This window comes from Triticum urartu, chromosome 2A (assembly GCF_056163025.1).
Source record: "Triticum urartu cultivar PI428250 chromosome 2A, HENAU_Tu73, whole genome shotgun sequence".
NCBI classification, from domain to species: Eukaryota; Viridiplantae; Streptophyta; class Magnoliopsida; order Poales; family Poaceae; genus Triticum; species Triticum urartu.
The window spans coordinates 10,511,633-10,583,721 of NC_141874.1; the positions used below are offsets into that span (position 1 = coordinate 10,511,633).

At 45.5% G+C, this 72,089-nt stretch overlaps 5 protein-coding genes across 5 annotated transcripts; 3 read left to right on the top strand and 2 right to left on the bottom strand.

Annotated features, from left to right (window-relative positions):
* Positions 1-19,308: 19,308 nt before the first annotated feature.
* LOC125540625 (tyrosine N-monooxygenase-like) lies at positions 19,309-21,029 on the bottom strand. Its single transcript, XM_048704225.2, has 2 exons — positions 20,079-21,029; positions 19,309-19,938 (listed from the first exon to the last, which is right to left on the bottom strand). The coding sequence occupies exons 1-2, from the start codon at positions 21,003-21,005 to the stop codon at positions 19,309-19,311; spliced, it is 1,557 nt and encodes a 518-aa protein (XP_048560182.2). The 5' UTR covers positions 21,006-21,029.
* A 1,693-nt stretch (positions 21,030-22,722) lies between these two features.
* On the top strand, positions 22,723-23,477 carry LOC147982831 (uncharacterized). The gene is made up of 2 exons (XM_087540557.1): positions 22,723-23,115; positions 23,280-23,477. The coding sequence occupies exons 1-2, from the start codon at positions 22,723-22,725 to the stop codon at positions 23,475-23,477; spliced, it is 591 nt and encodes a 196-aa protein (XP_087396683.1).
* Positions 23,478-23,877: 400 nt separating this feature from the next.
* On the top strand, positions 23,878-24,492 carry LOC147982832 (uncharacterized). The gene has a single exon (XM_087540559.1). The coding sequence runs from the start codon at positions 23,878-23,880 to the stop codon at positions 24,490-24,492; it is 615 nt and encodes a 204-aa protein (XP_087396685.1).
* A 362-nt stretch (positions 24,493-24,854) lies between these two features.
* On the top strand, positions 24,855-25,277 carry LOC147982833 (uncharacterized). Its single transcript, XM_087540560.1, has one exon. It carries the CDS (start codon positions 24,855-24,857, stop codon positions 25,275-25,277), a length of 423 nt encoding a protein of 140 aa, XP_087396686.1.
* Positions 25,278-58,554: 33,277 nt separating this feature from the next.
* LOC147982834 (tyrosine N-monooxygenase-like) lies at positions 58,555-60,275 on the bottom strand. The gene is made up of 2 exons (XM_087539367.1): positions 59,325-60,275; positions 58,555-59,184 (listed from the first exon to the last, which is right to left on the bottom strand). The coding sequence occupies exons 1-2, from the start codon at positions 60,249-60,251 to the stop codon at positions 58,555-58,557; spliced, it is 1,557 nt and encodes a 518-aa protein (XP_087395493.1). The 5' UTR covers positions 60,252-60,275.
* Between the last annotated feature and the right edge of the window lie 11,814 nt (positions 60,276-72,089).

Consider the following 72,089-nt stretch of genomic DNA (forward strand, 5'->3'; position numbering starts at 1 on the left):
AGCAGCTACTGTCTTGACGAACTTACGAAATAGATAAAGAATTTCGAATCTGTCTTGATTCCCAGCAGAAAAAAGCCCATGAAAGTAACAGTGACAGATTGCATTGACTGAATAATAAATGTACAGACTGAAACATGGTGTAATTATATGATTTGTTGCTTTTGGAATTTGAATGGGTAAGCTTCATGCATCAATTTCTATTATCTAATAAAGACGGCGTCAATTAAAGTCACAATTTGGTAGTAACCCTCAGTTTTATGACCTGGACCGAAGAGAAGCAAACATTAATTAGTTGCTCACGTGAGTAGAAAGAGATCGAGGAGACTAACCTTAGAGGTGTGTATGATTTGCTTCATCCACCACTGATTATTAGTCATGAAAAAAACCTACAGGGACAATAGTAGGCACTAAAGAATTAAAATAGAATAGCAGTTTGTGACCTGTGGCAAAGATGTAGATACAAAAGATCTGGAAGTGTGCGTACATGAGTTTAGCACCAGGTATAATGGTTATTTCATGTTAATTGAATACCAATGAAGAAGCACAAAGCTAACTAACAGAAACAAACGATTCATGGTTTAGCTAACCAACAGTAAGAAAAGCATCAGAATAGATCTCAGTAGCATGCACCATCTGTGGTTTTCTAGCTATAGTCTCCCCTGAATTTTTTAGGTTGGGCCAACCCAAACCAAATACGTGCAGCAACAAAGATGATACTGCTATATGGGAGGATTCTTGAATTCCGTTCAACGAAAGAAGAAGATTAATCATACACTTGGAGTTAACACAGACTCGTATAGCATGTCCTTTTTGAACCTATAGTCTTGCAATGGCAGATCCCGCGGCTAGGTCTGTGATGGAGGAGAGTGTTGAGGCCGCCGGTGACATAGTCGGCTCCTCGAGAAATGGCTATCGCAGTAGATGTGGTTGTGTTGTAGGCGGCAACACTTGTGTGCGATGGGGTGGCAAGGTAGCCGCAGTTGTACTCGTAGGCTAGGCCGGCGTCGGCATGGTCTACAGCAATTAGCACGTACGTAACGGTATGGATCATGCTGCTGCTACTGCTTGAAGTACCGATAGCAATGGAGGAGATAGCATGCATGTGACTGGTGAGAGGCAAAGAGAACGTCTTGATCTATACATGAGGCCGCGAGGGGAGCGCCGCCGCGGCACCGTGAGCGGCAGGTTAGAGAGTTTTTTAGATGAGATTAGGGATTTGGAGAGCATACGGGAGAGCACGTGCATCTATTTTTTTAGCTGAGTATGTACGTCCGTGAGCGGCAGGTTAGAGAGTTTTTTAGATGAGATTAGGGATTCGGAGAGCATACGGGAGAGCACGTACATCTATTGTTTTAGCCGAGTATGTACGTCTAGCTTATTGTGAGGCACGCAAACTCTTGTATCGTGCGATTCCAATTTGTGATCTTTTCTGACCGTTAAGATTTAAATAGAAGGTTATGATTTTGTTAATTTGACGATTAGATCTCAGTAGCATGCACCATCTGTGGTTTTCTAGCTATAGTCTTCCCTGAATTTTTTAGGTTGGGCCAACCCAAACCAAATACGTGCAGCAACAAAGATGATACTGCTATATGGGAGGATTCTTGAATTCTGTTCAACGAAAGAAGAAGATTAATCATACACTTGGAGTTAACACAGACTCGTATAGCATGTCCTTTTTGAACCTATAGTCTTGCAATGGCAGATCCCGCGGCTAGGTCTGTGATGGAGGAGAGTGTTGAGGCCGCCGGCGACATAGTCGGCTCCTCGAGAAATGGCTATCGCAGTAGATGTGGTTGTGTTGTAGGCGGCAACACTTGTGTGCGATGGGGTGGCAAGATAGCCGCAGTTGTACTCGTAGGCTAGGCCGGCGTCGGCATGGTCTACAGCAATTAGCACGTACGTAACGGTATGGATCATGCTGCTGCTACTGCTTGAAGTACCGATAGCAATGGAGGAGATAGCATGCATGTGGCTGGTGAGAGGCAAAGAGAACGTCTTGATCCATACATGAGGCCGCGAGGGGAGCGCCGCCGCGGCACCGTGAGCGGCAGGTTAGAGAGTTTTTTAGATGAGATTAGGGATTTGGAGAGCATACGGGAGAGCACGTGCATCTATTTTTTCAGCTGAGTATGTACGTCCGTGAGCGGCAGGTTAGAGAGTTTTTTAGATGAGATTAGGGATTCGGAGAGCATACGGGAGAGCACGTACATCTATTGTTTTAGCCGAGTATGTACGTCTAGCTTATTGTGAGGCACGCAAACTCTTGTATCGTGCGATTCCAATTTGTGATCTTTTCCGACCGTTAAGATTTAAATAGAAGGTTACGATTTTGTTAATTTGACGATTAACGTGGAAGCTCGTATGGTGCCTCTGATTAGTAAATATAAGATATAAAATTGAATCGTTATAGGTATGTTCACTTTGTACTCCCCCTGAATTGGAAATATCATTAATTTGCCTCTGGTAATTACTTCTCTAATTAACATTGTAACCAGGGTAATTTTGGTCCAAAATTATCGTCCGATAAGTGTCTTCGTCAATACACCTAATACAAAGAATGGAGGGGCTATCTAATTTTATTAGAGCAAGGACAGCGCTTATGGTTTAGGTATATCTGTATTTTAATATGCTGTGGAAAGAGATTAACACTATATCCTCACTCCTTGCTGAAACAAGGATTGGGTCGGACCATATTCCGCTAATCTTATCTTCTGGGGAGGATAGATTGCGTCGCAGCCCATGTTTCTATTTTGAAACAGCATGGTTCGAGGTCCCAGATTTTGACACCATCTTCAGGGAGAGGTGGCAGAGATGTGTCCAACGCACAGGCCAGCAATGAGGCCCTTTGGAGTTTTGCACTGCGGTAGGGGGCCGCCTTCGTGCATGCCTTAAGGGGTGGGCGCGAACCAGGGTCGCGACGATAAGATCCTGAGGGCGAGGCTCATTGATGAGATAGCTCAGCTCGACGCTCAGGAGGATATGCGCCCTTTCTCCGAGCAAGAATGGGCGCGGCGATATGCCCTAGAGGGGCAAGTCGAAGCTCTGCTTCGGGCCGAGGAGGAATACTGGAGGCGTAGGGGAGGCCTCAAGTGGACGCTCAAGGGTGATGCGAACACGAAGTACTTCCACGCGTACGCGAATGGCCGGCGCAGGAAATGTTCGATTCTCAGGTTGCAGACGGAGCAGGGGCTCCTTCTTCAACAATCAGAGATTTCCTGCCACATCTATGACTTTTATATAGGTCTGATGGGGACGGAGGAGGCCCAGTGAGCACGTTTGTGTGCGGATGTTTGGCTTCCTTCTCAACGGGTGCTCGATAGCGAAAACGAGGGGCTGGAGCTCGCTTTCCTACCGAAGGAGATTGACGACGCACTCCAGGGTATGAAATCCGACACGGCCCCGGGGCCGGACGGATGGCCGGTGTCAATGTTCAAACATTTCTGGCCTTTGCTGCGCGAACCCATTTTCGAGGTGTGTAACGGATTCATGCGAGGTTTTGTCGACATAGCGCGGCTCAATTTCGGTGTGCTGTCGCTAATCCTGAAAGTACCTGGTGCGGACAACATTCGCCAGTACAGACCCATAGCGCTCATTAACGTACCTTTCAAAATATGTGCTAAAGGATGCGCTACTCGACTCACGCCGATCGCTCATCGAACCATTAGTCGTGCGCAATCGGCATTCATTCGCGGTAGGAATATTTTGGAGGGACCGTTAGCCTTACAAGAGACCCTTCACGAACTCAAACGCACGCAAGAACCCGCGATCCTTCTCAAGTTAGATTTTGAGAAGGCTTACGACCGCGTTAATTGGGATTTTCTCCGACAAATTCTTACTAGCCGAGGCTTCTCGTCGGCGTGGGTGCACCGAGTCATGCAATTGGTCTCGGGGGGCCAAACTGCGGTCTCGGTAAATGGAGAAGTAGGGAACTTCTTCAGGAACAAGCGTGGCTTACGCCAAGGTGATCCCATGTCACCGATCTTGTTCAACTTTGTCGCGGATGCGCTGGCAGCAATGCTGCGGAAAGCTGTGGAAGCCGGGCACATCAAAGGGGTGCCGGGACACCTCATCCCAGGGGGGATATCACATTTGCAATACGCGGACGATACACTATTGCTATTTCAGCCGGACCTCCACAGCGTGGCCACAGTTAAAGCCCTGCTTATAAGCTTCGAACTCATGTCGGGCCTTAAAATCAATTTTCACAAGTGTGAAGTGATGCCCATGTGCATGGACGAGCAGGAAGGTAGACGCATCGCGGATCTACTGAACTGTAAACTAGGCAAACTTCAGTTTACCTATTTGGGCCTCCCGTTGGACGCCAAGCGCATCTCGATAGAGGGGTGGGCTCCGCTCTGGACTAAGGTGGGCGGGCGGGTTTGCCCGTGGAGGGGAAAATTTATGTCCTCTGCCGCTAGGCTGGTCCTGACGAATGCGAGTCTCTCCTCGCTCCCGCAATTTGCCATGGGACTTTTCCTTCTGGCCGAAGGGGTGCATGCCAAGATGGATACACCCCGGTCCCATTTCTTTTGGGAAGGATCGGGACCCAAGCGCAAGTACCACATGGTTAGGTGGGACGCGGTTTGCTGTCCCAAAGCTCAGGGAGGGCTAGGGATCACGAACACTAGAATCCTCAGCATTGCGCTGATGTGTAAGTGGATTTGGAAGCTCTCGCAGGGGGCGACGGGTTTGTGGGTAGACCTGTTGCGTGCAAGGCACTTCCCCTCCGGGAATTTTTTTGAAGGAGTGGCGAGGGGCTCTCCTTTCTGGAACGACCTGCAAGCGGTCCGGCCGGCTTTCTCTATGGGGGCCAAGTTCGGCATTGGCAATGGGCGTTCGACCCTTTTTGGTTAGACCATTGGGTGGGAACCCGGCCTCTATGGCAAGACTTCCAGGACCTCTACAGCCTGGCGGTCAATCCGGAGCAGCACGTTGCCACGGCACTTGCCTCCTCCCCCCCCCCCCCCCCCCCCCCGCGATCTACTTCAAACGGGAGCTAACGGGAATAGAACAAGCTCACCTCACGGTTTTGCTTGCTCTTATCGCGGCGGTCGCGCTTTCCTTGCACGAGGATACAGTGACTTGGTCTCTCACCCCATCCGGCAAGTTTTCCGTCAAGTCGTTGTACCAGAAACTCTGGGCCAGTCCTCCCAAGTGCCGAAAGGCTTATGGAATGCGCGACTCCCGCTTAAAATTAACGTGTTTTTTTGGCAACTGTTTCGTAACAGATTGCCCACCTCAGCCAATGTTGCTAAACGCAATGGCCCGTCGTCCGGCCTTTGTGCGATTTGCAACGTCTCAGAAGACGCGAATCACGTGTTTTTTCGCTTCCCGTTAGCTCGCTTTGCTTGGAGTGCGGTTCGCACCGCAGCCAACACCACATGGAACCCGTGCTCGACCGCCGATCTTGTGACCATTGTTGACTCGGTCCATGGTGGCAACAAACGCGTTCTTTGGAGCTGTGTGGGCGCGCTGGCCTGGGCCCTCTGGCTCACGAGGAACAAACTTGTGATCGAGGGTATCTTCCCATCCCACCCTGCTAATATCATCTACAAATGTAACCTTTTCCTGCAGCAGTGGAGTCCGTTGGCGAGGCGCAAGGATGCTGATAAACTTCAATATGCACAAGAACGTCTTCGTCAAGTCTACGTGATGGCTAGGGAGCCAACCGCCTCTTCTTCGACTTGAAGTGGCCCTTTTGGATGGCACACGAGCGAGCCTGCGTGCTCTAAGCTCAGGCTTCGAGCCATGTAATCATCTATGCTTGCTTAGTGCTGCTTTTGGCCTGCCCGCTAACTCTTCAGACTTTACGCTCTCTTTGGCCGGAGCCTCCGTGCTCGTGTTTGTAATCTCAGACTCTGTCAGTCACGCTGCTTAGTTATGGGCTTTATTAATTTAAAGCCGGACGCGCGCAGCGTCTTCGTTCTAAAAAAAGTAGCTTTTATGACTCAGTGAACTCACTCACCTGCCTTTTAGATGTGTTCGTAGTGGCAAGGTCCTTGCATTGGCAAAATTACCCCCATACGCTAGAGGCGAGGAACCGGAGAAACCCAAGGGTCAGACGGCTAGCAACACAGAGACAAGAGAAGCACATGACACCAGAAATATATTTTGCTTCTAGGGCTGGCAGCTCAGACCATATGGATTAAAATTTGATGCCCAACGTCCTCACGGGCAACTACAGTTAAGCAGAAATATGGGCCACAAAATTTGGTGCAAACTTGCTGGCTTGTTTGTTTCTCCTATACTTTGCGGGGATGATTGATCATGCCAACTTGCGTATGACTGACCGGCAGAATATAGTTCCTTGGTGACCGGTGGGACATATAGCTACAATTTTGGTTCATATTACAAACTTCGCACCATAGGCCGCAAAGTGGGTACTTGACGACATTCAAGGATTAAGAAGACATCCATGAATGGAAGGTCCTGCTAGAAAATACTAGAAAATAATGACAAACTTGCTAGTTCTACTGTTCATTATGCCCAAGAATATTAAAGTGTGGCGGCTGAAAGACATGCATGCATGTGAGTTTTGCTTTGTCAGCTCAAAGAAGCAGTACCACGTCATCTTTAACCACGTAAGGCCATCGTAAACTCCTAATCCTGTCTTTTCAGCAAGCTTTGAGCTGCTAGCTAAATTTAAGATAATGACTCAGGCGAGCTGCGGGAGACTAGATGTACATTTACCATGAACACCAGTTTCATCAAGAACAGGAGCAGCACAAATCCTAATTACTCCCTCCGTCCCATAATATTAAAGTGTGGCAACATATCTACGCACGTAGAAAAATGTCTGGTGAGCTTGCATAGTAAATACTAACAGAACAAATACATTCGCAGGTACCTAGTTAAAATCTTCCGATAGGAAACCGACCAACACTAAATATTCGAGTTATTTACATGCCCTAGCGATTTAAACTGCCAACTTTACAAATAAATACCTCTGTCTTCTTTAAGGAAAAAAATGATGTGCATGAAAGAAACTTTTGAAGCATTAAACGTCTTTGCGAGAATTAGATTTTTCCCTGAAAAAGATGGTAGACTCCTGACCTCTGCACCAAGTGATGCGCAGTCATTCTTGTCAGAGTTTGCTACATTCACGAATTTTCATTTTTGAGAAGTGATACTCTGATTATTATTGTATTGCTCAGTTGACACATCAAGGTAGATGTTGCCCGTGGGTATCTTAACATATGGGGCAATACAAGTGACACAAGTGTGGCAGGTTGTAAAAGTGGTTTGTCTCTTGAGCTGGCTTGTAGTCCGCTGAGACTACTTTTGCGAAAGACTAGGCTTGATACAGCAAGACTGGTCAAACTCTAATCACTACAACCCGGTAGCTGACAAGGTTGTTTAAAGGGCATATAGGAAATACAAAGGACAACTTCACATTAACAGCTACGAAGATGCTTGGGAAACACTATGGAAAACCACAGCGAAACTTTGCATATGTTAGTTTTCTGTGAAGAGTTACGCCATGAAAGATAACTATGCACTGAAGGAAAATTTGTTGGTGCTTGAAAAAACATGAAGTGAGTCACGTCATCTCCAAAAGAATCCACCTAAGTGTTAACACGTCGTCAGTGGTAACATAACAGCGACATGAAATACTCCTAGGCATGCATAAATAGCACTCGAACACGAGTAGCATGTTAATGAAAAGCAATATCGATTCCATTACAGTACATTTCACGTGGAATTGTGTATCCACTCAAATCTCTTGCAATGAATCATTTGTTTTTCATGTGATGCAATCAAATAAATATTTTCTACGGGATTCAAATGACTATGACATTGCAAACCTATATTTTTTTTCTATTCATGCGTTTAGAGAATCCCATGAATCAAAGAGGAAATCATCAATGGGAGCAGCAAATAGCTCACAATCTAAGAGCCATAAAACGGCGAGCATTTAAAACAATAACACGCCTTCAAAAGAATTATTGTGCTTAAAAATGTCATTTTAAATCCTGTAAAGTTCTTATTGGCATGAAAAAGTTTAGGAAATAAATAAGCAACACCATTATCTCCTAGAAGTTTTACCTAAGGAATATGACATCTTCAATAACCATGTGAGGCCAATGGAAAATACTTAAAGGCCATTTCAACAAGCATTGTGCTTGCTTCCCAAATTTAGGATAATAACTCCGAGGGCCCACATGTGGCCTCACTTCAGCGCCAAGTGTCATATGGTGAATGGAGATGATGTAGGTCAGAATTAAGGACAGAAATATAGACTTACTTTCTTTTATATAGTACCGAATACACTAATTTTCTCTTTAAAAAAGGAATACACTGATTTCTTTTCAACAAGGGATATGATTAAATTGGGTTGGCTGGCGGAATGCTAGTACCAGTAGCCTCGTGCCGCGTTGCACATGTGTGGTGGGTCCATCCACTGCTTTTACCACCGCTTACCTAATCTGCAAAAGGAGACTCTGAGACATGCATCCACTTGTTATTCTCCGCCCAGTTCTCGCTTCTTGTTTCTCGTCCCTACCTCTGTCACAGCTTTTCTCCCCTCCTTCATGTTCGCACAGCAAGTCTACCATGGATCCGATGAGGTGGAGATATATGATGGCGCTAGGAGTCGGTCATCGTTGCCTGCGCGCTGCACTAATGCGAGAGTTGTCGACGCGAGGTGTTGCCTCGTTGGATGCTTGGCTGGCGCCGTGACGGCCGCCATGCTGTGCTGCAAGCTCCGAGCAAAGGAGGGTCATATGCTAGAATCGACAACACGTGGTGCTGCAACTGCCCTCACCTAAAGCTAGAATCGGAAGGCATGGCTGCTGCAAGCCCATGCTGTTGTGTTGGAAGGACGACTAAGTCATGCTACGATGGGCGGACGAGGTGCTAGAACTGGCTTCGGTGAGAGCTGCATCCGGCAGGGGGTGGTACTACTATGGGCAGCGACGTGACACGACATGCTGAAAACAACCTCGGTGGGAGCTGCAACCGGCATGACGGGAGTTGGATCTGGTGAGGGGGCGATGCTATGATGGGTGGTGACCTAGCACCAAACGTAAGAATGGTCTTCAGAGAGAGCTGCAACTGGCTTCGGAGGCATGGCAGAACTGGCCTCGGCGGAAGCTGCAACCGGCACGGCTGGAGCTGCATCCAGTGAGGGGGAGGTGCTAAGATTGGCGGTGACGTCACGCGAGATGCTCAAACCATCTGGTGGCTACTTGGTGTAAAAAAGAGAAAGGCCAAAAAAAGAAGGCCCAAAAAAAAGAGAAAACAAAAAAATGAGAGAAAAAGAGAGAAGGGGCAATGTTACTTTCCTTTTACCACACTTGTGCTTCAGAGTAGCACCATGTTCTTCATATAGAGTCTCTTGAGTTATCACTTTCATATACTAGTGGAAATTTTCATTATAGAACTTGGCTTGTATATTCCAACGATGGGCTTCCTCAAATGTCCTAAGTCTTCATGAGCAAGCAAGTTGGATGCACACCCACTTAGTTTCAGTTTGAGCTTTCATATACTTATAGCTCTAGTGCATCCGTTGCATGGCAATCCCTACTCCTCACATTGACATCAATTGATGGACATCTCCATAGCCCGTTGATTAGCCGCGTCGATGTGAGACTTTCTCCCTTTTTGTCTTCTCCACATAACCCCCATCATCATATTCTATTCCACCTATAGTGCTATGTCCATGGCTCACGCTCATGTATTGCATGAAAGTTGAAAAGGATTGAGAACATCAAAAGTATGAAACAATTTCTTGGCCTGTCATCGGGGTGTACATGATGTGAATATTTTGTGTGGTGAAGATGGAGCATAGCCAGACTATATGATTTTGTAGGAATAACTTTCTTTGGCCATGTTATTTTGAAAAGACATGATTGCTTTATTAGTAGGCTTGAAGTATTATTGTCTTTATGTCAAATGATAGACTATTGCTTTGAATCACTCATGTCTTAATATTCTTGCCATGATTAGATTACATGATGAAGATTATGCTAGGTAGCATTCCACATCAAAAATTATCTTTTTTATCATTTACCTACTCGAGGACGAGAAGGAATTAAGCTTGGGGATGCTGATACGTCGCCGTCGTATCTATAATTTTTTATTGTTCCATGCCAATACTATGCAACTTTCATATACTTTTTGGCAAATTTTTATACTATTTTTGGGACTAACATATTGATCCAGTGCCCAGTGCCAGTTCCTTTCTGTTGCATGTTTTATGTTTCGCAGAATATCCATATCAAACTGAATCCAAACGGGATAAAAAGGGACGGAGCTTATTTTTGGAATATTTGGAAAATCTGGGAGAAAGGTCAACTGAGATGGTGCCCGAGCAGGCCACGAGGTAGGGGGCGCGCCTACCCCCTGGGCGCGCCCTGACCCTCGTGGGCCACCCGTAAGGCGGTTGATGCCCTTCTTCGGCCGCAAGAAAGCTAATTTTTGGTAAAAAATCACAGCGAAGGTTTCAGTCCAATCGAAGTTACGGATCTCCATATATATAGGAAACGGTAAAAGGGCAGCAGGGAGGAACGCAGAAACAAAGAGAGACAGATCCAATCTCGGAGGGGCTCTCGCCCCTCCCACGCCATGGAGACCATGAACCAGAGGGGAAACCCTTCTCCCATCTAGGGAGAAGGTCAAGGAAGAAGAAGAAGGAGGGGGGCTCTCTCCCCCTCGCTTCCGGTGGCGCCGGAACGCCGCCGGGGGCCATCATCATCACCGTGATCTTCACCAACACCTCCGCCATCTTCACCAACATCTCCGTCACCTTTCCCCCTCTATCTACAATGGTCCACTCTCCCGCAACCCGCTGTACCCTCTACTTGAACATGGTGCTTTATGCTTCATATTATTATCCAATGATGTGTTGCCATCCTATGATGTCTGAGTAGATTTTCGTTGTCCTATCGGTGGTTGATGAATTGCTATGATTTATTTAATTTGCTTGTGGTTATGTTGCTGTCCTTTGGTGCCCATCATATGAGCGCGCGCGTGGATCATACCATAGGGTTAGTTGTATGTTGATAGGACTATGTATTGGAGGGCAAGGGTGACAGAAGCTTCAGCCTAGCATAGAAATTGATGCATACGGGATTGAAGGCGGGGACCAATATATCTTAATGCTATGGTTGGGTTTTACCTTAATGAACGTTAGTAGTTGCGGATGCTTGCTAATAGTTCCAATCATAAGTGCATAGAATTCCAAATCAGGGATGACATGCTAGCAGTGGCCTCTCCCACATAATACTTGCTATCGGTCTAGTAAAGTAGTCAATTGCTTAAGGAACAATTTCGCAACTCCAACCACCACTTTTCCACACTCGCTATATTTACTTTATTGCTTCTTTACTTACAACAGCTCCTAGCTTTTATTTACGTGCTCTTTATCTTCTTGCAAGCCTATCCAAAAACACCTACAAAGTACTTCTAGTTTCATACTTGTTCTAGGTAAAGCGAACGTCAAGCGTGTGTAGAGTTGTATCGGTGGTCGATAGAACTTGAGGGAATATTTTTCTACCTTTATCTCCTCGTTGGGTTCGACACTCTTACTTATCGAAAACCGTTGCGATCCCCTATACTTGTGGGTTATCAGAGCCCCCTCCACCGTAGGATCTAAATCGCATGGCCATAATAGAACGCATTTTTATTTAGGTGTGAACCATTTCTCTAGCGCTCGCTCGTCCACCCGCGTTTAAGTTCGGTCCCTAGCCGTAGCCAATAGGGCTTTGCCTCGTAGCCCATCAACCGATCCGTAGTTTTTTTCTTCTCTATTTTCTTTTTAGATTTCAGAATAGTTTCTGTTTTTAGAAAATCCATATCTCCTACAGTTTTAGTATTTTTTTAGTTATTCTTTTCGCATTAGGTTAGAAATTTTATGAAGTTTCTATAGAGAACAAGTTTGGCTATGTTTAAAAACTTGAAATTTTAATTTGCATGAATTTCATTCAAACACTAGATTAGAAATAACATGTGTTTGAAAATATCATTTAAGTTAATTCCTTTTGTAGTTTGTCATAAAAATAGTTGTGTATTCAGTAGCTCTTATGATTTTGTTTTTTACTTTATATTAGAATCTATATTTTAGCATAACAGTATTGTTTTAGTATTTTTCAGGATTAGTGCTATTTTCTTTCGTTTTAATTGTTTTAATTATCTGCTTTTGCCTTTTTTACAAGATCTATTTAATTTCTGTTAAGTTAACAATAGACCAATTATTTGTAGTAAAAAATACTTTTATTACTTTGTTTCTTTTATCTTGCTTGAAAATTAGTTTTGATCATTATAGGAGTTTTATAAATGATTTTACTATGATTCTTTTTGCATGGAAATTTTTAGTTGATTTTATTTCTGTTATTTAGTAAAACCTTTATTTTGGTTTTTGTTAAAATTTATTAGTGGCCGAAAATTTATTTGTAGCTTGTTTTACTTGTAGTAAGATGTTGCATTGAATTTTATTGTTTTCTTTGGTTTTGTTTTTAGGTTTCTTTATGTGTTTCATTGATTGTTTTATTATTAGATTTACTTCCTGTTATAGTATTATTTTGTATGATGGTATGCTTACGTATGTCTTGTTTGTTTTGATAGATTATGCGGAGTGTGACGCTTGTTATTACGAGTCTGTAGAGTTTGAAGATCGTCACCAAGGCAAGTCATTTGATCATGTATTTTATTACCTATGATTTTTATTGCATTAGTTGATATCCCGCCCACACTTCATGCAAGTAGGTGAATTTGATTTTCTGTTCTTGAGTAGTATCATGTGGTAGGTTGAACCCAAATCACCTTGTTACCAATGCCCAGGAACGTTGTAGTTATTTTGCTATGCTTAGTAGACAGGGTTTGTTGAGTGAATTACATGGGAATTGTGAGATTTAGGTTGACGACTACAACCCCAAGACTTCTAGCTCTCAAGACGGACTTCAATTTCACTACTGGGTCGAGGACAGATGGAAGGGCACCCTGGAGTACCCAGTGGTTAACCCAGGGATGCTTGGAGAAGCGCCATGACATCTTGCGGAAAGCTTCACCCAGGCTCGAAGAAACGAATGGATACACCTTGACTGGAAACTTACTTGTTGAGCCACAAGTCAATATGGACTCTGGCTTGGTTGACCCTAGTTGTGACTATGGACGGACGGTGCCAGGAGAGGTAGAAGAACAGTAGGAAATGGATGGGCACCGGTGGTGGCCCAGAGGAACTCTACGGAAGGCCATGTTTCGTTTGTCCCGTCCTCAAACATTAGGCAGTGCGAGGATATAAAAGGAGGGAACGATTCTTGTGGGTAAAGTGCTGAAGACTCTGCAGAGTGGAAATCTCATTGATCAGCCCTATCCCCGGTTACGGACATCTGAGCCTCTGGAATTAGATTTATCTGGAACTCTCAACACCAAAATAATTAATTAAATGCTGGGTTAATAATGACTTTGGTATGAGACACTGGTTGGCGGAACCATCTCATTAACAACAAATACTTTGTAGTAATTAAAAGCAAGTCCTTTTGTTGTAGTATATAAATTTCTTTTCGCAAAAACTTAAACTTGCAGCCCCACAACCAAAATTGCATACATCGATAGGATTTTATTATTGTTTCCTCTATGTGACTTGCCGCAAATTCAAAATGCTGACCTACACGGCTGCAACGTGTCATGATGCAGAGGTTTGTTCCGACTAGGAGTGAGGCTACCATCTATGCTCGGTGATATGCCCTTGGAGTCGTGTGGACTCGCTATCTTCTATGTCTACCGCAGTAGTTTATCTCATGAGTTGGCCTTTGGCCGAAATTATTCTATTGTAATAAAGACTCTATATGAGATTTGATGTAATAAAGCACGTGTGATTGAACTTTGATATATACATCAATGTACTGTGTGTACGATTGAACTTTGATATATACATTAATGTACTCTGTGTGCCAGCCTGATCTTGGGACGGCATAGATACATAGAGACTTGACCGTTTCGGGTCGGGTCGGTACATTTTACTTTCGCATGTATTGTATATTTTGTTTTAACACTCATTAGTGATTGCACGTCAGAATAGCGAGCCATTTTTGTTCTCCCATATAGTATGATCTTAGTTTGTATTTGGCACATGATATATCACTGAAATAGCATGTTACTCTTTATGTATATGCATCTTGTGTCAGCAACCGTGTTGTGATTAGAGTTGGACCAGACTTGTATTAAGCCCAAGCTTTGATTAAAAAAAGTTCAATGGGGTGGGCGGCTATACAAGCCAGCTCAAGAGATAACCCACTTTTAGAACCTGCCACACTCGTGTCACTTGTGTTATCCCATATGAGATGATACACACGGACCATCTAACCATAAAAACAGAAGCCCACAACTAGAGTGATGTGTCAATTGGTAACTATAATAATTAGTCAAGGGTCCATTGAGGATTTTTTTTAATGTAACTAATTCCAACAAAATTGTTTAATGCTTCAAATTTAACCTTTAAGCACAAATTCCATAAAGAACAAACAAGTATTCATGTTTAAAATTTGAAGTTTAATTCACCGGGCACATGAAGAATTCAAATATTTTGTTACGACTAATTTTCCATAGTTAACAAGTTCATGATTTGTGTTGCTCCTATTGTAGGCATGCACACCTGGTGTTCATGGTTAATCCACATCTAGTCTCGAGCAGCTCGTCTGAGTTATTATTTTAAATTTAGCTAGCTGCGCAAGGCTTGCTGAAATGACAGGTTTAGAATTTACATTGGCCTTACGTGGTTATAGACGACGTCGTATTGCTTCTTTGAGATGACGTCGCCCCTCTCTTCATTTATTGGCTGCTAAAAGCAAGACATTTATATATTCAAGAGCAGCAGGTGAAATCACAAGGACTAGCAAGTTGGTCATTATTTTCCTAATAGTATTTTCTAGCTGAACATCCATTCATGAATGTGCCCTTAATCTCCAGTGTCGTCGAGTGCCTACTTTGCCGGGTATGGTGCCAAGTTTGTAAAAAGAAATGGTACTATAGAGTACAACGACGCACGCAACAAAGCTGTAAGTATATGTCCCAGTGCTCACCATGGAGCTATATTCTACAGATCAATCATATACAAAAGTTGGCACGATAGATCATCTCCACAAAATTTAGGAGAAACAAACAAGGCAGCAAGTTTGTGCTGCATTTCGAGGGCCAAATTTCTAGTTAATTATACTAGTACATGAAGACGTCCAACGTCAAAATTTAATCCATATGGTCTGAGCTGCGAGCTGCCTAGAATCAGAATATATTTTGTCCTACCTTGTGCTTCTCTTGTCTCCACGTTGCTTGCCTTCCCGTGCCTTGGGTGTCTCAGCTTTCTTCTAGATGTGTGCACCTACTAATAGAAAGATCTTGGCCTCAAATACTCCACTTTTCATGAAATACATATATTCACCAATGATTGGTTGGACTAAATACTACATTTATTTGCTTAGAAGGGGAAAGATGGTTGTGCTCGTACGTAGTTTTTCCTAGGACCATTCCAACAGGATGCTCAGAGGTGGGTGGAGAAAAAGCTCAAAAGCCACACTTCCTGTGCTTTCAAAGGATGTAAATCATCTTCATCCTTTCGCTTTTCAAAGCCCCTGAAATAAATACTTAATTTCCTTTATCAGAGATTCACATATTCTCGGTCTCCTTGAAAGAACATGAGTTCAATAAGGGGGTGGGGGTAATTTTACCGTGAACAATGTCCCTAGGTTTGGCGGTAAATGGCAGGTGTGTGAGTTCCTTGTGTCATAAAAAGCTATGTACCTGCCACTATATCTGTTAGAGGATATAACGTTAATATATTGTCACAACACATTAAAAGTCAAGTCTACCTATAACAATAAGCACCATCATTTCTTGAGTTGAATTATGTACTTCCTCCATTTCTATTACCAGGTATCTTTTTAGTGCATGGTGACCAAGACATTGTTGTGAGGATTATTTCCCCTGGTTATAATGTTGATTAGAGCAGTAATTACAAGTAGCTAATTAATGATTCTTGAAGTTTTTATTAGGGATATGAAGTCATACTCTTTCGATAACAAATTGAAATTCTGATCTACCTATAACCTAACAACTGTCATTGCTAAAGTTGAATTCATATATTCCCTCTGTTTCTTTTATCAACTCTGATTTTGTGCATGGTTACCAATAAATTTATTTGAGGATTATTTCCCCCGCTTACATGTTGCTTGAAGTAGTAACTAACGGTAGCTAGTTAGAGTGAGTCATTTTGAAGCCCGAACTCCATGAAGTTTTTTTTGAGAAGTTCAAAATGTATACTTTAAAGTTTCAAAAAAATCGTTAATATTTTCTACATGTTTATGTGGATGTATTATATGAAGGGTATAAAGAATTACAATGAAATACATTAACATGTGAGCTACATAAAAATTGTTCATTTTTTATAGTGAATAGTCTGTGTATTGTTCCCTATTTTCGAAATCACATATTTTTTTGTGTGTAGATCTCACCTTAATGTACATCATCATCAAACATTACACATGTAGTATACATCCTAATGAAGGTGCACTATTGTTTTCAGAATTCTTTGAAACTTTAAAATGTTTTTTTAACTGAGATCCATGGAGCTCGAGCTCTATTTTGGATTTGCAAAGGTAATTAATGAGTCTTACAGTTTCTGGGGAATAGATTAGAATCTACGGGAGGAAGAAGGAAAGGTACCTAAAAATTCAGAAACAAATACATTTAATAAAAAGGACAGGATGAATTATGTATTGATGGCCACTTACATTCCAAAAACATTAAAAAAAGAGCAAAGGTGAAGCTGAAGTAAAATAGAAATTGGGAAGGAAAAATGAAAATAGGTGGAAATTATCTCGTGTGCTCAGTATGTCAACCTCCACCGGGCTCTCCCGAGGACAACTATTACCTACTGGCCCAAATGAGAAATTTCCGTGAACCCTGGCCCCGTTCATATTTAGGTGCAAAATAGTAATAAGCTCGATCTGAAATACATCGCGTACTTTTTTGAAGGATCAGTCTTTGAACAAAAAATATTCTACTTTAGGCAATAATTAATGTCCCATCAAATAATAGTAATAAGCTCGCTCTGAAGTATTTTATGTCAGTGAGTAATAATATGGTTAATTTATTTCCCATCAAGACTTGACATATACGTATGTATCGATGCATATTATGTATAAATAACACAAGTCGGAATGGATCTTCTTTTTCATAAACTATTCTCTCCGTTCAATAATATAACATGTTCTAACTTTTTTTCTGAATTGGATGTATATAGACACATTTTAGTGTGTTTGCCACTCATTTAAGTCCCTACGTTGTCTATATTGAAATATCCAAAACATCCTATATATGTGAATGGATGGGCTACATAACAATAATATCTACTGATATGTATCTGAAATTTAAATGCGCTCAATGATATGTTTTTACCTGCAACTGCTTATGGGGACATGGCTGGTTTGTAAAAATAAAACACAATTGTGGATTACAAGGACGCACACAAAACTGTAGCTATGTTTTTCCACCGGTCGCTATTGAACTATACTATACAGCTCATCATACACAAGTTGACAAGTTGGCACGATCGATCATCTCCGCAGAATCTACGAGAAACAAACAAGCAAGCACGTCATAAATTTAGTAGGCTATATTCTATTGAAATTTTGTAGTATATGCATACGGTCGGGGTCAAAATTTATTCCATGTGGCCTGAGCTACCTGCTCGCTGCATGTTCAAAGGAAGTGAGGAATTATGCAAGCGACTCTTTGACGACATGCCGTCAATACCTATCAGGTCCTGTACATTTGTCTTTCTTGACAGCCTTCGCTGCCTCATTTGTTAGAGAGACTCTCTGTAAGCGTCCGTATGCATGCATGTGTTGAAGTCCCAACTACTAAGTCACGATAAACTAGTCCAGAGAAATGGAGATTGGAAATCTAACGAATCACTAACTGCCAAATGAATGAATATACAACGTGTGCATGTCCTACTCATAGTCGACGACGTTATCTTACGGGTGCTTCTAGTTCTACCTGTCGTTGGTTCATGCCCCACGACCTACAGTCTCGTAATTTTTTCTTACTCCACACGAGCGTGCACTTTTGTTATACTATATAGATTCTGGACAATTTTTTGTCTACTTTACGGCTTGTCTGTGTGGATATCTGTGAGCATTAATGCATGGGTGTATTGCTATCTTATATCCCTGTTTAGATTGGCTTTTAAACAATAATTTGGATAGTTGTATCTTTAATCGGACATGATTCCATGCTTATACTTATTTTTTCTTTTGACACACGGTTAAACTTAATAGGAATCCTGCTATTTTTGCATTTGTAGCTTATTTTCGAGCTTGACAAGAAAATATTTGTAAGCATTAACGTATGCTTGGATTGATTTTCTATATGCCTATTTGGATTACTGAATTTGTAAATAAGCATTCCAATATTTGTATCTTAATTGGACACGACTCCATGGTTAAAATGAATTGGAATCCTACCATCTGTCTCTAGAAGCAATCATGTATGTGAATGTTTTTCTTGCACCATATATATTGACGGTGCAAATATGGTACTCCCTCTGTAAAGAAATATTAAGAGAGCTTAGATCACTATTTAGTGATCTAAACACACTTATATTTCTTTACAGAAAGAGTACGTGGAAGTGAAAGAAGAGAGCCGGAAGAGCACCATGTACAATACTGAAAGTGAAGTGTCGAAAAAGAATATGAAGGAATTTGAAACATTGAAGAATACAAGATGTCATATGACAATGTGTTTTACCAGTATATGTGTGTCCTTCTTTGCTTTCCACAACATTAGAAAATGTGGAAATATAATTTTGTATTCATATTATACCTTTTAATGATACAAAACTATTTATCTTCCCTCCATACGTATTTCTTCACCAGTCTTCATCTTATTTTCTCCTAGATAATTGTATTTAATACTAAGAGGTGAATAATTATAGCTTATTCCGCTGGTTGTCACATTGTAATAAACATTAGCTTGTACATTTATGACGCGAAGGTGGTAGGCAACATATAAATTTATAATTCCATGAACTGTTTGCAGAGTATCATAATGCTAAGTACATACAATAGATTTAGTTCGACAATACAATAAAATAACAACTTTTGCGGCTTCTGCCCACACAGACAGTGCACACAACCCAACAACACACATTACATTAGCATTGTCATTGCTTTATTTGTACAGACACACGTTGTTCCCTTTTGTTTTTTGAAGAACCGAGGAATGCACGACCACTGAGGACATGGGATCTACAAAATTCTTATTAGGATACATATTCCTGATAATCGGTTAAAGCATGCACTAACTCTATTAAATTTTCTCATAGAGATGTGCGGCCAGCCGTGGTTTAGCTTGCAGAACCAGGGGTTCAGCTAAGACAAGCGCGCCGGTATTGCTTTCTTGGAGACTGATTCTGTCAACTCCAGGGGGCTTCGTCCAGGAGAATCCCTGCAACATCCTCGCAAACAACATCACTGTGACTGAGGTACCAAGTGAAATTCCGGGACAACCCCTCCTCCCACTACTAAATGAAATAAAACGTAGTCCTGTTTCACAGAGGAGCACATTTGCGGTATTCAAATGCCTCTCGGGCTGAAAATCAAGTGGTTCGTTCCAGATCTTGGGATTCCGACCAAGTCCCATCCGGCTTAAAATGACATGGCTATCCTTAGGGATGGTGTAGCCAGCGATAGTGGTGTCTACCATGGCGACATGGGGTGGGTTAAAAGCATGGTATGGGTGTATGCGGAAAGCTTCTTGGATGCATGACTTGAGATAGTTTAGTAGTGGAATGTCAGACTCCTGGACAAGTTTATCTTTACCGACGACGGTGTCGATTTCATCAGTTGCTTTTTTCATCACCTCTGGCTTGTTCACCATTTCAGCGAGCGCCCACTCAACAGCATTCGATGGGTTATCGATTGTTGCATACATCATTTCCTACATCGATATAGAAAAAAAATGGTCAGTTTTCTATCAAAAGAAAGTTGGGGGATCAAATTCTTCTTGCAGTTCACGAATGCATGCATGGTTGTTTGTTGGATTACTGAATATTGATAGAGGTTGAAATGCGTACTAACCACTATCTGCGCCCGGATATCATCCACGGACAACAATGGTTGGCCATCTGCATCATCTAGATAAACCAGGACGTCCAGAAAGTCTCTGGCCTCTTTGCTTCCACCACCATTCCGAAGATTCGACCTTTCGATGATCCTCTTCTCAATGATGGAGTCATGCAACCAGTTGAGTATTCCCATAGCATCCTTGGAAACCTTCTCATGGCCCTCCAAATCAAGCCCTACAAGGGCTGGGAAGTAGTTGGACACGCAGAAGTTATAGAGGTAGTTGAGGAGCGTGAAGAGAGCGGCAACATGTGCCATCTCATCATGTCCGGGTCCGCTAGCCGACGAACCCGGCAGCTCGCTGCCAAAGTATCTCTTACCCAACACGAGCCTTCTTATCATGTTACCACAGAAATGCTGGGCGACATGTCGCACGTCGACGAGGTTGTTTGGACATGCCATGCAGGTTTTGTTGATGTACGTCACGAGGTGGTCACACTCCTCCTGCCGAAGATGATGGAGTTTCTGCTTCATGGACGGGGTGAGGATCTCCGAAGTGAGGACGCGCCTCATCTTCTTCCACTGCTCTCCATGTGGTGTCACGATGGTGCCCTTGTACCCGAAGCTGAACGAACCCGAGGCGAAGGTTGCCGGACGGGAGGCCAGCACCTCGTCCTTCTTCTGCAGAACCTCGCATGCTATCTGCGGGCATGTCACGGCGACGACGTGAATGGCTCCGAGACGGAGGCACATGATGTCTGTGTCCATCTCCTGGAGCAGGCGATGGATCCACCGGAATACGGCCGGCTTGTTCCACATCATCTGGTGAATGTTGCCGATGAAGGGCAGCGTGGGAGGCCCGGGTGGGAGCTGGTGTTGCTCACTTTTGACAGACAGTAGAATTTTTCTATTTTTGAGTGCAAAAAAAAGTACGGTGACCATGGTAATGACCAGCGTAGCAAAAGCCGTAAGACTTGAGAATCCGTACATTGTTTGCGAACTCATTGCGCATGAGCTAGCTGTACGGATGCTATGAAGTAGGATATATAGATGGAAAGTTGTGGAATAGGATGTACTGAATAGATTTGTGTTCGAAGACACTCTTGCTCTTGGTGCATCTAGCTCGTTTCAGAGGGTATTAATAGGACGAAGTGCTAGCTAGGCTCCAACTGGCCCAAGTACTAAAAAAAATGTCAGATGTCTAAACATCGTAAGGGAGCTATCTCCTGTCCATATCTATATATATGTTATGAATATTTATTTATTGATCGGAGACTCTTTCAGTACCCCAGATTAACTCACATCATTCAACTTGTCGCCACAGTTGGATGTAAGCGAAATGGCTAAAATAAAATAAGGATGTGACTTAACAACAATTAAATTACCAAAACAAGAGGCAAACATGCAACCATGTTCATCTCATCGTCGGTACAGGCTAAACTATCTTCACCGTGATTCTATAGTGGGTCCGAATTATAACCTCTGAAATCTATCACACGTAAGTTGATATAAGTACATATATACAATGATTATTAAGTGCATATGTAATATAACTCTGTCTTGTCTAAGGATTTCAAACATAAGAATAATCGCCGTTGCCACCCTTGGCAACAGTAGGACCGAAGGCACCCCTGCCGACTTCCCGGAGCGCCCCTGCCACCGAGGCCAGCCAAAGGCGAGAAGCGCTGAACCGTTGTGCTCCACCCGCCGGAAGAACCTCCAACCACAGCTCTGAACAAGGGCTGGCCGAACCTCCGCCACTGTGCCACCACCGCGACCAACCAAGGAGGCCCCTGTCAACGTGGCTGACTGCAGACCAGGTCGCCAATCGCCCACGCCACTATGAAGCCGGATCTCGCTACATGTAAGGCCAGATGCAAAGCTGGTGAAGCAACCCCTCTGCCACGTGTCAGAAGAGAAGAGAAGAATTGTTGGTGAAGAGATCGCTCGCCTGCTAGCAGCCGGCTTCATTATGGAGGTGTTTTTTCCAGAGTGGCTTGCCAACCCAGTCCTTCTAGTGAAGAAGAACAACAAGTGGCACATGTGTATTGATTACACCAGCCTCAACAAAGCCTTCCCCAAAGATCCATTTGCTCTGCCCCGGATTGATCAAGTGATTGACTCCACAGCCGGATCCGAGCTGCTGTCTTTCCTTGATGCCTACTCCGGCTACCACCAGATCAAGCTGAACCCGGCCGATTGGCTGAAGACCGCCTTCATCACACCATTCGGAGCATTCTGCTACCTGACCATGACATTCGGCTTGAGAAATGCCGGTGCAACTTTTCAGGGTTGCATGCAGAAGTGCCTCCTCAAGCAACTCGGCAGAAATGTCCATGTCTATGTGGACGATATTGTGGTGAAGACGGAGAAGCACGACACCCTTCTGGAAGATTTCAAGGAGACCTTTGATAATCTGTGTCGTTTTCAAATCAAGCTCAACCCAGAGAAATGTGTCTTCGGGGTCCCAGTCGGCCAGCTCCTTTGTTTCCTTGTCTCAGAACGCGGCATCGAGTGCAACTCTATGAAAATTAAGGCCATCGAGCGGATACAGACGCCAACCCGGCTGCCAGACGTCCAAAAGTTCACCGGGTGCTTGGCATCTCTCAGCCGATTCATCAGCCGACTGGGTTAATAGGCCCTCCCCCTGTACAAGTTAATGAAGAAAATCACTCACTTCGAGTGGAACGACAAGGCGGACGAGGCCTTCCTCCAGCTCAAGAAGATGCCGACCACGCCGCCTATCCGGGCGGCCCCGGCTGCTAAGGAGCCCATGCTCCTCTACATCGCCGCCACCAGCCAGGTTGTCAGCACTGTGATCGTGGTCGAGCGACCAGAAGACGGCAAGGCACAACCGGTCCAGAGGCCAGTTTACTACCTGAGTGAGGTGCTGTCATCCTCCAAGCAAAACTATCCCCACTACCAGAAGATGTGCTATGGCGTGTACTTTGCCGCTAAGAAGCTCAAGCAGTATTTTCAAGAGCACTCCATCATGGTCGTCTGCACCGCCCCGCTTGCCGAGATCATAGCCAACAAAGATACGTCAGGCCAGGTGGCGAAGTGGGGCATCAAGCTGGCCCCCTACACCATCTTCTACCAGCCTCGCACAGCCATCAAGTCCCAAGCGCTGGCCGACTTCCTCGTCGACTGGGCCAAGACCCAGTGCCTGCCGCCAGCGCCGAAACCCATTGGCGGATGCACTTTGATGGTTCGAAGATGCGCACCGGTCTGGGAGCCGACATCGTCCTCACCTCTCCCAAAGGCGACAAGCTCAAATACACGGTGCAAATTCACATCACCGCCTCCAACAACATGGCCGAGTACGAGGCGCTCGTACACGGACTTCGACTGGCGAAAGAGATTGGCATCCGCCGGATTCTGTGCTACAGCGACTCGGACTTGGTAGTCCAGTAGTCGTCTGGCGACTGGGATGCCAAGGATGCAAACATGGCAAGCTACCGTTTCCCCGTCCAGTAGATCAATGGATACTTTGACAGGTGCGAGTTCCTTCATGTGCCACGAGCCGACAATGAGCAAGCTGACGCACTGGCACGGATTGGCTCCACCCGCCAAGCAATACCAGCCAGCGTCTCCCTCCAGTGCCTCCGCAAGCCGTCTATCAGGCCTTCGCTAGAATCAGAGTCCATCTTCGTGCCGGCTGCTCCTAGAATAGCCGGATCCGACTCGGTGGCCACAGCAGCCGGCCCAGGGACCTCACCAGGCGGCTCGGGGACTACAGCAATCGCACCCGGCCCGAGGACTTCAGAACCCGGCCCGGGGGCTGCATCAGTCGGCCCGGAGGCTTCACCAGGCGATGCGTGGACTACAACAATCGCACCCGGCCTGGGGACTTCAGAACTCGGCCCGGGGCTGCAGCAGTCGGCCCGGGGACTTCAACGAGGCAGCAAGCGGCAGCCGACTCCAACCGCCACCTCCCAACCCAACCGCCCTGGTTCCAGTGGCCGTGATGACAGTGATCAAAGCACCATCATTGGCACAGCCCATCCTCAACTTCCTGTTGAGTGGAGAGCTACCAGCCGACGAAATCTTGGCCCAGCAAGTGCATCGCCGAGCAGCAGCATACACCATAGTAAACAGGGAGCTTGTCAGGCGCAGCGTGACTGGCGTCTTCCAGCGCTGTGTCAAGCAAGAGAAAGGCAAGGCAATCCTCAGAGACATCCACCAAGGCAAGTGTGGCCACCATGCGGCCAAAAGATCCCTTGTTGCCAAAGCTTTCCGCCATGGCTTCTTCTGGCCGACTGCTTTGGACGACGCCAAGGACTTGGTCAGTAAGTGCAAAGGATGCCAAAAATCCAGCTCCAACCAACATCTGCCGGCTTCTGCACTAAAGACCATCCCCTTACTTGGCCATTTGCCATCTGGGGGATGGAAATGGTGGGGCCGTTCAAGACAGCACGCGGCGGCATGACCCATCTGCTGGTCGCCGTGGACAAGTTTACCAAATGGATTGAAGCAAAGACAATCAAGAAGTTGAATGACCCGACTGCTGTGACCTTCATCGCAGATATCACCGTCCGATACGGTATACCACACATCATCGTCACCGACAATGGCACAAACTTTGCCAAGGGCGCTTTGGCCCGTTTCTGCGCGACGCAGGGCATCCGACTGGACTTAGCGTCCGTTGCCCATCCGCAGTCAAACGGACAAGTCGAACGAGCAAACGGCCTCATCTTGTCCGGCATCAAGCCCCGACTGGTCGAGACACTGGAGCGCTCCGCCGGCTGCTGGATCGAAGAGCTGCCGACTGTCCTCTAGAGCCTCCGGACCATGTCGAACAAGTCAACCGGCTTCACTCCCTTCTTCCTCGTGTACGGGGCCGAGGCCGTCATCCCAACTGACATAGAGTTTGACTCGCCTCGCGTCACCATGTACACAGAAGCGGAGGCGAAGGAAGCAGGAGAAGACGACGTCGATCTGCTGGAAGAGGGCCGACTGTTGGCACTCAGACGGTCCGCCATCTACCAGCAGAGCCAGTGCCGCTATCACAGTCGGAAGGTCAAGCCACGATCCTTCCAAGAGGAGGACCTTGTGCTCCGATTGATCCAGCGAACAGCCGGCCAACATAAGATCTCGGCCCCTTGGGAAGGGCCCTTCATCACCAGCAAAGCCTTGGGCAACGAATCCTACTACCTAATCGATGCACAGAAGCCCAGGGCGCGCAAGAGGGACGATTCTGGCAAGGAAACATAGCGCCCATGGAACGCAAATCTCCTCCGACAATTTTACAGTTAATGCAGTATGTACCACACTACCTTCTGTGTTCAGAGCAAAGACATCGGGCCCCTCGAGGAGCACTCGGGGGCTACCCTTTTTTTTATCTATATGATAAGTTTTATGCATGTGAATGTGTTATTTCATTCCTTCGCCCAGCACCGGGTCCAACCAGTCGGCCCGGGGGCTTGCCGCCTTGTCCTATGTTGATGCCACTTGAAGTCGGACAACTAGTGTGTCGGCATCTAAGCCCTCTCTTGCCTTAAGCCGCAGCTCACAGAGCGATTGTCTGGCTGGCAAGGGCTAAAGGCAAGAAATGGTGTCCACACAAAAAATGGCTAAGGAAAAAAGCATTCACATAGGCCAGGCTGACTCCTCGCCTCACCATCTGGCTGCTGAGTAGCCGGCCGGCCGGCTTCTCACTTAACTTGCTACGTTCTAAAAGGCCAAAGTACTTGTCTTCCCAAACGGCCAAGCACCCGACCCAGCCACAGACCGCAGAGCGGCTGTCCGGCTGGTAGGGTCGCACACAAGGGAAGGCGGCAAAGGAAAAAGCCAAAAAAGAGCAGAAAAGTAGGACTAAGTTAGAACCCGGCAGTGTACGACTTGTAGGATAATTAATTTACATAGCAGGGCTCATAGCCAGAATTCAACAAAGTTTGATTACACCCCCAACGGGTGGAACTGCGTGAATCTAACAAGCTTGTCCAAAGATCACAAAAGGAGGATACGATAAGATAAAACTGGCCGCCTAGGCCAGAGGAGCAGCAGGCGGGTCCGGCAGGTTGTTGGAGGCAGCGGCGCCGGTTGGTGGAGTGGCCGACTGGTGAGTCTCAGCCTGGTTCGCGTTGGCAGTAGTCGGTGCAGCCTCACGTGGGTCGTTGCTCGAGGCTCGATCGGGCTGAGTCTGGCCGTCCGCTCCGTCCTCCGGTGCGTCGTCTTCGCCATCCTCACCCTCTTCTTGCTCGCCCTCATTGCTGGAGTGGATCTCCTCCGACGAGTTTTCCCCTTCGGCTGGGTTCAGCCCGAACCAGTTGGGCGGCACCTCGGCGCCCCGATCGTCCAGTTCAGGCATGAAGACGTTTGTGTTGGCGTATTCAGCAAGCGCCGCCGCGCGTTGAGAGAGCGCGCGGTCCACCGCCGCTAGCTCCGGCCCGGCCTCGACCCGAAATGTGGCCAGCTGAGCCAGATTCAGGCTGGGATACCACGCCTTCGCAAACTCCAAGGCCGTCTGAGCACCCGCCTGAGCCGCGGGGCCCTTCCAAGCCTCGAAGCGGCCGACTGCTACCTCTAACCAGTCGGCTGCCCAATTGTGGGTGCGCGGCACTTGAGCATTCGGCCAGAGAGCGGTCAGCACCTGGGCCCCTGCGCGCTAAAGGCGGCAGAGCAGGCGATGGGCCGGTTGTAGGCACGTCCTGACGGCCAGAAGTTGCTCGTTGAGGTTACGAGGCGCGTTGGGCAGAATCTCTACTCCAATCCTCCTACGCCGTTTGCGTCGCGCCTCAATGGCCTGGCTCACGGCGACGGAGTAACCGGGGAAGAATTATGCGCAAGAAGAAACTCAAAGATTAGAAGCCGGAAGCCGACTCCTACGATAGTGGGCGGCTCTTCAAAGGAAAAAGGGACTTACCATCGATCATGTCCTCGATCTCGCCGTAGCCGTCGGTGAAGATTTTCTCCTTCTCGGCCCAGTTCGAGCGTTGAGTCTCGAACTCGGCCGTTAGGGAGTCTTCCCTCTCCTTCAGCTTCTGGAACTCCTGTTGGGGAACGTTGCAGAAAACAAAAATTTTCCTACGGTTTCACCAAGATCCATCTATGAGTTCATCTAGCAACGAGTAATCAGATGCATCTACATACCTTTGTAGATCGCGAGCGGAAGCGTTCAAAGAACGGGGATGAGGTAGTCGTACACGACGTGATCCAAATCACCGGAGATCCTAGCACCGAACGGATGGCACCTCCGCGTTCAACACACGTACGATCAGCGTAACGTCTCCTTCTTCTTGATCCAGCAAGGGGAAAGGAGAGGTTGAGGAAGGTTGCTCCAGCAGCAGCACGATGGCGTGGTGATGGTGGAGCTGCAGTACTCCGTCAGGGCTTCGCCAAGCACTATGGAGGTGGAGGGGTTGTTGGAGAGGGAGAGGGAGGCACCAAAGGCAAAGGTAAGAAGTCCTCCATCTCCCCCACTATATATAGGGGTCCAAGGGGAGGCGCCGGCCCTAGGAGATCCAATCTCCTAGGGGGGCGGCGGCCAAGGGAGGAATCCCTCCTCCCCAAGGCACCTAGGAGGTGCCTTCCCCCTTTAGGACTCTTCCCTAGGGTTTCCTACCCACCCTAGGCGCATGGGCCCTAGGGGGAAGTGGCGCCCCAGCCCACTTTGGGCTGGATCCCTTCCCACTTCAGCCCATGGGACCCTCCGGGATAGGTGGCCCCACCCGGTGGACCCCTGGGACCCTTCCGGTGGTCCCGGTACAATACCGGTGACCCCGAAACTTGTCCCGATGGCCGAAATAGCACTTCCTATATATAATTCTTTACCTCCGGACCATTCCGGAACTCCTCATGACGTCCAGGATCTCATCCGGGACTCCGAACAACATTCGGGTTACTGCATATACATATCCCTACAACCCTAGCGTCACCGAACCTTAAGTGTGTAGACCCTACGGGTTCGGGAGACAAGCAGACATGACCGAGACGACTCTTCGGTCAATAACCAACAGCGGGATCTGGATACCCATGTTGGCTCCCACATGCTCCATGATGATCTCATCGTATGAACCACGATGTCGAGAATTCAAGCAACCCCGTATACAATTCCCTTTGTCAATCGGTATGTTACTTGCCCGAGATTCGATCGTCGGTATCCCAATACCTCGTTCAATCTCGTTACCGGCAAGTCACTTTACTCATACCGTAATGCATGATCCCGTGACCAGACACTTGGTCACTTTGAGCTCATAATGATGATGCATTACCGAGTGGGCCCAGTGATACCTCTCCGTCATACGGAGTGACAAATCCCAGTCTTGATCCATGTGAACCCAACAGACACTTTCGGAGATACCCGTAGTATACCTTTATTGTCACCCAGTTACGTTGTGACGTTTGGTACACCCAAAGCACTCCTACGGTATCCGGGAGTTACACGATCTCATGGTCTAAGGAAAGGATACTTGACATTGGAAAACTCTAGCAAACGAACTATACGATCTTGTGCTATGTTTAGGATTGGGTCTTGTCCATCACATCATTCTCCTAATGATGTGATCTCGTTATCGATGACATCCAATGTCCATAGTCAGGAAACCATGACTATCTGTTGATCAACGAGCTAGTCAACTAGAGGCTTACTAGGGACATGTTGGTGTCTATTATTCACACATGTATTACGATTTCCGGATAACACAATTATAGCATGAATAAAGACAATTATCATGAACAAGGAAATATAATAATAATGCTTTTATTATTGCCTCTAGGGCATATTTCCAACAGTCTCCCACTTGCACTAGAGTCAATAATCTAGTTACATTGTGATGAATCGAACACCCATGGAATTCTGGTGTTGATCATGTTTTGCTCTAGGGAGAGGTTTATTCAACGGATCTGCTACATTCAGGTCCGTATGTACTTTACAAATATCTATGTCTCCATCTTTAACATTTTCACGAATGGAGTTGAAGCGACGCTTGATGTGCCTTGTCTTCTTGTGAAAACTGGGCTCCTTGGCAAGTGCAATAGCTCCAGTGTTGTCACAGAAGAGTTTGATTGGCCCCGACGCATTGGGTATGACTCCTAGGTCGGTGATGAACTCCTTCACCCAAATTGCTTCATGTGCTGCCTCCGAGGCTGCCATGTACTCCGCTTCACATGTAGATCCCGCCACGACGCTCTGCTTGCAACTGCACCAGCTTACTGCCCCACCATTCAAAATATACACGTATCCGGTTTGAGAATTAGAGTCATCCAGATCTGTGTCGAAGCTAGCGTCGACGTAACCCTTTACGACGAGCTCTTCATCACCTCCATAAACGAGAAACATTTCCTTAGTCCTTTTCAGGTACTTCAGGATATTCTTGACCGCTGTCCAGTGTTCCTTGCCGGGATTACTTTGGTACCTTCCTACCAAACATACGGCAAGGTTTACATCAGGTCTGGTACACAGCATGGCATACATAATAGAACCTATGGCTGAGGCATAGGGGATGACACTCATCTCTTCTATATCTTCTGCCGTGGTCGGACATTGAGCAGAGCTCAATTTCACACCTTGTAACACAGGTAAGAACCCCTTCTTAGACTGATCCATATTGAACTTCTTCAATATCTTATCAAGGTATGTGCTTTGTGAAAGACCTATGAGGCGTCTCAATCTATCTCTATAGATTTTGATGCCTAATATATAAGCAGCTTTCCAAGGTCCTTCATTGAAAAACTCTTATTCAAGTAGGCCTTAATGCTGTCCAAGAGTTCTATATCATTTCCCATCAAAAGTATGTCATCTACATATAGTATGAGAAATGCTACCGAGCTCCCAGTCACTTTCTTGTAAACGCAGGCTTCTCCATAAGTCTGCGTAAACCCAAACGCTTTGATCATCTCATCAAAGCGAATGTTCCAACTCCGAGATGCTTGCACCAGCCCATAAATCGAGCGTTGGAGCTTGCACACCTTGTCAGCATTCTTAGGATCGACAAAACCTTCCGGGTGCATCATATACAAATCTTCCTTAAGGAAACCATTAAGGAATGCCGTTTTGACGTCCATTTGCCATATCTCATAATCGTAGAATGCGGCAATTGCTAACATGATTCAGACGGACTTTAGCTTCGCTACCGGTGAGAAAGTCTCATCGTAGTCAACGCCTTGAACTTGTTGATAACCCTTAGCGACAAGACGAGCTTTATAGATGGTCACATTACCATCCGCGTCTGTCTTCTTCTTAAAGATCCATTTATTTTCTATGGCTCGCCGCTCAACGGCCAAGTCAGTCAAAGTCCACACTTCGTTTTCATACATGGATCCTATCACGGATTTCATGGCTTCTAGCCATTTGTCGGAATCCGGGCCCGCCATCGCTTCTTCATAGTTCGAAGGTTCACCGTTGTCTAACAACATGATTTCCAAGACAGGGTTGCCGTACCACTCTGGTGCGGAACGTGTCCTTGTGGACCTTCAAATTTCAGTAGGAGCTTGATCAGAAGTATCTTGATCATTATCATTAACTTCCTCTCTAGTCGGTGCAGGCACCTCAGGAACATTTTCTTGAGTTGCGCCATTCTCCGGTTCAAGAGGTAATACTTCATCAAGTTCTACTTTCCTCCCACTTACTTCTTTCGAGAGAAACTCTTTCTCTAGAAAGGATCCATTCTTGGCAACAAAGATCTTGCCTTCGGATCTGAGGTAGAAGGTATACCCAATAGTTTCTTTAGGGTATCCTATGAAGACGCATTTTTCCGACTTGGGTTCGAGCTTTTCAGGTTGAAGTTTCTTGACATAAGCATCGCATCCCCAAACTTTTAGAAATGACAGCTTAGGTTTCTTCCCAAACCATAATTCATACGGTGTCGTCTCAACGGATTTCTACGGAGCCCTATTTAAAGTGAATGCGACAGTATCTAAAGCATAGCCCCAAAAAGATAGCGGTAAATCGGTAAGAGACATCATAGATCGCACCATACCTAATAGAGTGCGATTACGATGTTCGGACACACCATTACGCTGAGGTGTTCCAGGCGGCCTGAGTTGTGAAACTATTCCACATTTTCTTAAGTATGTGCCAAATTCATGACTCAAGTATTCTCCTCCACGATCTGATCGTAGAAACTTGATTTTCTTGTCATGTTGATTCTCAACCTCACTCTGAAATTCCTTGAACTTTTCAAAGGTTTTAGACTTGTGTTTCATCAAATAGATATACCCATATCTACTCAAGTCATCAGTGAGGGTGAGAACATAACGATAGCCACCGCGAGCCTCAACACTCATTGGACCGCACACATCAGTATGTATGATTTCCAATAAGTTGGTTGCTCGCTCCATTGTTCCTGAGAACGGAGTCTTGGTCATTTTACCCATGAGGCATGGTTCGCACGTGTCAAATGATTCATAATCAAGAGACTCTAAAAGTCCATCTGCATGGAGCTTCTTCATGCGTTTGACACCTATGTGACCAAGGCGGCAGTGCCACAAGTATGTGGGACTATCATTATCAACCTTACATCTTTTGGTACTCACACTATGAATATGTGTAGCATTACGCTCGAGATTCATTAAGAATAAACCATTCACCATCAGAGCATGACCATAAAACATATCTCTCATATAAATAGAACAACCATTATTCTCGGATTTAAATGAGTAGCCATCTCGAATTAAACGAGATCCCGATACAATGTTCATGCTCAAAGCTGGCACTAAATAACAATTATTAAGGTTTAAAACTAATCCCGAAGGTAAATGTAGAGGTAGCGTGCCGACGGCGATCACATCGACCTTGGAACCATTCCCGACGCGCATCGTCACCTCGTCCTTCGCCAGTCTCCGCTTATTCCGAAGCTCCTGCTTTGAGTTACAAATGTGAGCAACTGCACCGGTATCAAATACCCAGGAGCTACTACGAGTACTGGTAAGGTACACATCAATTACATGTATATCACATATACCTTTCGTTTTGCCGGCCTTCTTGTCCGCTAAGTATTTGGGGCAGTTCCGCTTCCAGTGACCACTTTCCTTGCAATAAAAGCACTTAGTCTCGGGCTTGGGTCCATTCTTTGGCTTCTTCCCGGCAGCTTGCTTGCCGGGCGCGGCAACTCCCTTGCCGTCCTTCTTGAAGTTCTTTTTACCCTTGCCCTTCTTGAACTTAGTGGTTTTATTGACCATCAACACTTGATGTTCCTTCTTGACTTCTACCTCTGCTGATTTCAGCATAGCAAATACTTCAGGAATGGTCTTTTCCATCCCCTGCATATTGAAGTTCATCACAAAGATCTTGTAGCTTGGTGGAAGCGACTGGAGGATTCTGTCAATGACCGCGTCGTCCGGGAGATTAACTCCCAGCTGAGTCAAGCGGTTATGTAACCCAGACATAGTGAGTATGTGCTCACTAACAGAACTATTTTCCTGCATCTTACAGCTGAAGAATTTGTCGGAGACTTCATATCTCTCGACCCGGGCATGAGCTTGGAAAACCATTTTCAGCTCTTCGAACATCTCATATGCTCCGTGTCTCTCAAAACGCTTTTGGAGCCCCGGCTATAAGATGTAAAGCATGCCGCACTGAACGAGGGAGTAGTCATCGGTACGTGCCTACCAAGCGTTCATAACGTCTTGTTCTGCAGGGAGAACATGTGCGTCACCCAGCGGTGCTTGTAGGACATAATCTTTCTTGGCAGCTATGAGGATGATCCTCAGGTTCCGGACCCAGTCCGTGTAGTTGCTGCCATCGTCTTTCAGCTTGGTTTTCTCTAGGAACGCGTTGAAGTTGAGGACTACGTTGGCCATTTGATCTACAAGACATATTGTAAATATTTTAGACTAAGTTCATGATAATTAAGTTCATCTAATCAAATTATTTAATGAACTCCCACTTAGATAGACATCCCTCTTCTAGTCATCTAAGTATAACATGATCCGAGTCAACTAGGCCATGTCTGATCATCACGTGAGACGGACTAGTCAACATCGGTGAACATCTTCATGTTGATCGTATCTTCTATACGACTCATGCTCGACCTTTCGGTCTTCTGTGTTCCGAGGCCATGTCTGTACATGCTAGGCTCGTCAAGTCAACCTAAGTGTTTTTATGTGTAAATCTGTCTTACACCCGTTGTATGTGAACGTTAGAATCTATCACACCCGATCGTCACGTGGTGCTTCGAAACAACGAACTGTCGCAACGGTGCACATTTAGGGGGAACACTTCTTGAAATTATTATGAGGGATCATCTTATTTACTACCGTCGTTCTAAGTAAACAAGATGCAAAAACATGATAAACATCACATGCAATCAAATAATAAACGTGACATGACATGGCCAATATCACATAGCTCCTTTAATCTCCATCTTGGGGCTCCATGATCATCTTGTCACCGGCTTGACACCATGATCTCCATCATCGTGTCTCCATGAAGTTGCTCGCCAACTATTACTTCTACTACTATGGCTAACGCGTTTAGCAATAAAGTTTTACGTGGCTCCTATGGCTCCTATGGCTCCTGCCGGTTGTCATACTCATCGACATGCAAGTCGTGATTCCTATTACAATAGCATGAACATCTCATACATCACATATATATATCATTCATCATTCATCACAACTTTGGCCATATCATATCACAAAGCACTTGCTGCAAAAACAAGTTAGACGTCCTCTAATTGTTGTTGCAAGTTTTACGTGGCTGAATTAGGGTTCTAGCAAGAACGTTTTCTTACCTACGTGAAAGCCACAACGTGATTTGTCAACTTCTATTTACCCTTCATAAGGACCCTTTTCATCGAATCCGCTCCAACTAAAGTGGGGGAGACAGACACCCGCCAGCCACCTTATTCAACTTGTGCATGTTAGTCGGTGGAACCGGTCTCACGTAAGCGTACGTGTAAGGTTGGTCCGGGCCGCTTCATCCCACAATACCGTTGAAGCAAGATAAGACTAGTAGCGGCAAGAAAGTTGACAACATCTACGCCCACAACAAATTGTGTTCTACTCGCGCAAGAAGAACTACGCATAGACCTAGCTCATGATGCCACTGTTGGGGAACGTTGCAGAAAACAAAAATTTTCCTACGGTTTCACCAAGATCCATCTATGAGTTCATATAGCAACGAGTAATCAGATGCATCTACATACCTTTGTAGATCGTGAGCGGAAGCGTTCAAAGAACGGGGATGAGGTAGTCGTACACGACGTGATCCAAATCACCGGAGATCCTAGCACCGAACGGACGGCACCTCCGCGTTCAACACACGTACGATCAGCGTAACGTCTCCTTCTTCTTGATCCAGCAAGGGGAAAGGAGAGGTTGAGGAAGATGGCTCCAGCAGCAGCACGACGGCGTGGTGATGGTGGAGCTGCAGTACTCCGTCAGGGCTTCGCCAAGCACTATGGAGGAGGATGGGTTGTTGGAGAGGGAGAGGGAGGCACCAAAGGCAAAGGTAAGAAGTCCTCCATCTCCCCCACTATATATAGGGGGGCCAAGGGGGGGGGGGCGCCGGCCCTAGGAGATCCAATCTCCTAGGGGGGCGGCGGCCAAGGGAGGAATCCCTCCTACCCAAGGCACCTAGGAGGTGCCTTCCCCCTTTGGGACTCTTCCTTAGGGTTTCCCCCCCACCCTAGGCGCATGGGCCCTAGGGGGAAGTGGCGCCCCAGCCCACTTTGGGCTGGATCCCTTCCCACTTCAGCCCATGGGACCCTTCGGGATAGGTGGCCCCACCCGGTGGACCCCCGGGACCCTTCCGGTGGTCCCGGTACAATACCGGTGACCCCGAAACTTGTCCCGATGGCTGAAATAGCACTTCCTATATATAATTCTTTACCTCCGGACCATTCCGGAACTCCTCGTGACGTCCGGGATCTCATCCGGGACTCCGAACAACATTCGGGTTACTGCATATACATATCCCTACAACCCTAGCGTCACCGAACCTTAAGTGTGTAGACCCTACGGGTTCGGGAGACAAGCAGACATGACCGAGACGACTCTTCGGTCAATAACCAACAGCGGGATCTGGATACCCATGTTGGCTCCCACATGCTCCACGATGATCTCATCGGATGAACCACGATGTCGAGGATTCAAGCAACCCCGTATACAATTTCCTTTGTCAATCGGTATGTTACTTGCCCGAGATTCGATCGTCGGTATCCCAATACCTCGTTCAATCTCGTTACCGGCAAGTCAATTTACTCGTACCGTAATGCATGATCCCGTGACCAGACACTTGGTCACTTTGAGCTCATAATGATGATGCATTACCGAGTGGGCCCAGTGATACCTCTCCGTCATACGGAGTGACAAATCCCAGTCTTGATCCGTGTCAACCCAACAGACACTTTCGGAGATACCCGTAGTATACCTTTATTGTCACCCAGTTACGTTGTGACGTTTGGTACACCCAAAGCACTCCTACGGTATCCGGGAGTTACACGATCTCATGGTCTAAGGAAAGGATACTTGACATTGGAAAACTCTAGCAAACGAACTATACGATCTTGTGCTATGTTTAGGATTGGGTCTTGTCCATCACATCATTCTCCTAATGATGTGATCTCGTTATCGATGACATCCAATGTCCATAGTCAGGAAACCATGACTATCTGTTGATCAACAGCTAGTCAACTAGAGGCTTACTAGGAACATGTTGGTGTCTATTATTCACACATGTATTACGATTTCCGGATAACACAATTATAGCATGAATAAAGACAATTATCATGAACAAGGAAATATAATAATAATGCTTTTATTATTGCCTGTAGGGCATATTTCCAACAGCTCCGCCCTGTGCCGCTCCGCCTGATCCGCTAGCTCCTTGGCCAGGCGGTCGTGCTCTAGAGCCGCCTTGCTGTGCTCCTCCTCCTTGGTGCGCAGCTCGGTTTGGACCTCGCCCTGGCGCTGCTGCAGTACGGAGGCTGCCCCTACAAAGATGGGAAAGAAAGGACATCAATAATCAACAAAGAAGACAAGTGATTACCAAAAGATCTGGCCCGATTGCTCAGCAGTCAGCCCGAATCTCGAGGGCTACACCCAGCGGGTGCGCTGGCATGCCCCCGCATGTGATAAGATGGAGTGCCTACTCCGGCTTTCGGTCAAGTCAGTGGTCCGCTTGGCCAGCTCCTGGACATGGGAGTTGAAGGCGGCTGCACGGATGTTGTGGTAATCCTGCAACGAATACAACCAAGGAAAAAAATAAATTAGCACTTGGAACCTACCTTTAAGTTCCGAGCCGCCTGCTCAGCAGCCGGCCCGGAACTCGGGGGCTACACCCAGCGGGTGCGCTGGCGCACCCCCACGAAAGATTACAAGGATAATAAACGAGAAGTAAGAAACATACCCGCACGGTCGTCCGCGTCGCCAAGAACGCCTGCGTGTAATGCTGGAAGGCGGTGGCTTGGGCCAGGAACCAGACCTGGACATCCCGTGCGGCCGTGTTCAGAACACATGTTCCGCCCCCAGGCATCCACTCCGAAGGGGCGGCACTGGTGGCCTCGGCGTCGGGGGTTGATGAGCTAGCGGCCCCGATTTCCAGCGGCCGTGGTGCTGAAGCCGCCTTTTCCACATGACGGTGCACTGGAGTGCGGACCGCCGGAGTCAGACCCACCACCAACTCACTGCCAGATGGCGGCACTGGCGACGCTTCAGGCCGACTGTCCTGAGCGTCAGCAGTCGGCGTGTGCGGGGGCACCTCCGCCCCCAAGACAACGAGATCGCCCCCTGAGGGAGTCCAGGATTAAGGGGTCCTCGGGCATCCGGCCTATGTGATATGGGCCGGACTGATGGGACATGAAGATACAAGACAGAAGACTTATTCCCGTGTCCGTATGGGACTCTCCTTTGCGTGGATGGCAAGCTTGGCGTTCAGATATGAAGATTCCTTCCTCTGTAAACCGACTCTGTACAAACCCTAGTCCCTCCGGTGTCTATATAAACTGGAGGGTTTAGTCCGTAGAGGCAATCATAATCATACATGCAAGACTTCTAGGGTTTAGCCATTACGATCTCGTGGTAGATCAACTCTTGTAATACTCATATTCATCAAGATAAATCAAGTAGTAAGTAGGGTATTACCTCCATCGAGAGGGCCCGAACCTGGGTAAACATTGTGTCCCCAGCCTCCTGTTACCATTGATCCTCAGACGCATAGTTCGGGGGCCCCTACCCGACATTCCCCGGTTTTGACACCGACATTAGTGATTTCATTGAGAGCTCCCCTATGTCGTCGACCGAAGGACCGATGGGTCATTTCGTCGACAACTACGGCACCACCGCCGGGGAGATCTTCCCTCCCGGCCAGCTTTTTGTGTTCGGTGGCGCTCCGTGCCAACACAGAAGACCACCTCGAGCAGGTTGAGAGCTACGCCCCTGGCCATTGGGTTAGGTTTGGAAGCTCGAACTACGTTGCTGATATCCGCGGAGACTTGATCTTCGACAGATTCGAGCCAATGGCGACCGCTTCCTGCCACCACGATGAACATGACCTAAATCTGTCATCAGACCGCACCCAGGAGATTCCGCCTGCAACTTCTCTGGCCCCAGATCCGGAGCAAATCGCGTCATCCGAGGACGGGAAGCTCAACCCCACCACGGAAGTCGCGGACTCGGCGGCGCTGGAGCCACACACAGACCCGTCCTTGAGCGGGATCTGTGTCGCCGGAACTTCGGATTCGTCTCCGACTACAGGTTCCGAACCATGTGCATCTGCGTCCTTCGAGCTTGATCAGGCGCCTATCGTCGAATTCAGCTCCGTAGATATCTTCCGGCACTCGCCTTTAGGCGATGGGCCGAACTCATTAAAAACCCTCTCCTTATAAGGGGACTCACAGCCGAATTATATCTGGTTTGAACTGGAGGCTGATAACGGAGAACTTTGCTTCCCACCCACCACCCACTTCAAAGCCACCGTCGAGGACTTAACTGACATGCTCGATTGCGGCTCCGAAGACATCGACGGTATGGACGACGATGCCGGAGTGGAGCAGGCCCAGAACCCGCAATATCAAGCAACATATATAGGAGTAGGATCTCATTTTAACAGGTATCTAGTACTTACTAATTTGAACCAATTTGATGTTTATTTCCATAGATCAAAACCGCTGAGCAATTGTCCCGGAGTACATTTTCTTGTTGAATCATCATGGCTAACTCAACCGATTATTAATTTTGCAAATCATGATTATATATGCTAAGAAGGAATAGACTGCGAAAAATTGCAGGTTATGTGCAATGGTGATAGAAATTGTAGGATTTAATTTTAAAAAATAAGACTTGTGATAAAAAAGAGAGGTTTATAATATGAAGTGCAGTTGTACATACGAAAGGACATGATGTTTGTTGGCGTGCTGTAACAATCTATGGCACATCTTCTGCAAGGATATCTGAAATTGGAAGTGATATTTTTGTAGTTTTCGTATCTCTCTACATAACAATACTAAACAGCTTGCCAATAGATCTATGCATGTAGTTCGAATGCTGCATACAACATGAAAGATGTGCTGGACGAAACTAGCTATGCTTAATACTACACTATAGACAAACCGAAGTCTTGAAACAGAGAGTTCTTAAAACATAGTTTGATGCATTGTACATAACATCAGTTTGGAAGGCTCTACTTTATATATAAATTTATTCGATATGTATCCCCTTACATATGTTGTGTTGAGAAAAAGAGTACTTGAGTATATGTGTGAGCAAACCCTACCAATATACGAACTTACTGCTAAAGGAGAGATCACACAGAGTAGTACGTATTGTTGTATATGAAGATACGCACAACAACTACAACTTCCAACATCTGAAATTTCAAAGCCAGTAATATAAGTAGATGATCATTTGGTGCTTTTAGTACCAGAAAAGTAGAACAATCGGCATGTAATTACCTCCAATGATATTCAATTTTATATGTAATGACATACGCCCCTCATCTACTGATTGTTGTTTAAAGAAAATCATGGTTTGCTGTTTATCTTTGACACCTACAATACAGATTTTATCTTCAGGTTTTTCGACTATCGCAGAAACAGAAAATAGTTTCAAGCCTTGTACTTAATTGTATTAAGCTAAGCATGATAGATATATATATGTATATATATGTATTTTCCAAATTTTAATAGTGTATACATTATATCTAGATAATAAAGCCTCATTTGTTTGGTGCATAAAAGAAGCTTCTCTGTTATGATAATCCTCCAAGTACAACCAATTAGTGCACTGAGAAATCAAGCAGCTACCGTCTTGACGAACTTACGAAATAGATAAAGAATTTCGAATCTGTCTTGATTCCCAGCAGAAAAAAGCCCATGAAAGTAACAGTGACAGATTGCATTGACTGAATAACAAATGTACAGACTGAAACATGGTGTAATTATATGATTTGTTGCTTTTGGAATTTGAATGGGTAAGCTTCATGCATCAATTTCTATTATCTAATAAAGACGGCGTCAATTAAAGTCACAATTTGGTAGTAACCCTCAGTTTTATGACCTGGACCGAAGAGAAGCAAACATTAATTAGTTGCTCACGTGAGTAGAAAGAGATCGAGGAGACTAACCTTAGAGGTGTGTATGATTTGCTTCATCCACCACTGATTATTAGTCATGAAAAAAACCTACAGGGACAATAGTAGGCACTAAAGAATTAAAATAGAATAGCAGTTTGTGACCTGTGGCAAAGATGTAGATACAAAAGATCTGGAAGTGTGCGTACATGAGTTTAGCACCAGGTATAATGGTTATTTCATGTTAATTGAATACCAATGAAGAAGCACAAAGCTAACTAACAGAAACAAACGATTCATGGTTTAGCTAACCAACAGTAAGAAAAGCATCAGAATAGATCTCAGTAGCATGCACCATCTGTGGTTTTCTAGCTATAGTCTCCCCTGAATTTTTTAGGTTGGGCCAACCCAAACCAAATACGTGCAGCAACAAAGATGATACTGCTATATGGGAGGATTCTTGAATTCCGTTCAACGAAAGAAGAAGATTAATCATACACTTGGAGTTAACACAGACTCGTATAGCATGTCCTTTTTGAACCTATAGTCTTGCAATGGCAGATCCCGCGGCTAGGTCTGTGATGGAGGAGAGTGTTGAGGCCGCCGGTGACATAGTCGGCTCCTCGAGAAATGGCTATCGCAGTAGATGTGGTTGTGTTGTAGGCGGCAACACTTGTGTGCGATGGGGTGGCAAGGTAGCCGCAGTTGTACTCGTAGGCTAGGCCGGCGTCGGCATGGTCTACAGCAATTAGCACGTACGTAACGGTATGGATCATGCTGCTGCTACTGCTTGAAGTACCGATAGCAATGGAGGAGATAGCATGCATGTGGCTGGTGAGAGGCAAAGAGAACGTCTTGATCCATACATGAGGCCGCGAGGGGAGCGCCGCCGCGGCACCGTGAGCGGCAGGTTAGAGAGTTTTTTAGATGAGATTAGGGATTTGGAGAGCATACGGGAGAGCACGTGCATCTATTTTTTTAGCTGAGTATGTACGTCCGTGAGCGGCAGGTTAGAGAGTTTTTTAGATGAGATTAGGGATTCGGAGAGCATACGGGAGAGCACGTACATCTATTGTTTTAGCCGAGTATGTACGTCTAGCTTATTGTGAGGCACGCAAACTCTTGTATCGTGCGATTCCAATTTGTGATCTTTTCTGACCGTTAAGATTTAAATAGAAGGTTATGATTTTGTTAATTTGACGATTAGATCTCAGTAGCATGCACCATCTGTGGTTTTCTAGCTATAGTCTTCCCTGAATTTTTTAGGTTGGGCCAACCCAAACCAAATACGTGCAGCAACAAAGATGATACTGCTATATGGGAGGATTCTTGAATTCTGTTCAACGAAAGAAGAAGATTAATCATACACTTGGAGTTAACACAGACTCGTATAGCATGTCCTTTTTGAACCTATAGTCTTGCAATGGCAGATCCCGCGGCTAGGTCTGTGATGGAGGAGAGTGTTGAGGCCGCCGGCGACATAGTCGGCTCCTCGAGAAATGGCTATCGCAGTAGATGTGGTTGTGTTGTAGGCGGCAACACTTGTGTGCGATGGGGTGGCAAGGTAGCCGCAGTTGTACTCCTAGGCTAGGCCGGCGTCGGCATGGTCTACAGCAATTAGCACGTACGTAACGGTATGGATCATGCTGCTGCTACTGCTTGAAGTACCGATAGCAATGGAGGAGATAGCATGCATGTGGCTGGTGAGAGGCAAAGAGAACGTCTTGATCTAGACATGAGGCCGCGAGGGGAGCGCCGCCGCGGCACCGTGAGCGGCAGGTTAGAGAGTTTTTTAGATGAGATTAGGGATTTGGAGAGCATACGGGAGAGCACGTGCATCTATTTTTTCAGCTGAGTATGTACGTCCGTGAGCGGCAGGTTAGAGAGTTTTTTAGATGAGATTAGGGATTCGGAGAGCATACGGGAGAGCACGTACATCTATTGTTTTAGCCAAGTATGTACGTCTAGCTTATTGTGAGGCACGCAAACTCTTGTATCGTGCGATTCCAATTTGTGATCTTTTCCGACCGTTAAGATTTAAATAGAAGGTTACGATTTTGTTAATTTGACGATTAACGTGGAAGCTCGTATGGTGCCTCTGATTAGTAAATATAAGATATAAAATTGAATCGTTATAGGTATGTTCACTTTGTACTCCCCCTGAATTGGAAATATCATTAATTTGCCTCTGGTAATTACTTCTCTAATTAACATTGTAACCAGGGTAATTTTGGTCCAAAATTATCGTCCGATAAGTGTCTTCGTCAATACACCTAATACAAAGAATGGAGGGGCTATCTAATTTTATTAGAACAAGGACAGCGCTTATGGTTTAGGTATATCTGTATTTTAATATGCTGTGGAAAGAGATTAACACTATATCCTCACTTCTTGCTGAAACAAGGATTGGGTCGGACCATATTCCGCTAATCTTATCTTCTGGGGAGGATAGATTGCGTCGCAGCCCATGTTTCTATTTTGAAACAGCATGGTTCGAGGTCCCAGATTTTGACACCATCTTCAGGGAGAGGTGGCAGAGATGTGTCCAATGCACAGGCCAGCAATGAGGCCCTTTGGAGTTCTGCACTGCGGTAGGGGGCCGCCTTCGTGCAAGCCTTAAGGGGTGGGGCGCGAACCAGGGTCGCGACGATAAGATCCTGAGGGCGAGGCTCATTGATGAGATAGCTCAGCTCGACGCTCAGGAGGATATGCGCCCTTTCTCCGAGCAAGAATGGGCGCGGCGATATGCCCTAGAGGGGCAAGTCGAAGCTCTGCTTCGGGCCGAGGAGGAATACTGGAGGCGTAGGGGAGGCCTCAAGTGGACGCTCAAGGGTGATGCGAACACGAAGTACTTCCACGCGTACACGAATGGCCGGCGCAGGAAATGTTCGATTCTCAGGTTGCAGACGGAGCAGGGGCTCCTTCTTCAACAATCAGAGATTTCCTGCCACATCTATGACTTTTATATAGGTCTGATGGGGACGGAGGAGGCCCAGTGAGCACGTTTGTGTGCGGATGTTTGGCTTCCTTCTCAACGGGTGCTCGATAGCGAAAACGAGGGGCTGGAGCTCGCTTTCCTACCGAAGGAGATTGACGACGCACTCCAGGGTATGAAATCCGACACGGCCCCGGGGCCGGACGGATGGCCGGTGTCAATGTTCAAACATTTCTGGCCTTTGCTGCGCGAACCCATTTTCGAGGTGTGTAACGGATTCATGCGAGGTTTTGTCGACATAGCGCGGCTCAATTTCGGTGTGCTGTCGCTAATCCTGAAAGTACCTGGTGCGGACAACATTCGCCAGTACAGACCCATAGCGCTCATTAACGTACCTTTCAAAATATGTGCTAAAGGATGCGCTACTCGACTCACGCCGATCGCTCATCGAACCATTAGTCGTGCGCAATCGGCATTCATTCGCGGTAGGAATATTTTGGAGGGACCGTTAGCCTTACAAGAGACCCTTCACGAACTCAAACGCACGCAAGAACCCGCGATCCTTCTCAAGTTAGATTTTGAGAAGGCTTACGACCGCGTTAATTGGGATTTTCTCCGACAAATTCTTACTAGCCGAGGCTTCTCGTCGGCGTGGGTGCACCGAGTCATGCAATTGGTCTCGGGGGGCCAAACTGCGGTCTCGGTAAATGGAGAAGTAGGGAACTTCTTCAGGAACAAGCGTGGCTTACGCCAAGGTGATCCCATGTCACCGATCTTGTTCAACTTTGTCGCGGATGCGCTGGCAGCAATGCTGCGGAAAGCTGTGGAAGCCGGGCACATCAAAGGGGTGCCGGGACACCTCATCCCAGGGGGGATATCACATTTGCAATACGCGGACGATACACTATTGCTATTTCAGCCGGACCTCCACAGCGTGGCCACAGTTAAAGCCCTGCTTATAAGCTTCGAACTCATGTCGGGCCTTAAAATCAATTTTCACAAGTGTGAAGTGATGCCCATGTGCATGGACGAGCAGGAAGGTAGACGCATCGCGGATCTACTGAACTGTAAACTAGGCAAACTTCAGTTTACCTATTTGGGCCTCCCGTTGGACGCCAAGCGCATCTCGATAGAGGGGTGGGCTCCGCTCTGGACTAAGGTGGGCGGGCGGGTTTGCCCGTGGAGGGGAAAATTTATGTCCTCTGCCGCTAGGCTGGTCCTGACGAATGCGAGTCTCTCCTCGCTCCCGCAATTTGCCATGGGACTTTTCCTTCTGGCCGAAGGGGTGCATGCCAAGATGGATACACCCCGGTCCCATTTCTTTTGGGAAGGATCGGGACCCAAGCGCAAGTACCACATGGTTAGGTGGGACGCGGTTTGCTGTCCCAAAGCTCAGGGAGGGCTAGGGATCACGAACACTAGAATCCTCAGCATTGCGCTGATGTGTAAGTGGATTTGGAAGCTCTCGCAGGGGGCGACGGGTTTGTGGGTAGACCTGTTGCGTGCAAGGCACTTCCCCTCCGGGAATTTTTTTGAAGGAGTGGCGAGGGGCTCTCCTTTCTGGAACGACCTGCAAGCGGTCCGGCCGGCTTTCTCTATGGGGGCCAAGTTCGGCATTGGCAATGGGCGTTCGACCCTTTTTGGTTAGACCATTGGGTGGGAACCCGGCCTCTATGGCAAGACTTCCAGGACCTCTACAGCCTGGCGGTCAATCCGGAGCAGCACGTTGCCACGGCACTTGCCTCCTCCCCCCCCCCCCCCCCCCCCGCGATCTACTTCAAACGGGAGCTAACGGGAATAGAACAAGCTCACCTCACGGTTTTGCTTGCTCTTATCGCGGCGGTCGCGCTTTCCTTGCACGAGGATACAGTGACTTGGTCTCTCACCCCATCCGGCAAGTTTTCCGTCAAGTCGTTGTACCAGAAACTCTGGGCCAGTCCTCCCAAGTGCCGAAAGGCTTATGGAATGCGCGACTCCCGCTTAAAATTAAGGTGTTTTTTTGGCAACTGTTTCGTAACAGATTGCCCACCTCAGCCAATGTTGCTAAACGCAATGGCCCGTCGTCCGGCCTTTGTGCGATTTGCAACGTCTCAGAAGACGCGAATCACGTGTTTTTTCGCTTCTCGTTAGCTCGCTTTGCTTGGAGTGCGGTTCGCACCGCAGCCAACACCACATGGAACCCGTGCTCGACCGCCGATCTTGTGACCATTGTTGACTCGGTCCATGGTGGCAACAAACGCGTTCTTTGGAGCTGTGTGGGCGCGCTGGCCTGGGCCCTCTGGCTCACGAGGAACAAACTTGCGATCGAGGGTATCTTCCCATCCCACCCTGCTAATATCATCTACAAATGTAACCTTTTCCTGCAGCAGTGGAGTCCGTTGGCGAGGCGCAAGGATGCTGATAAACTTCAATATGCACAAGAACGTCTTCGTCAAGTCTACGTGATGGCTAGGGAGCCAACCGCCTCTTCTTCGACTTGAAGTGGCCCTTTTGGATGGCACACGAGCGAGCCTGCGTGCTCTAAGCTCAGGCTTCGAGCCATGTAATCATCTATGCTTGCTTAGTGCTGCTTTTGGCCTGCCCGCTAACTCTTCAGACTTTACGCTCTCTTTGGCCGGAGCCTCCGTGCTCGTGTTTGTAATCTCAGACTCTGTCAGTCACGCTGCTTAGTTATGGGCTTTATTAATTTAAAGCCGGACGCGCGCAGCGTCTTCGTTCTAAAAAAAGTAGCTTTTATGACTCAGTGAACTCACTCACCTGCCTTTTAGATGTGTTCGTAGTGGCAAGGTCCTTGCATTGGCAAAATTACCCCCATACGCTAGAGGCGAGGAACCGGAGAAACCCAAGGGTCAGACGGCTAGCAACACAGAGACAAGAGAAGCACATGACACCAGAAATATATTTTGCTTCTAGGGCTGGCAGCTCAGACCATATGGATTAAAATTTGATGCCCAACGTCCTCACGGGCAACTACAGTTAAGCAGAAATATGGGCCACAAAATTTGGTGCAAACTTGCTGGCTTGTTTGTTTCTCCTATACTTTGCGGGGATGATTGATCATGCCAACTTGCGTATGACTGACCGGCAGAATATAGTTCCTTGGTGACCGGTGGGACATATAGCTACAATTTTGGTTCATATTACAAACTTCGCACCATAGGCCGCAAAGTGGGTACTTGACGACATTCAAGGATTAAGAAGACATCCATGAATGGAAGGTCCTGCTAGAAAATACTAGAAAATAATGACAAACTTGCTAGTTCTACTGTTCATTATGCCCAAGAATATTAAAGTGTGGCGGCTGAAAGACATGCATGCATGTGAGTTTTGCTTTGTCAGCTCAAAGAAGCAGTACCACGTCATCTTTAACCACGTAAGGCCATCGTAAACTCCTAATCCTGTCTTTTCAGCAAGCTTTGAGCTGCTAGCTAAATTTAAGATAATGACTCAGGCGAGCTGCGGGAGACTAGATGTACATTTACCATGAACACCAGTTTCATCAAGAACAGGAGCAGCACAAATCCTAATTACTCCCTCCGTCCCATAATATTAAAGTGTGGCAACATATCTACGCACGTAGAAAAATGTCTGGTGAGCTTGCATAGTAAATACTAACAGAACAAATACATTCGCAGGTACCTAGTTAAAATCTTCCGATAGGAAACCGACCAACACTAAATATTCGAGTTATTTACATGCCCTAGCGATTTAAACTGCCAACTTTACAAATAAATACCTCTGTCTTCTTTAAGGAAAAAAATGATGTGCATGAAAGAAACTTTTGAAGCATTAAACGTCTTTGCGAGAATTAGATTTTTCCCTGAAAAAGATGGTAGACTCCTGACCTCTGCACCAAGTGATGCGCAGTCATTCTTGTCAGAGTTTGCTACATTCACGAATTTTCATTTTTGAGAAGTGATACTCTGATTATTATTGTATTGCTCAGTTGACACATCAAGGTAGATGTTGCCCGTGGGTATCTTAACATATGGGGCAATACAAGTGACACAAGTGTGGCAGGTTGTAAAAGTGGTTTGTCTCTTGAGCTGGCTTGTAGTCCGCTGAGACTACTTTTGCGAAAGACTAGGCTTGATACAGCAAGACTGGTCAAACTCTAATCACTACAACCCGGTAGCTGACAAGGTTGTTTAAAGGGCATATAGGAAATACAAAGGACAACTTCACATTAACAGCTACGAAGATGCTTGGGAAACACTATGGAAAACCACAGCGAAACTTTGCATATGTTAGTTTTCTGTGAAGAGTTACGCCATGAAAGATAACTATGCACTGAAGGAAAATTTGTTGGTGCTTGAAAAAACATGAAGTGAGTCACGTCATCTCCAAAAGAATCCACCTAAGTGTTAACACGTCGTCAGTGGTAACATAACAGCGACATGAAATACTCCTAGGCATGCATAAATAGCACTCGAACACGAGTAGCATGTTAATGAAAAGCAATATCGATTCCATTACAGTACATTTCACGTGGAATTGTGTATCCACTCAAATCTCTTGCAATGAATCATTTGTTTTTCATGTGATGCAATCAAATAAATATTTTCTACGGGATTCAAATGACTATGACATTGCAAACCTATATTTTTTTTCTATTCATGCGTTTAGAGAATCCCATGAATCAAAGAGGAAATCATCAATGGGAGCAGCAAATAGCTCACAATCTAAGAGCCATAAAACGGCGAGCATTTAAAACAATAACACGCCTTCAAAAGAATTATTGTGCTTAAAAATGTCATTTTAAATCCTGTAAAGTTCTTATTGGCATGAAAAAGTTTAGGAAATAAATAAGCAACACCATTATCTCCTAGAAGTTTTACCTAAGGAATATGACATCTTCAATAACCATGTGAGGCCAATGGAAAATACTTAAAGGCCATTTCAACAAGCATTGTGCTTGCTTCCCAAATTTAGGATAATAACTCCCAGGGCCCACATGTGGCCTCACTTCAGCGCCAAGTGTCATATGGTGAATGGAGATGATGTAGGTCAGAATTAAGGACAGAAATATAGACTTACTTTCTTTTATATAGTACCGAATACACTAATTTTCTCTTTAAAAAAGGAATACACTGATTTCTTTTCAACAAGGGATATGATTAAATTGGGTTGGCTGGCGGAATGCTAGTACCAGTAGCCTCGTGCCGCGTTGCACATGTGTGGTGGGTCCATCCACTGCTTTTACCACCGCTTACCTAATCTGCAAAAGGAGACTCTGAGACATGCATCCACTTGTTATTCTCCGCCCAGTTCTCGCTTCTTGTTTCTCGTCCCTACCTCTGTCACAGCTTTTCTCCCCTCCTTCATGTTCGCACAGCAAGTCTACCATGGATCCGATGAGGTGGAGATATATGATGGCGCTAGGAGTCGGTCATCGTTGCCTGCGTGCTGCACTAATGCGAGAGTTGTCGACGCGAGGTGTTGCCTCGTTGGATGCTTGGCTGGCGCCGTGACGGCCGCCATGCTGTGCTGCAAGCTCCGAGCAAAGGAGGGTCATATGCTAGAATCGACAACACGTGGTGCTGCAACTGCCCTCACCTAAAGCTAGAATCGGAAGGCATGGCTGCTGCAAGCCCATGCTGTTGTGTTGGAAGGACGACTAAGTCATGCTACGATGGGCGGACGAGGTGCTAGAACTGGCTTCGGTGAGAGCTGCATCCGGCAGGGGGTGGTACTACTATGGGCAGCGACGTGACACGACATGCTGAAAACAACCTCGGTGGGAGCTGCAACCGGCATGACGGGAGTTGGATCTGGTGAGGGGGCGATGCTATGATGGGTGGTGACCTAGCACCAAACGTAAGAATGGTCTTCAGAGAGAGCAGGAACTGGCTTCGGAGGCAAGGCAGAACTGGCCTCGGCGGAAGCTGCAACCGGCACGGCTGGAGCTGCATCCAGTGAGGGGGAGGTGCTAAGATTGGCGGTGACGTCACGCGAGATGCTCAAACCATCTGGTGGCTACTTGGTGTAAAAAAGAGAAAGGCCAAAAAAAGAAGGCCCAAAAAAAAGAGAAAACAAAAAAATGAGAGAAAAAGAGAGAAGGGGCAATGTTACTTTCCTTTTACCACACTTGTGCTTCAGAGTAGCACCATGTTCTTCATATAGAGTCTCTTGAGTTATCACTTTCATATACTAGTGGAAATTTTCATTATAGAACTTGGCTTGTATATTCCAACGATGGGCTTCCTCAAATGTCCTAAGTCTTCATGAGCAAGCAAGTTGGATGCACACCCACTTAGTTTCAGTTTGAGCTTTCATATACTTATAGCTCTAGTGCATCCGTTGCATGGCAATCCCTACTCCTCACATTGACATCAATTGATGGACATCTCCATAGCCCGTTGATTAGCCGCGTCGATGTGAGACTTTCTCCCTTTTTGTCTTCTCCACATAACCCCCATCATCATATTCTATTCCACCTATAGTGCTATGTCCATGGCTCACGCTCATGTATTGCATGAAAGTTGAAAAGGATTGAGAACATCAAAAGTATGAAACAATTTCTTGGCCTGTCATCGGGGTGTACATGATGTGAATATTTTGTGTGGTGAAGATGGAGCATAGCCAGACTATATGATTTTGTAGGAATAACTTTCTTTGGCCATGTTATTTTGAAAAGACATGATTGCTTTATTAGTAGGCTTGAAGTATTATTGTATTTATGTCAAATGATAGACTATTGCTTTGAATCACTCATGTCTTAATATTCTTGCCATGATTAGATTACATGATGAAGATTATGCTAGGTAGCATTCCACATCAAAAATTATCTTTTTTATCATTTACCTACTCGAGGACGAGAAGGAATTAAGCTTGGGGATGCTGATACGTCGCCGTCGTATCTATAATTTTTTATTGTTCCATGCCAATACTATGCAACTTTCATATACTTTTTGGCAAATTTTTATACTATTTTTGGGACTAACATATTGATCCAGTGCCCAGTGCCAGTTCCTTTCTGTTGCATGTTTTATGTTTCGCAGAATATCCATATCAAACTGAATCCAAACGGGATAAAAAGGGACGGAGCTTATTTTTGGAATATTTGGAAAATCTGGGAGAAAGGTCAACTGAGATGGTGCCCGAGCAGGCCACGAGGTAGGGGGCGCGCCTACCCCCTGGGCGCGCCCTGACCCTCGTGGGCCACCCGTAAGGCGGTTGATGCCCTTCTTCGGCCGCAAGAAAGCTAATTTTTGGTAAAAAATCACGGCGAAGGTTTCAGTCCAATCGGAGTTACGGATCTCCATATATATAGGAAACGGTAAAAGGGCAGCAGGGAGGAACGCAGAAACAAAGAGAGACAGAGAGACAGATCCAACCTCGGAGGGGCTCTCGCCCCTCCCACGCCATGGAGACCATGAACCAGAGGGGAAACCCTTCTCCCATCTAGGGAGAAGGTCAAGGAAGAAGAAGAAGGAGGGGGGCTCTCTCCCCCTCGCTTCCGGTGGCGCCGGAACGCCGCCGGGGGCCATCATCATCACCGTGATCTTCACCAACACCTCCGCCATCTTCACCAACATCTCCGTCACCTTTCCCCCTTTATCTACAATGGTCCACTCTCCCGCAACCTGCTGTACCCTCTACTTGAACATGGTGCTTTATGCTTCATATTATTATCCAATGATGTGTTGCCATCCTATGATGTGTGAGTAGATTTTCGTTGTCCTATCGGTGGTTGATGAATTGCTATGATTTATTTAATTTGCTTGTGGTTATGTTGCTGTCCTTTGGTGCCCATCATATGAGCGCGCGCGTGGATCATACCATAGGGTTAGTTGTATGTTGATAGGACTATGTATTGGAGGGCAAGGGTGACAGAAGCTTCAGCCTAGCATAGAAATTGATGCATACGGGATTGAAGGCGGGGACCAATATATCTTAATGCTATGGTTGGGTTTTACCTTAATGAACGTTAGTAGTTGCGGATGCTTGCTAATAGTTCCAATCATAAGTGCATAGAATTCCAAATCAGGGATGACATGCTAGCAGTGGCCTCTCCCACATAATACTTGCTATCGGTCTAGTAAAGTAGTCAATTGCTTAAGGAACAATTTCGCAACTCCTACCACCACTTTTCCACACTCGCTATATTTACTTTATTGCTTCTTTACTTACAACAGCTCCTAGCTTTTATTTACGTGCTCTTTATCTTCTTGCAAGCCTATCCAAAAACACCTACAAAGTACTTCTAGTTTCATACTTGTTCTAGGTAAAGCGAACGTCAAGCGTGTGTAGAGTTGTATCGGTGGTCGATAGAACTTGAGGGAATATTTTTCTACCTTTATCTCCTCGTTGGGTTCGACACTCTTACTTATCGAAAACCGTTGCGATCCCCTATACTTGTGGGTTATCAGAGCCCCCTCCACCGTAGGATCTAAATCGCATGGCCATAATAGAACGCATTTTTATTTAGGTGTGAACCATTTCTCTAGCGCTCGCTCGTCCACCCGCGTTTAAGTTCGGTCCCTAGCCGTAGCCAATAGGGCTTTGCCTCGTAGCCCATCAACCGATCCGTAGTTTTTTTCTTCTCTATTTTCTTTTTAGATTTCAGAATAGTTTCTGTTTTTAGAAAATCCATATCTCCTACAGTTTTAGTATTTTTTTAGTTATTATTTTCGCATTAGGTTAGAAATTTTATGAAGTTTCTATAGAGAACAAGTTTGGCTATGTTTAAAAACTTGAAATTTTAATTTGCATGAATTTCATTCAGACACTAGATTAGAAATAACATGTGTTTGAAAATATCATTTAAGTTAATTCTTTTTGTAGTTTGTCATAAAAATAGTTGTGTATTCAGTAGCTCTTATGATTTTGTTTTTTACTTTATATTAGAATCTATATTTTAGCATAACAGTATTGTTTTAGTATTTTACAGGATTAGTGCTATTTTCTTTCGTTTTAATTGTTTTAATTATCTGCTTTTGCCTTTTTTACAAGATCTATTTAATTTCTGTTAAGTTAACAATAGACCAATTATTTGTAGTAAAAAATACTTTTATTACTTTGTTTCTTTTATCTTGCTTGAAAATTAGTTTTGATCATTATAGGAGTTTTATAAATGATTTTACTATGATTCTTTTTGCATGGAAATTTTTAGTTGATTTTATTTCTGTTATTTAGTAAAACCTTTATTTTGGTTTTTGTTAAAATTTATTAGTGGCCGAAAATTTATTTGTAGCTTGTTTTACTTGTAGTAAGATGTTGCATTGAATTTTATTGTTTTCTTTGGTTTTGTTTTTAGGTTTCTTTATGTGTTTCATTGATTGTTTTATTATTAGATTTACTTCCTGTTATAGTATTATTTTGTATGATGGTATGCTTACGTATGTCTTGTTTGTTTTGATAGATTATGCGGAGTGTGACGCTTGTTATTACGAGTCTGTAGAGTTTGAAGATCGTCACCAAGGCAAGTCATTTGATCATGTATTTTATTACGTATGATTTTTATTGCATTAGTTGATATCCCGCCCACACTTCATGCAAGTAGGTGAATTTGATTTTCTGTTCTTGAGTAGTATCATGTGGTAGGTTGAACCCAAATCACCTTGTTACCAATGCCCAGGAACGTTGTAGTTATTTTGCTATGCTTAGTAGACAGGGTTTGTTGAGTGAATTACATGGGAATTGTGAGATTTAGGTTGGCGACTACAACCCCAAGACTTCTAGCTCTCAAGACGGACTTCAATTTCACTACTGGGTCGAGGACAGATGGAAGGGCACCCTGGAGTACCCAGTGGTTAACCCAGGGATGCTTGGAGAAGCGCCATGACATCTTGCGGAAAGCTTCACCCAGGCTCGAAGAAACGAATGGATACACCTTGACTGGAAACTTACTTGTTGAGCCACAAGTCAATATGGACTCTGGCTTGGTTGACCCTAGTTGTGACTATGGACGGACGGTGCCAGGAGAGGTAGAAGAACAGTAGGAAATGGATGGGCACCGGTGGTGGCCCAGAGGAACTCTACGGAAGGCCATGTTTCGTTTGTCCCGTCCTCAAACATTAGGCAGTGCGAGGATATAAAGGGAGGGAACGATTCTTGTGGGTAAAGTGCTGAAGACTCTGCAGAGTGGAAATCTCATTGATCAGCCCTATCCCCGGTTACGGACATCTGAGCCTCTGGAATTAGATTTATCTGGAACTCTCAACACCAAAATAATTAATTAAATGCTGGGTTAATAATGACTTTGGTATGAGACACTGGTTGGCGGAACCATCTCATTAACAACAAATACTTTGTAGTAATTAAAAGCAAGTCCTTTTGTTGTAGTATATAAATTTCTTTTCGCAAAAACTTAAACTTGCAGCCCCACAACCAAAATTGCATACATCGATAGGATTTTATTATTGTTTCCTCTATGTGACTTGCCGCAAATTCAAAATGCTGACCTACACGGCTGCAACGTGTCATGATGCAGAGGTTTGTTCCGACTAGGAGTGAGGCTACCATCTATGCTCGGTGATATGCCCTTGGAGTCGTGTGGACTCGCTATCTTCTATGTCTACCGCAGTAGTTTATCTCATGAGTTGGCCTTTGGCCGAAATTATTCTATTGTAATAAAGACTCTATATGAGATTTGATGTAATAAGCACGTGTGATTGAACTTTGATATATACATCAATGTACTGTGTGTACGATTGAACTTTGATATATACATTAATTTACTCTGTGTGCCAGCCTGATCTTGGGACGGCATAGATACACAGAGACTTGACCGTTTCGGGTCGGGTCGGTACATTTTACTTTCGCATGTATTGTATATTTTGTTTTAACACTCATTAGTGATTGCACGTCAGAATAGCGAGCCATTTTTGTTCTCCCATATAGTATGATCTTAGTTTGTATTTGGCACATGATATATCACTGAAATAGCATGTTACTCTTTATGTATATGCATCTTGTGTCAGCAACCGTGTTGTGATTAGAGTTGGACCAGTCTTGTATTAAGCCCAAGCTTTGATTAAAAAAAGTTCAATGGGGTGGGCGGCTATACAAGCCAGCTCAAGAGATAACCCACTTTTAGAACCTGCCACACTCGTGTCACTTGTGTTATCCCATATGAGATGATACACACGGACCATCTAACCATAAAAACAGAAGCCCACAACTAGAGTGATGTGTCAATTGGTAACTATAATAATTAGTCAAGGGTCCATTGAGGATTTTTTTTAATGTAACTAATTCCAACAAAATTGTTTAATGCTTCAAATTTAACCTTTAAGCACAAATTCCATAAAGAACAAACAAGTATTCATGTTTAAAATTTGAAGTTTAATTCACCGGGCACATGAAGAATTCAAATATTTTGTTACGACTAATTTTCCATAGTTAACAAGTTCATGATTTGTGTTGCTCCTATTGTAGGCATGCACACCTGGTGTTCATGGTTAATCCACATCTAGTCTCGAGCAGCTCGTCTGAGTTATTATTTTAAATTTAGCTAGCTGCGCAAGGCTTGCTGAAATGACAGGTTTAGAATTTACATTGGCCTTACGTGGTTATAGACGATGTCGTATTGCTTCTTTGAGATGACGTCGCTCCTCTCTTCATTTATTGGCTGCTAAAAGCAAGACATTTATATATTCAAGAGCAGCAGGTGAAATCACAAGGACTAGCAAGTTGGTCATTATTTTCCTAATAGTATTTTCTAGCTGAACATCCATTCATGAATGTGCCCTTAATCTCCAGTGTCGTCGAGTGCCTACTTTGCCGGGTATGGTGCCAAGTTTGTAAAAAGAAATGGTACTATAGAGTACAACGACGCACGCAACAAAGCTGTAAGTATATGTCCCAGTGCTCACCATGGAGCTATATTCTACAGATCAATCATATACAAAAGTTGGCACGATAGATCATCTCCACAAAATTTAGGAGAAACAAACAAGGCAGCAAGTTTGTGCTGCATTTCGAGGGCCAAATTTCTAGTTAATTATACTAGTACATGAAGACGTCCAACGTCAAAATTTAATCCATATGGTCTGAGCTGCGAGCTGCCTAGAATCAGAATATATTTTGTCCTACCTTGTGCTTCTCTTGTCTCCACGTTGCTTGCCTTCCCGTGCCTTGGGTGTCTCAGCTTTCTTCTAGATGTGTGCACCTACTAATAGAAAGATCTTGGCCTCAAATACTCCACTTTTCATGAAATACATATATTCACCAATGATTGGTTGGACTAAATACTACATTTATTTGCTTAGAAGGGGAAAGATGGTTGTGCTCGTACGTAGTTTTTCCTAGGACCATTCCAACAGGATGCTCAGAGGTGGGTGGAGAAAAAGCTCAAAAGCCACACTTCCTGTGCTTTCAAAGGATGTAAATCATCTTCATCCTTTCGCTTTTCAAAGCCCCTGAAATAAATACTTAATTTCCTTTATCAGAGATTCACATATTCTCGGTCTCCTTGAAAGAACATGAGTTCAATAAGGGGGTGGGGGTAATTTTACCGTGAACAATGTCCCTAGGTTTGGCGGTAAATGGCAGGTGTGTGAGTTCCTTGTGTCATAAAAAGCTATGTACCTGCCACTATATCTGTTAGAGGATATAACGTTAATATATTGTCACAACACATTAAAAGTCAAGTCTACCTATAACAATAAGCACCATCATTTCTTGAGTTGAATTATGTACTTCCTCCATTTCTATTACCAGGTATCTTTTTAGTGCATGGTGACCAAGACATTGTTGTGAGGATTATTTCCCCTGGTTATAATGTTGATTAGAGCAGTAATTACAAGTAGCTAATTAATGATTCTTGAAGTTTTTATTAGGGATATGAAGTCATACTCTTTCGATAACAAATTGAAATTCTGATCTACCTATAACCTAACAACTGTCATTGCTAAAGTTGAATTCATATATTCCCTCTGTTTCTTTTATCAAGACTCTGATTTTGTGCATGGTTACCAATAAATTTATTTGAGGATTATTTCCCCCGCTTACATGTTGCTTGAAGTAGTAACTAACGGTAGCTAGTTAGAGTGAGTCATTTTGAAGCCCGAACTCCATGAAGTTTTTTTTGAGAAGTTCAAAATGTATACTTTAAAGTTTCAAAAAAATCGTTAATATTTTCTACATGTTTATATGGATGTATTATATGAAGGGTATAAAGAATTACAATGAAATACATTAACATGTGAGCTACATAAAAATTGTTCATTTTTTATAGTGAATAGTCTGTGTATTGTTCCCTATTTTCGAAATCACATATTTTTTTGTGTGTAGATCTCACCTTAATGTACATCATCATCAAACATTACACATGTAGTATACATCCTAATGAAGGTGCACTATTGTTTTCAGAATTCTTTGAAACTTTAAAATGTTTTTTTAACTGAGATCCATGGAGCTCGAGCTCTATTTTGGATTTGCAAAGGTAATTAATGAGTCTTACAGTTTCTGGGGAATAGATTAGAATCTACGGGAGGAAGAAGGAAAGGTACCTAAAAATTCAGAAACAAATACATTTAATAAAAAGGACAGGATGAATTATGTATTGATGGCCACTTACATTCCAAAAACATTAAAAAAAGAGCAAAGGTGAAGCTGAAGTAAAATAGAAATTGGGAACGAAAAATGAAAATAGGTGGAAATTATCTCGTGTGCTCAGTATGTCAACCTCCACCGGGCTCTCCCGAGGACAACTATTACCTACTGGCCCAAATGAGAAATTTCCGTGAACCCTGGCCCCATTCATATTTAGGTGCAAAATAGTAATAAGCTCGATCTGAAATACATCGCGTACTTTTTTGAAGGATCAGTCTTTGAACAAAAAATATTCTACTTTAGGCAATAATTAATGTCCCATCAAATAATAGTAATAAGCTCGCTCTGAAGTATTTTATGTCAGTGAGTAATAATATGGTTAATTTATTTCCCATCAAGACTTGACATATACGTATGTATCGATGCATATTATGTATAAATAACACAAGTCGGAATGGATCTTCTTTTTCATAAACTATTCTCTCCGTTCAATAATATAACATGTTCTAACTTTTTTTCTGAATTGGATGTATATAGACACATTTTAGTGTGTTTGCCACTCATTTAAGTCCCTACGTTGTCTATATTGAAATATCCAAAACATCCTATATATGTGAATGGATGGGCTACATAACAATAATATCTACTGATATGTATCTGAAATTTAAATGCGCTCAATGATATGTTTTTACCTGCAACTGCTTATGGGGACATGGCTGGTTTGTAAAAATAAAACACAATTGTGGATTACAAGGACGCACACAAAACTGTAGCTATGTTTTTCCACCGGTCGCTATTGAACTATACTATACAGCTCATCATACACAAGTTGACAAGTTGGCACGATCGATCATCTCCGCAGAATCTACGAGAAACAAACAAGCAAGCACGTCATAAATTTAGTAGGCTATATTCTATTGAAATTTTGTAGTATATGCATACGGTCGGGGTCAAAATTTATTCCATGTGGCCTGAGCTACCTGCTCGCTGCATGTTCAAAGGAAGTGAGGAATTATGCAAGCGACTCTTTGACGACATGCCGTCAATACCTATCAGGTCCTGTACATTTGTCTTTCTTGACAGCCTTCGCTGCCTCATTTGTTAGAGAGACTCTCTGTAAGCGTCCGTATGCATGCATGTGTTGAAGTCCCAACTACTATGTCACGATAAACTAGTCCAGAGAAATGGAGATTGGAAATCTAACGAATCACTAACTGCCAAATGAATGAATATACAACGTGTGCATGTCCTACTCATAGTCGACGACGTTATCTTACGGGTGCTTCTAGTTCTACCTGTCGTTGGTTCATGCCCCACGACCTACAGTCTCGTAATTTTTTCTTACTCCACACGAGCGTGCACTTTTGTTATACTATATAGATTCTGGACAATTTTTTGTCTACTTTACGGCTTGTCTGTGTGGATATCTGTGAGCATTAATGCATGGGTGTATTGCTATCTTATATCCCTGTTTAGATTGGCTTTTAAACAATAATTTGGATAGTTGTATCTTTAATCGGACATGATTCCATGCTTATACTTATTTTTTCTTTTGACACACGGTTAAACTTAATAGGAATCCTGCTATTTTTGCATTTGTAGCTTATTTTCGAGCTTGACAAGAAAATATTTGTAAGCATTAACGTATGCTTGGATTGATTTTCTATATGCCTATTTGGATTACTGAATTTGTAAATAAGCATTCCAATATTTGTATCTTAATTGGACACGACTCCATGGTTAAAATGAATTGGAATCCTACCATCTGTCTCTAGAAGCAATCATGTATGTGAATGTTTTTCTTGCACCATATATATTGACGGTGCAAATATGGTACTCCCTCTGTAAAGAAATATTAAGAGAGCTTAGATCACTATTTAGTGATCTAAACACACTTATATTTCTTTACAGAAAGAGTACGTGGAAGTGAAAGAAGAGAGCCGAAAGAGCACCATGTACAATACTGAAAGTGAAGTGTCGAAAAAGAATATGAAGGAATTTGAAACATTGAAGAATACAAGATGTCATATGACAATGTGTTTTACCAGTATATGTGTGTCCTTCTTTGCTTTCCACAACATTAGAAAATGTGGAAATATAATTTTGTATTCATATTATACCTTTTAATGATACAAAACTATTTATCTTCCCTCCATACGTATTTCTTCACCAGTCTTCATCTTATTTTCTCCTAGATAATTGTATTTAATACTAAGAGGTGAATAATTATAGCTTATTCCGCTGGTTGTCACATTGTAATAAACATTAGCTTGTACATTTATGATGCGAAGGTGGTAGGCAACATATAAATTTATAATTCCATGAACTGTTTGCAGAGTATCATAATGCTAAGTACATACAATAGATTTAGTTTGACAATACAATAAAATAACAACTTTTGCGGCTTCTGCCCACACAGACAGTGCACACAACCCAACAACACACATTACATTAGCATTGTCATTGCTTTATTTGTACAGACACACGTTGTTCCCTTTTGTTTTTTGAAGAACCGAGGAATGCACGACCACTGAGGACATGGGATCTACAAAATTCTTATTAGGATATATATTCCTGATAATCGGTTAAAACATGCACTAACTCTATTAAATTTTCTCATAGAGATGTGCGGCCAGCCGTGGTTTAGCTTGCAGAACCAGGGGTTCAGCTAAGACAAGCGCGCCGGTATTGCTTTCTTGGAGACTGATTCTGTCAACTCCAGGGGGCTTCGTCCAGGAGAATCCCTGCAACATCCTCGCAAACAACATCACTGTGACTGAGGTACCAAGTGAAATTCCGGGACAACCCCTCCTCCCACTACTAAATGAAATAAAACGTAGTCCTGTTTCACTGAGGAGCACATTTGCGGTATTCAAATGCCTCTCGGGCTGAAAATCAAGTGGTTCGTTCCAGATCTTGGGATTCCGACCAAGTCCCATCCGGCTTAAAATGACATGGCTATCCTTAGGGATGGTGTAGCCAGCGATAGTGGTGTCTACCATGGCGACATGGGGTGGGTTAAAAGCATGGTATGGGTGTATGCGGAAAGCTTCTTGGATGCATGACTTGAGATAGTTTAGTAGTGGAATGTCAGACTCCTGGACAAGTTTATCTTTACCGACGACGGTGTCGATTTCATCAGTTGCCTTTTTCATCACCTCTGGCTTGTTCACCATTTCAGCGAGCGCCCACTCAACAGCATTCGATGGGTTATCGATTGTTGCATACATCATTTCCTACATCGATATAGAAAAAAAATGGTCAGTTTTCTATCAAAAGAAAGTTGGGGGATCAAATTCTTCTTGCAGTTCACGAATGCATGCATGGTTGTTTGTTGGATTACTGAATATTGATAGAGGTTGAAATGCGTACTAACCACTATCTGCGCCCGGATATCATCCACGGACAACAATGGTTGGCCATCTGCATCATCTAGATAAACCAGGACGTCCAGAAAGTCTCTGGCCTCTTTGCTTCCACCACCATTCCGAAGATTCGACCTTTCGATGATCCTCTTCTCAATGATGGAGTCATGCAACCAGTTGAGTATTCCCATAGCATCCTTGGAAACCTTCTCATGGCCCTCCAAATCAAGCCCTACAAGGGCTGGGAAGTAGTCGGACACGCAGAAGTTATAGAGGTAGTTGAGGAGCGTGAAGAGAGCAGCAACATGTGCCATCTCATCATGTCCGGGTCCGCTAGCCGACGAACCCGGCAGCTCACTGCCAAAGTATCTCTTACCCAACACGAGCCTTCTTATCATGTTACCACAGAAATGCTGGGCGACATGTCGCACGTCGACGAGGTTGTTTGGACATGCCATGCAGGTTTTGTTGATGTACGTCACGAGGTGGTCACACTCCTCCTGCCGAAGATGATGGAGTTTCTGCTCCATGGACGGGGTGAGGATCTCCGAAGTGAGGACGCGCCTCATCTTCTTCCACTGCTCTCCATGTGGTGTCACGATGGTGCCCTTGTACCCGAAGCTGAACGAACCCGAGGCGAAGGTTGCCGGACGGGAGGCCAGCACCTCGTCCTTCTTCTGCAGAACCTCGCATGCTATCTGCGGGCATGTCACGGCGACGACATGAATGGCTCCGAGACGGAGGCACATGATGTCTGTGTCCATCTCCTGGAGCAGGCGATGGATCCACCGGAATACGGCCGGCTTGTTCCACATCATCTGGTGAATGTTGCCGATGAAGGGCAGCGTGGGAGGCCCGGGTGGGAGCTGGTGTTGCTCACTTTTGACAGACAGTAGAATTTTTCTATTTTTGAGTGGAAAAAAAAGTACGGTGACCATGGTAATGACCAGCGTAGCAAAAGCCGTAAGACTTGAGAATCCGTACATTGTTTGCGAACTCATTGCGCATGAGCTAGCTGTACGGATGCTATGAAGTAGGATATATAGATGGAAAGTTGTGGAATAGGATGTACTGAATAGATTTGTGTTCGAAGACACTCTTGCTCTTGGTGCATCTAGCTCGTTTCAGAGGGTATTAATAGGACGAAGTGCTAGCTAGGCTCCAACTGGCCCAAGTACTAAAAAAAATGTCAGATGTCTAAACATCGTAAGGGAGCTATCTCCTGTCCATATCTATATATATGTTATGAATATTTATTTATTGATCGGAGACTCTTTCAGTACCCCAGATTAACTCACATCATTCAACTTGTCGCCACAGTTGGATGTAAGCGAAATGGCTAAAATAAAATAAGGATGTGACTTAACAACAATTAAATTACCAAAACAAGAGGCAAACATGCAACCATGTTCATCTCATCGTCGGTACAGGCTAAACTATCTTCACCGTGATTCTATAGTGGGTCCGAATTATAACCTCTGAAATCTATCACACGTAAGTTGATATAAGTACATATATACAATGATTATTAAGTGCATATGTAATATAACTCTGTCTTGTCTAAGGATTTCAAACATAAGAATAATCGCCGTTGCCACCCTTGGCAACAGTAGGACCGAAGGCACCCCTGCCGACTTCCCGGAGCGCCCCTGCCACCGAGGCCAGCCAAAGGGGAGAAGCGCTGAACCGTTGTGCTCCACCCGCCGGAAGAACCTCCAACCACAGCTCTGAACAAGGGCTGGCCGAACCTCCGCCACTGTGCCACCACCGCGACCAACCAAGGAGGCCCCTGTCAACGTGGCTGACTGCAGACCAGGTCGCCAATCGCCCACGCCACTATGAAGCCGGATCTCGCCGATGCAGCCACCATCCCCGACCTCCAGCACCCACCACCAGCCAGGAAGGCCATCGCAGAGGTGGCCACCCGCTGCCCGCACCGCCACCGTCCCAATGACCCAGCAGCGCCGCACCACCTCGCGGCCCGCCGCGAGGAGGCAGAGGTACCCATGCATCGCCTCAACACACCGTGCCGCCGTGACGCTCGACCCCAGCGCGATGCTCCAGCTCGGGGAGCCGGCCCATGTCGGCGCCTACCGAGCGGGAGGACACAGAGGCCCCACCACTATTAGCGACGAATGGGCTTTGCCGATCCACGCCCTTGGGCGGTGGCGAGGGAGGAGCTAAGGGCAGCGCTGATTTAGGGTTTGCCCCAGCCGCGTCGCGGGAGTGGCGCGCGGGGAGATCGCATCCTGTCGTACTTCTTCATTCGAAGTATACCGGTCCAAATTAGTTGTATATAAACATATGTGTAGTGATATATAATTTCCATACAAAATTCATAACAACGACACATGAAATATTCACTTAGATATATGTATGCACTTTTACGAACCGAGTACAAAAATTTCCTTGTAAATTTGAGACTTTGTATATAACAAAACTTTAGTTTAGAGATATGATGTATGTAACACAATTCAGAAATAGAGACAGAAAAAATTTGATACACTTCAATTTTTTTGGTAAGTGCGCCATATGAATATTGTATTATTAAAATAACAAGCAAACAAAACAAGCCACCATATTTGTTGACATAGGTAAATTACTTCCATCACCTACATTATAACTGTTGAAATGTTTTAGACATAGATGCACCCCCCCCCCCCCAGTCACCCACACATCAAGCTGGTAGATTTCTTACACTTGTTCCAAAGACATCAATGTCGGGTACCTTGAAATACACATCGAAGTGAGCAAATCCAGCTCGAGCTATCCAAAGAGCTGGCTCCGTGGTAAATCGAGTTCTGAACGTGTGTTTGAGCTAGGTTTACACATGTTGCGGTGCGTCTAGTGTTCCACAGAACAAGGTTCTATGTTTCGAACTTTAACCATGCATCGGTATCTTTCCTAAGTTAATCTCAATCCTGTACTTAGGACAAGCGTCTTCCAATTTTTGAGCAAGCAAAACTTCTTTCAGAGTTATAGTGTCGGTCCGTTATTGTCGGCATTTTTTTACAGCTTTAAGGACAGGATTTAGCAGAAACAAACCGCTATTTCAAATCAGCTATGAAAAACAGCCAAAATCTGATTCGGGAAATTTCCAGTGTATTTCTCTGAAGCACGTCACGGATTACTTCAGTGTCAATGTTGATTCAACGAATCAGCTTTGCCGTCACAGTGAATCCACAGCTGATTCTATGAAGCTGAAGCCCAAACAAACGATGACTTAGGATTAGTTTGTCTATGAATGGGAAAAAGATGTGTCGGAACAAAGCCGAAGAGTGATTGGTTAAATTGTTGGTTGCTGTAAGGGTTTTGATGTAAGTTTGCCTAATGTTCCATTGCCATAGACTAATTTAATCGAGCGTTAGATGAATTTCATTGGGTTCAGATGCACCTAATTCTTCAATACCACCCCCGCCCCTGGTTTGATAATCTGGATCCCCTTACTTAACCAAGTACAAACTTGCGAATCAGTTCCATCGCGGTATCATGGAAGCTTTATTGACCTAGCACCTAACAAGTTGCATGTACTAAGAAGACATGTATGAATGGAAAGAACCAGCTTAAAAAGAATGACAATTTGCTAGTCGTTCTGTTCTCTTCCTGCCCTAGAATATGGAAGTGTTGCAGCCGAGAGGCATGCATGCATGTGAGTCTTGCTTTGGCAGATAGCAAATGCATCAGGGAGCTGCCTCATCTGTACGACGTCATCAGACGTAAACACATAAGGCCAACATAACTACTTCATAAATGGGCAAATCCAGTGTTTATTAATCCGTGAACCAGTGGAATAAGCTTTGAAAGGAAATAGGCCACATTGGTCACAGCTGCTCAACATGAATCTATCCTATTGCATTTTTTTCATAGAGAATATATGCATGTGGAACTTTCAAAATTCCAATTTGCATCGCAGCATATTTGCTCTTTTGGTTTAATAATAGATAAACCTTACAATGATTTAGTAGTTTTTATATCCAAATACAATTAACTAACAGAAAATAAGATAGGAGAACTGCAGCTATTAATACATGAAATTTCCAATTTGCATCAAAAACATAATGATCATTAAAACATAACATCATAAGAGCATCTCCACTCGCGCGCCAACATGCCCCCAGGGCTCTTTTTTTAGCGCTGGCGCCTAAAAGTCGCGCCCCCAAGACCTTGTTTATCGCCGGTTTGGGCCGAAATAACAGCTGGCGAACCCGAGCCGAACCCAAGCCCCCAGGGGCCGTCTGGGGGCGCCGGCCGAAGCGAAAAGGCACCTGGGTCCGCTCTGTCAGCGAGAGACGGCCCTTTTTCCCGCCGATCCCCCGCTTTGCCCCCTACATTTCCCTCCATTCCCCCCTTTTGCCCCTCTTCTCCCGCCAATTTTCTCCCTCTACCCGCCATCCGGCCGCCATGCCGCCGAAGAAGTATACGGTCCCTTGCGCCGCTGCTGTTGCCGATGCTACCTAGCCGAAGCAGAGGAAGCCGAGGGCGCCACCGGCAAAATCATCGGGCAGGTCGAACGCCGAATGAAAGGCGGAGGTTCAACGCCGGGAGGCCTTCACCACCGACCGACGGAACTGGCTCAACTCCAAGAGGGCCCGGGACGCGGCCGCGTCAGCGGCGGAGCAGGCAGAGGCGTCTCGCACGGGGATGATGAATCCACCCGGCGGCCAGGGCTCGCAAGCTGCCTAGAGCCAGCAAAGCGTCGGGTCGCCGGCCAGCTTCTCGCCGTCGTCATAGCCCTGGGGGTGTACACCCTTGCCTGGCTCTGCCGACGGCGACACGCACGGCCGATTCAACCCCAACACCACCTTTCCGCATGGCCAGCGCGCCTCGCCCTCCGGTCTGAACCCCGACCAGCGCACGCCCACGCCGGTGTTCGCCGGTGTCCGATACCCCCCCCACACACACACACCTACTCACCGCCGGCTTACGCTGCCTCCCTGACGCCGCCTCTGCGCCGTGGCGCCCTGCACTTCTCACAAGCCTCGTCGTCGCATTTCGGCAACCCCGACGCGACGGAAGCCGACATGGATGAGATCATCACGAGCGGTTCGGCCACCGCCGCCGCCTCCCCCGGGTTCCAGGCGCAATACGATACAATGGACCTCGCCGGCGACATGGACAACGAGCTCGACTATGGCGAGGAGGAGGAGGAGGAGGAAGAGGAGGAGGAGCCGGCGCCTGCTCAGGCGAGGAAAGGGGAAAGGAAGAAGCGGGGGGCTAGGACCGGCGAACCGCGCGTCAAGTGGACGTCCAAAGAAGACGAGTGCCTCGCCGAAGCATGGAAGACCTTCTGCCTCGACCCGATCACCGACACGAAACAGAACGCCGACACGTACTAGGAGCGCATCAAGTCGGAGTTCGACGAGCGCAAGTTGGTCGACCCCTACTTCGCCACCATCCATACGCAGCCCGGCTCGAAGGCCACGGCGAACCATTGGGCGCTCATCCAAATGGCGTGCAACAAATGGCATGTGATCGTCGAGGAGGCCGCACCTCGCCCGGAAAGCGGCGCCAAATTTGAGGGACAGGTATGCACAGACGCCGGCTCTCGCTCCTTTTTCCTCGTGTGCATCACCGACATTTGTTCTTCGGCGCAGATGGTTCGGATGTTCGCCATGTACCGCCAGGACAACAGCACCGACAAAGAGTTCAAGTACCTCCATGTGTTCTCCCGGATCGAGAAGTGCGAGAAGTGGGCGGATGTCCGGCGCACCCTCGCCAAGGCCAAGGATACGTACAAGCCGGACGCGCCCACACCGGGAGCGGCGGAGGGACGCCCTGACGGCAAGAAATGAGCCAAGACGGCACAGGATGTCGCACCGGCTACCGATCGGCTGCAGGCGTCCATCGAGCAGTGCATCGCCAACGCCAAGAACCACGCCGCCTAGAGGGAAGAGAAATCCAAGGCGCGGTGGTCGGCGTTGATGACGAGCAGCGCTGTCAAGCTCGACCTGCTCTGGACCAATGTTGCCCTGCTCCGGACCAACGTCGCTGCGAAGAAGAGGAACACCGACCTGGCGTTTTTTATGGGGGCGGACAAGTCGACGATGGACGTGGAGGTCAAGGCGTTGTAGCTGGCGGAGCGCGACCTCATATTGAACCAGATGCCATCGACCACCGCGCCAAGTCCCACGCCGACCCCAACGCCGCCGCCAAGCTCGAGCGATGATGCCTCCACAAAGGCTAGCACAGAAGCCGCGCCGACGCCGACCAGCCCGCGCACGCCGACTCCTGCCAGTCCAACGCCGGAGGACAACGCTGCCGTTTGATGCATTGTCCTTCCTTTTGAATGCCGAACTTTTGAGTATGATTGATCGCCAAACTGTGGCATGGTGATCGCCGAACTATGTGGCAGCCGTTGATCACCAAACTTGTGTCGTTTTCTTGGGTTGCGGAAAATGTCAAATTTGAATTTATATGCGTCTTGGGGCCGAAACATGGGGCGTGGCTGGAAACTAGATCGCCCCCAGGGCCAGAAAAGCGCGGGCCGAAGGGCCAAAAAAGTGCCGGCCGGTGCGCTGGGGGGCCAGACGAGTGGAGATGCTCTAAGGCCCCTTATATCCCTTCCGTGTTTTAAATCTCGTCATGGTTCTTTCCGCACCACTTAACTTTTACTATCATGCATGGTGCTCTTCAAGCTCCTTTATTCGAGTTGCATTTTCAGTACAATATTTTGCAGAATTGATATTTTGCAAGAACATGCATGCACGCACAATTCTGTGTAGAGAGAAATAACATGCACGATGCCAACTAAGTTTAACCATGGATCAATTAAATTAATATATATTTGGAATTCTAAATACAAAATATACAAATAGGGATATAAGAAATCAATACAACCACACATTAACGCTTACAAATATTTTAGCTTACTAGATTGAAGAGAATGTTAAAAATGTTGCAGCTATATATATAATACTCTTCTAAACCATTCACAACAACTGCATGTGATCTATTATAGAGTAAAGTGTGCAGGCTCTAGTAGAGGAAACAACAGTTATGACTTATGAGAAGACTGTACACATAAGTATCAGGGAGCATGAACCAAGTACAGATAAGTATCGCCCAGAGAAATTGCAAATGATGTATATTCCTTCAATTGGTAGAGAAATCGGTGGAAGGTATGGAATTTCTCGGCTGAAGGTCAGAAAGAAAGCAATCGCCAGTGCTCTCGGTTCCAGCAACGAGTCTTTTCTCTGAGAATTAAGGAAACAAACTAACCTTGTCTGTCTATGTTCACCTTGACATGAAAGACTCTTTTCCTAACCTGACTGTTCTACCTGGCTAGTTCACTTCACTTTTCGAGGGATCCTCGATTGGAGTTCACTTGTCTATGAGTGTCCGAACAGCTTCAGATCCTTCCAAGGCGCAGGGGTTCTCTCTCCATTCACTTTGAGTTGGGTTTCTTGTGATCTTTTTAGTAGTTTTTCCGACCAATTTTATGGTAAATTAAGTCGGCGTGCTTCCTTGCAGAGGGTTGTTTTAGACACCTACCCACCAGAAACTTCGCTTTGCGACCCAGGTATAACCAAAGCCTTCCACAAAGGAATATTTACTACTGGGTCCATCACGTGTCCAGATACCGGTGCATCCGTTGCCGTTTCCCCATCGGCTGAAGTTGGATCAAAGTCGCCGGATGCGAATGCTCATTATAGAAAGAACTACGCCTACTTAGGTAAACAGGCATTTAACAATGTTGCAGGCATGGGTATTTTCGTGCCAAATTACCCTAAATAAATGTCTTGGTTACCATGCACAAATACACCTGATAAAAGAGGTGGAGGGAGCACATGGATTCAGTTTGAGGATTTATAGTTCCTATATTTTAGGTAGAGCTGCCATTTCCATTTGATGTGGAAAGATTGGCGCCATATAGTAATTCCCGTCTGAGCCCAGGCTCATCTGCAACCGATGAACAATAAATTCAAAATGTTCAAAAAAAAAGATTTTTTTTTGGCATTGAAGATGCTCCAATATGCAAGGTGCGTGCACATGTTTTAGGAGAAATGACATTCGAGGGGCTCTACACCTAAAAAAATTAAAATCTTCTCCAAATAGTGTTCTTTTTCAAAGTTTCTCCGAGACCAGAAATTTATTTTTTGTGGAGAGGTCCTCGAATGTCATTTTACCAAGAATTTTTTTAGCTCCTAGCACATTGTTTCATCTTCGATGCAAAATGATTCAGATTTAATTCACAAAAAAATATTTTAATTGAATTTACTGCACCTTGGCACCGAATCACCGCACTCAACGTCATACCCCTATTCGATAAAGTGCAAGTACACAGCAATGATGAGACCGAGAAGCTGAGACCCCCCCCCCCCCCCCCCCCCCCAATTGATAGAAGACATGGAGGGCAAGCAACATGGAGACAAGATACCCAGTAGATATTCTGAATCTAGGGAGCCGGTATCTCAATCCACATGGAGTAAGTATTGACACCGGACGTCTTCATATACTATTTACATAAGTAGTAATATGGCCCACAAAATTTAGTACAAAATCGCTAATTTGTTTGTTTCTCCTAGATTTTGCGGAGATGATCAATCGTGCCAACTTGTCTATGATTGAACTGCAGAATATAGTTTATTCACATCCGTGTCTTCGTAGTCCATAGTCCTTCGTAGTAGTATTTTGTTTTACAAAAATGATGCTCGTAACAACTTGTCAATTTGCATTGATTAAGAAGATATGCATGAACGGAACTCCAGCATAAATCGATATTTAAAGGCAGCTGAACGGCATGCATGCATGTGAGTTTTGCTTTGGCAGCTAGCAAATGCATATGGGAGCTACGTCATCGCCGAGAAGCAACAACACATCATCAATGACCACCTAAGGCCAACGGAAATACCAAACCTGCCTTGAGCTGTTGAGCAGCTAGCTAAATTTATGCTAATGACTCAGGGGAGCTGCATCTCAAATAAGAGGAACACAAATCCTATACTTGTTAGGGAAACTACAACGGGGACCACAAAACAGACGACAACAAATGTCCGCGGAAATGACTGGATGTTTCCGTGGATAATGAGCGAGGTATCGGCTATCCAACCGTAGTCATCAAATTTAGAATGTAGGCTATGACTGACAGTGGGCTAGGCGGACTGAGAGGAAAGAGAGGTGAGAGTGAGACACATGGATTATGGGGACATGTGGTCCAACTAACAATAGGCGAGCTGGATGTACAAACTCTCCTGAACCTACCCCAGGTTAGTGCTGGTTTGGGGGATTTCGGATGTCCGGACCGGTCCGGACAAATATGATGACTCTTGCTGTATGGCTTAAAGTGTCTAGACCTCCCGGTTCACACATTTGCAGGCGATATGGTGATCCTCGCTGGAGTTTCCCTTTGCTAGCTGCACGCCATGAGAGCAGGCAATGTATCAACACTTGCAGCAAAATGTCATAATGTGCTGGCATAGTGAATAGTTAAAAGACATGCATAAAAAAAAGTTCTACATACGCCTGAAGATTTAAAATAGAAATTTAAAAACAAATATATTATTCGGTATGGAAAAATATATGCTTCAAGCATAAATTTGAAGCATTAAACATTTTTATCATATTAGTTATATTAAAAAAATCCCTTTTGAGAAGTGCACCTTTGAGTAATACCAATTAAAACATCACGGTTGCCGTCTTGTCAGTGGGTTCTCCTTTGAGCTAGTATCATGTGGTGCCGCCCACCCATCTTAAATCCATCGATTTATTTATTTTGTGAAAGACTCAATGCGTGAAGGGAGCTATGTCATTTTAAAAAAGTCCACCTAATCAGCACCATGTCATCAATGGTACCCAAGGCAACATGAAACACTATGAGCATTCTCCAACAGTTATAAGATAGGTGTTGGTAAATTTATCATCTAGGACATAGCGATTATGTGGCACGTAATAGATGAGAGAAGAGAGCAAAGTTGTATGGTATTTCACCAACAGCCCTTGCACAAGCTTCAAGGTGAAACTGAGAGAACTCACATTTATTTCCCACTCCTATTAGATACTCAACCAATAAGATGTCGTACTTAGATACAACCAATTGAAGTAATTGTACGACATCTTATTGGTTGATGATGTTGAGTATTATGTTTAGTTAGGAAATATAAGATAGACTAGGATATGTCTCAGCTTGTTTTGTATTTCAAGTTGACCATGTACTCCTATATATATGCCTATGAGGCTCAAGCAATACAACAACGATTCCATCAAATCCCTTTCTCCCTTCTAACATGATATCAGCCTAATCGATCCTAAACCCCAGCCGTCACCGCTTCCACATCCGCGCGCCGCCCCTGGGGCGGTCGGCCTCCATGACCGCCGCCGGGGGCCGCGTCACACGTACCTAGGGTTCGTCTGTCGGTCGTATCGACCGGCTGCTCTAGAGAGTCGTTTTCTCGATCCGTTGATCGGGGTTTTTCTCTCTCGCAGGTTGTATTGATTGGCGTTTTTTTTTTACATTCTGATCTAAAATCGGTTTGCGTCACTCACCTCCATTTATGCGCATCTACTTCATCGTCTTCTGCTGGATCGGTAGCCGCACAACGCCCGAGCTCTGCTGCATGTCAGCATGCTGCTAGGCAGCCGCTAGCGCAGTCGTGCGTTGGCCTGCTGTCGCGCGCCTGCGCGGGCGTGCTGCATGGCCACGCGTGACTGGTTCCGCGCATGCGGCCGCCGATCGTTGCCTGTGTTGGATTTGCTCCTTGCATGCGTGCATGGATCTTCTTCTTTGCACAACGTGTGCACATGCATCAGCTTGCCTGCCCCACATATATCCGGCCCTACCCTGTACCGCTGCGTGATGCATGTGGCCGGATTCCGTGAAGATTGTCTATGAGTACAGCGTCCCTCCACTGATCGAGTAACGGGCTGCTGCTGCGTCGCCTCATCGGACCGTAGGGCCACCGCCCCGTGGTTCTCCCCGTGGCTGCACCGATCAGCGCCGCCGCTGCGTCGCCCCTTCAGGTCGTAGCGTCGCGGCATGTGGTCTCCGTCGCCGCCCTGAGGCTGTTCCGGCCCGTGGTTGCACCATGTCGCGCGCTGCCGCTGCGTCGCCCCTTCGGACCGTAGTGCCGCGGCCTGCGGTCAACCGCCGCGCTCAGGCCGTCCGCTCCAGGCCGTCCCCGAGGCTGCACTGACCCTCGTGCTGCTGCGTCGCCCCGTCGGACCGTAGCGAGCGTGGCACGCGATCCCTGCAACCGCCCTGAGGTCTTCCCCACCGTCGCCCCAACCAGCCCGCCGCCGTTGCATCGGCCCTTTGGGTCGTAATGCTGCGGCCCGCAGTCCACCGACGTCCACGCGCGTTGACTTCCACTTGATATGCGCCCCGCCGCCTCCTTTAGCGCGGGAACGTCACCCTCCGCGCCGGTCTTCGTCATGCTGTCGAGTTCACGATCGCCTACTTCGAGCACCGCCGCCGCCTCCTTAGGCCGCCGCCGCCGCTGCTCTTCTTTCGCAGCTCCTCGGCGACTACCTCGACACCGGCGAGCCCCGACTCGACCCCGACCACGGCGTTCTTCGCACGGCTACCTCGACTACGGCTACACCACATACGCTCTCGACTACCTCGACAAACGGCACAAAGGGCTACCGCCTTGCTTGAGCAACAGGTTGCCACTCCAGCCACGACTCAGCGATGCATCGACCCTTACGACTGTGGGGGGTGTCCGTCGGCTTGCCTTCGGATTCTTCTCCAGTCTCACTGTCTGCATCGCTACCGTTGTGACTGCGGGGGGATGTTGAGTATTATGTTTAGTTAGGAAATATGAGATAGACTAAGATATGTCCCGGCTTGTCTTGTACTCCAAGTTAACCATGTACTCCTATATGTATGCCCACGAGGCTCAAGCAATACACCAACGATTCCACCAAATCCCTTTCTCCCTTCTAACAGATGACAAGGACATTTTATTAACAAGATTTATAGGAGATTCACTAATACACACGCTTCTAGTCGGCAAGCAGTGAGTAGCTTCCTTAGTTTGTTCATAGTGTATAGTATGGCTTAAGACAACAGGGCCAGAGTAAACTTTAAATTGAACACCAGCTGCATATTCAATGTCAGATTTATGTTACTTGCTAACTTTTTGTTTCTAGTAGATTCTACAGTGAACTGTAGAATATGATTTCTTGGTGAAGGTGGAATACATAGCTACAGAAAAACTATTAAAACCATAGTACAATTTTTTGTATAAATGTGTGCAAAGATTGTGGATCTACAAACTTGGTGCAACCTAGTGAGCATACACAATCCGTTTCAAAATACACTGCCTACTTCATTTCATTAGGACAAGCGTCTGATAGATTGGTACAAGTTAGTATGTACATTTATGTGATACAAATGAAACGCACAGGTATGTTTGGTTGAATACAAACCTAATGACATCAATTTTAACTCACATGTATAATATATTAATACTATATTTGGTCAAAGACTGATCCTAGCAAAGCAATGTATGGCATGTATTTTGAAGCAGAGCTATTACTATTTGTTCCTAAATTTGGGGGGGGGGGGGGGGGGGGGGCATGTGGAGAGAGGTGTTCTGAGCACACAGTGTGCGAACTGTTCCTGAGGCAGCCTTGTGATTCCCTACATTTTGTATATTTTTTTCTGGTCTAAATTTACTTAAGTTTGACCTTTGCTTTTCATTATTTTTAGAATATAACCGGCTAACAATGTACTCTCTCCATTTCTTTTCATTAGATGTATTTTGTAAGTAAAAATTGAATTGTTTACGAATGTAAGGGCACTCTGGTTATAAATATTGAATTGTTATAGGTATCTT

Coding starts and splice junctions, on each gene's coding strand:
- LOC125540625 (XM_048704225.2), bottom strand. CDS start 21,005: ATGGTCACCGTACTTTTTTTTGCACTCAAAAATAGAAAAATTCTACTG. Junction 19,939..20,078: donor ATATCCGGGCGCAGATAGTG/GTTAGTACGCAT, acceptor ATATCGATGTAG/GAAATGATGTATGCAACAAT.
- LOC147982833 (XM_087540560.1), top strand. CDS start 24,855: ATGTCGAACAAGTCAACCGGCTTCACTCCCTTCTTCCTCGTGTACGGG.
- LOC147982831 (XM_087540557.1), top strand. CDS start 22,723: ATGAAGAAAATCACTCACTTCGAGTGGAACGACAAGGCGGACGAGGCC. Junction 23,116..23,279: donor ACAAAGATACGTCAGGCCAG/GTGGCGAAGTGG, acceptor GATGGTTCGAAG/ATGCGCACCGGTCTGGGAGC.
- LOC147982832 (XM_087540559.1), top strand. CDS start 23,878: ATGCGTGGACTACAACAATCGCACCCGGCCTGGGGACTTCAGAACTCG.
- LOC147982834 (XM_087539367.1), bottom strand. CDS start 60,251: ATGGTCACCGTACTTTTTTTTCCACTCAAAAATAGAAAAATTCTACTG. Junction 59,185..59,324: donor ATATCCGGGCGCAGATAGTG/GTTAGTACGCAT, acceptor ATATCGATGTAG/GAAATGATGTATGCAACAAT.